Here is a 72,089-nt window from a genome sequence, read left to right on the forward strand (position 1 = left end):
TCTCTGCACTCGGCAGGCAGTCCGTCCATAATTGTAATACCACCTAACCGTGGATTTTTTTCATTCTTCTTTATACATACATAGTTACATAGACATCTTCTCTTTATCAACCAGTCTATATTAGCTGCAGACACAGTACAGTACGGTAGTTCACGGCTGTGGCTACCTCTGTGTCTGCACTCGGCAGGCAGTCCGTCCATAATTGTATACCACCTAACCGTGGTTTTTTTTCATTCTTCTTTATACATACATAGTTACATAGACATCTTCTCTTTATCAACCAGTCTATATTAGCTGCAGACACAGTACAGTACGGTAGTTCACGGCTGTGGCTACCTCTGTGTCTGCACTCGGCAGGCAGTCCGTCCATAATTGTATACCACCTAACCGTGGATTTTTTTCAGTCTTCTTTATACATACATAGTTACATAGACATCTTCTCTTTATCAACCAGTCTATATTAGCTGCAGACACAGTACAGTACGGTAGTTCACGGCTGTGGCTACCTCTGTGTCTGCAGTCGGCAGGCAGTCCATAATTGTATACTAGTTTCCATCTCCATTGTTTACCTGAGGTGCCTTTTAGTTGTGCCTATTAAAATATGGAGAACAAAAATGTTGAGGTTCCAAAATTAGGGAAAGATCAAGATCCACTTCCACCTCGTGCTGAAGCTGCTGCCACTAGTCATGGCCGAGACGATGAAATGCCAGCAACGTCGTCTGCCAAGGCCGATGCCCAATGTCATAGTACAGAGCATGTCAAATCCAAAACACCAAATATCAGAAAAAAAAGGACTCCAAAACCTAAAATAAAATTGTCGGAGGAGAAGCGTAAACTTGCCAATATGCCATTTACCACACGGAGTGGCAAGGAACGGCTGAGGCCCTGGCCTATGTTCATGGCTAGTGGTTCAGCTTCACATGAGGATGGAAGCACTCAGCCTCTCGCTAGAAAAATGAAAAGACTCAAGCTGGCAAAAGCAGCACAGCAAAGAACTGTGCATTCTTCGAAATCCCAAATCCACAAGGAGAGTCCAATTGTGTCGGTTGCGATGCCTGACCTTCCCAACACTGGACGTGAAGAGCATGCGCCTTCCACCATTTGCACGCCCCCTGCAAGTGCTGGAAGGAGCACCCGCAGTCCAGTTCCTGATAGTCAGATTGAAGATGTCAGTGTTGAAGTACACCAGGATGAGGAGGATATGGGTGTTGCTGGCGCTGGGGAGGAAATTGACCAGGAGGATTCTGATGGTGAGGTGGTTTGTTTAAGTCAGGCACCCGGGGAGACACCTGTTGTCCGTGGGAGGAATATGGCCGTTGACATGCCAGGTGAAAATACCAAAAAAATCAGCTCTTCGGTGTGGAGGTATTTCACCAGAAATGCGGACAACAGGTGTCAAGCCGTGTGTTCCCTTTGTCAAGCTGTAATAAGTAGGGGTAAGGACGTTAACCAGCTCGGAACATCCTCCCTTATACGTCACCTGCAGCGCATTCATAATAAGTCAGTGACAAGTTCAAAAACTTTGGGTGACAGCGGAAGCAGTCCACTGACCAGTAAATCCCTTCCTCTTGTAACCAAGCTCACGCAAACCACCCCACCAACTCCCTCAGTGTCAATTTCCTCCTTCCCCAGGAATGCCAATAGTCCTGCAGGCCATGTCACTGGCAATTCTGACGAGTCCTCTCCTGCCTGGGATTCCTCCGATGCATCCTTGCGTGTAACGCCTACTGCTGCTGGCGCTGCTGTTGTTGCCGCTGGGAGTCGATGGTCATCCCAGAGGGGAAGTCGTAAGCCCACTTGTACTACTTCCAGTAAGCAATTGACTGTTCAACAGTCCTTTGCGAGGAAGATGAAATATCACAGCAGTCATCCTACTGCAAAGCGGATAACTGAGGCCTTGACAACTATGTTGGTGTTAGACGTGCGTCCGGTATCCGCCGTTAGTTCACAGGGAACTAGACAATTTATTGAGGCAGTGTGCCCCCGTTACCAAATACCATCTAGGTTCCACTTCTCTAGGCAGGCGATACCGAGAATGTACACGGACGTCAGAAAAAGACTCACCAGTGTCCTAAAAAATGCAGTTGTACCCAATGTCCACTTAACCACGGACATGTGGACAAGTGGAGCAGGGCAGGGTCAGGACTATATGACTGTGACAGCCCACTGGGTAGATGTATGGACTCCCGCCGCAAGAACAGCAGCGGCGGCACCAGTAGCAGCATCTCGCAAACGCCAACTCTTTCCTAGGCAGGCTACGCTTTGTATCACCGCTTTCCAGAATACGCACACAGCTGAAAACCTCTTACGGCAACTGAGGAAGATCATCGCGGAATGGCTTACCCCAATTGGACTCTCCTGTGGATTTGTGGCATCGGACAACGCCAGCAATATTGTGTGTGCATTAAATATGGGCAAATTCCAGCACGTCCCATGTTTTGCACATACCTTGAATTTGGTGGTGCAGAATTTTTTAAAAAACGACAGGGGCGTGCAAGAGATGCTGTCGGTGGCCAGAAAAATTGCGGGACACTTTCGGCGTACAGGCACCACGTACAGAAGACTGGAGCACCACCAAAAACTACTGAACCTGCCCTGCCATCATCTGAAGCAAGAAGTGGTAACGAGGTGGAATTCAACCCTCTATATGCTTCAGAGGTTGGAGGAGCAGCAAAAGGCCATTCAAGCCTATACAATTGAGCACGATATAGGAGGTGGAATGCACCTGTCTCAAGTGCAGTGGAGAATGATTTCAACATTGTGCAAGGTTCTGATGCCCTTTGAACTTGCCACACGTGAAGTCAGTTCAGACACTGCCAGCCTGAGTCAGGTCATTCCCCTCATCAGGCTTTTGCAGAAGAAGCTGGAGGCATTGAAGAAGGAGCTAAAAGGGAGCGATTCCGCTAGGCATGTGGGACTTGTGGATGCAGCCCTTAATTCGCTTAACAAGGATTCACGGGTGGTCAATCTGTTGAAATCAGAGCACTACATTTTGGCCACCGTGCTCGATCCTAGATTTAAAGCCTACCTTGGATCTCTCTTTCCGGCAGACACAAGTCTGCTGGGGTGCAAAGACCTGCTGGTGACAAAATTGTCAAGTCAAGCGGAACGCGACCTGTCAACATCTCCTCCTTCACATTCTCCCGCAACTGGGGGTGCGAGGAAAAGGCTCAGAATTCCGAGCCCACCCGCTGGCGGTGATGCAGGGCAGTCTGGAGCGACTGCTGATGCTGACATCTGGTCCGGACTGAAGGACCTGACAACGATTACGGACATGTCGTCTACTGTCACTGCATATGATTCTCTCAACATTGATAGAATGGTGGAGGATTATATGAGTGACCGCATCCAAGTAGGCACGTCACACAGTCCGTACTTATACTGGCAGGAAAAAGAGGCAATTTGGAGGCCCTTGCACAAACTGGCTTTATTCTACCTAAGTTGCCCTCCCACAAGTGTGTACTCCGAAAGAGTGTTTAGTGCCGCCGCTCACCTTGTCAGCAATCGGCGTACGAGGTTACATCCAGAAAATGTGGAGAAGATGATGTTCATTAAAATGAATTATAATCAATTCCTCCGCGGAGACATTGACCAGCAGCAATTGCCTCCACAAAGTACACAGGGAGCTGAGATGGTGGATTCCAGTGGGGACGAATTGATAATCTGTGAGGAGGGGGATGTACACGGTGATATATCGGAGGGTGATGATGAGGTGGACATCTTGCCTCTGTAGAGCCAGTTTGTGCAAGGAGAGATTAATTGCTTCTTTTTTGGGGGGGGTCCAAACCAACCCGTCATATCAGTCACAGTCGTGTGGCAGACCCTGTCACTGAAATGATGGGTTGGTTAAAGTGTGCATGTCCTGTTTTGTTTATACAACATAAGGGTGGGTGGGAGGGCCCAAGGACAATTCCATCTTGCACCTCTTTTTTCTTTTCTTTTTCTTTGCATCATGTGCTGATTGGGGAGGGTTTTTTGGAAGGGACATCCTGCGTGACACTGCAGTGCCACTCCTAGATGGGCCCGGTGTTTGTGTCGGCCACTAGGGTCGCTAATCTTACTCACACAGTCAGCTACCTCATTGCGCCTCTTTTTTTCTTTGCGTCATGTGCTGTTTGGGGAGGGTTTTTTGGAAGGGCCATCCTGCGTGACACTGCAGTGCCACTCCTAGATGGGCCCGGTGTTTGTGTCGGCCACTAGGGTCGCTAATCTTACTCACACAGCTACCTCATTGCGCCTCTTTTTTTCTTTGCGTCATGTGCTGTTTGGGGAGGGTTTTTTGGAAGGGCCATCCTGCGTGACACTGCAGTGCCACTCCTAGATGGGCCCGGTGTTTGTGTCGGCCACTAGGGTCGCTAATCTTACTCACACAGCTACCTCATTGCGCCTCTTTTTTTCTTTGCGTCATGTGCTGTTTGGGGAGGGTTTTTTGGAAGGGACATCCTGCGTGACACTGCAGTGCCACTCCTAGATGGGCCCGGTGTTTGTGTCGGCCACTAGGGTCGCTTATCTTACTCACACAGCGACCTCGGTGCAAATTTTAGGACTAAAAATAATATTGTGAGGTGTGAGGTATTCAGAATAGACTGAAAATGAGTGTAAATTATGGTTTTTGAGGTTAATAATACTTTGGGATCAAAATGACCCCCAAATTCTATGATTTAAGCTGTTTTTTAGTGTTTTTTGAAAAAAACACCCGAATCCAAAACACACCCGAATCCGACAAAAAAAATTCGGTGAGGTTTTGCCAAAATGCGTTCGAACCCAAAACACGGCCGCGGAACCGAACCCAAAACCAAAACACAAAACCCGAAAAATTTCAGGCGCTCATCTCTATTTCAAATCCCCAAAAGGTTTCCGATTGTTTATTCATTTCCTGCTGCGGACAGAATAAAGTGGGAGTCACCCCCTGTTCTGCACGGGGCCCTGTCACAAATCCAGCGGATCATATGCAGGAAGCTACATTATTTCTAGTTATGTAACCACGGGTACATTACTTAGACCTGCCATTACATGCGCATGGGTGAGTAGTAGTATTCAAGAATTGGTCGAATACCTTGTCTTCCGATATAGATATCTTGGAGAGATGGGATACTCCTTACGTTGGATCATATCAAGGACACTGCAGCATACTTACGACTGCAAGGGATATAGGACTCTTGAGTTCACGGGCCAATTTCATGGCAGTCTCGGATAGGAGGGCATTGTGGATTCACCAAGGGAATGCTGATGCTGACTCCAAGAAGAAAGGGAGTCTCTTCCCTATGAAGGTGAAGCCTTGTTTGGCAACGGCCTAGTTAATTTGATCTCGGCAGCTCCCGCAGGTAAGTCAACCTTCTTGCCCTATGTTCCCTCTCAACGGATGAAGACGCATCATTGTCTAACGCAGTCATTTTGTCCCAATAGATATGCAAGAAGTTAAGATTCCCCTTTCTTTGCAGGTAGAGGAAGGAGAAGAGGGAAGAGGTCTGTAGCCTCTTCAAGATCGCAGGAGCAGAGATCGTCCTCTGCTTCTGCCAAATCCACTGCATGACGCTGGGGCTCTCTTGCAGGAGCCCACACCAGTGGGGGCACGTCTAAAACACTTCAGTCAGTTCTGGATTAATTTGGACCTGGACTCGTGGGTTTTACAAATAGTGTCACAAGGGTACAAACTGGGGTTTCAAGACGTTCCCCCTCACTGATTGTTCAAATCGGCCTTAGTCAGCAGGGAGAAGGTTTTTATTCAAGCCTCTTCGTGCTCCCGAAGCCGGACGGCTCAGTCAGACCAATCTTAAATCTGAAATCCCTCAATTTCTACCTAAAGAAATTCAATTTCAAGATGGAATCTCTCAGGGTAGGGATCTCCAGTCCGGAGGAAGGAGATTTCATGGTTTTGGTAGACATAAGGATGCCTAATTACATGTTCCCGTTTAGCCACTGCATCAAGCTACCTGAGGTTTGCAATTCAGGATTGTCATTACCAATTTCAGACGTTGCCGTTTGGTCTGTCCACGGCTCCGAGGATTTTCACCAGGGTGATGGTGGAAATGATGGTTCTCCTTCGCAAGCAAGGAGTCACAATTATGCCGTACTTGGATGATCTCCTGATAAAGGCGAGATCCAGGGACCAGTTGGTGCAAAACATCTACTCTCCCTGACAGTTCTTCAACAACATGGTTGGCTCCTAAACTTGCCAAAATCGCAGTTGGTCCCAATGACGCGGTTGTTGTTTCTGGGAGTCATACTGGACACAGAAGAGGCTTTCTTCCAGTGGAAAGGCTATGGAGTTCCAGAGTCTGGTCAAACAAATTCTGAAACCAGCAAGAGTGTTAATCCATCAATGCATTCTGTTGCTGGGGAAGATGTTTGCGGCCTACGAGGCCATTCAGTTTGGCAGGTTCCATGCCAGAGTGTTCCAGTGGGACCTGTTGGACAAGTGGTCCGGATCCCACCTACACATGCACCGGAGGATAATCCTGTCTTCCAAGACCAGAATCTTACTCCATTGGTGGCTGCACAGTTCTCACCTCCTAGAGGGGCGATGGTTCGGGATCCAGGACTGGATCCTAGGGACCATGGATGCAACCCTCCGAGGCTAGGGAGCAGTCACACAGGGGGAAAACATCCAAGGAAGATGGTCAAGTCAGGAAAGTTTTCTCCACATAAATGTTCTGGAGTTAAGGGCCATTTAATAACTGCAGACACAGTACGCACTGGGACGGGTGCCCAGCATCCTCTACGGACTAAGAGAAAAGGATTTACCGGTAGGTATTAAAATCCTATTTTCTCTAACGTCCTAGAGGATGCTGGGGACTCCGTAAGGACCATGGGGATAGATAGGCTCCGCAGGAGACATGGGTACTTTAAGAAAGACTTTAGTTCTGGGTGTGCACTGGCTCCTCCCTCTATGCCCCTCCTCCAGACCTCAGTTTGATACAGTGCCCAGTGGAGACTGGGTGCTTTTCAGGAGCTCTCCTGAGCTTTCTGACAGAAAGTATTTTGTTAGGTTTTTAATTTTCAGGGAGCACTGCTGGCAACAGACTCCCTCATCGAGGGACTGAGGGGAGAGAAGCAGCCCTACTCTCTGAGTTGCAAGGTCCTGCTTCTTAGGCTACTGGACACCATTAGCTCCAGAGGGATTGGTACGCAGGATCTCACCCTCGCCGTCCGTCCCAGAGCCGCGCCTCCGTCCCCCTTGCAGAGCCGGAAGATAGAAGCCGGGTGAGTATGAGAAGAAAAGAAGACTTCAGAGGCGGCAGAAGACTTCATGATCTTCACTGAAGTAACGCACAGCACTGCAGCTGTGCGCCATTGCTCCCATACACCTCACACACTCCGGTCACTGTAAGGGTGCAGGGCGCAGGGGGGGCACCCTGGGCAGCAATATAAACCTCTTTTTGGCAAAAATATAACACATATACAGCGGGGCACTGTATATATGTATGAGCCCCCGCCAATTTTACAGTTTAAGCGGGACAGAAGCCTGCCGCCGAGGGTGCGGGGCTTCTCCCTCAGCACTCACCAGCGCCATTTTTTCTTCACAGCACCGCTGAGAGGAAGCTCCCCGGACTCTCCCCTGCTTATACCACGGTAGACAAGAGAGTTGAAAAGAGGGGGGGGGGGCACATAATTTGGCGCAAATTACATGCTGCAGTACTACTGGGCAAACATTAAGTTACTGTGTATTCCTGGGTTATATAGCGCTGGGGTGTGTGCTGGCATACTCTCTCTCTGTCTCTCCAAAGGGCCTTGTGGGGAAACTGTCTTCAGAAAAAGCATTCCCTGTGTGTGTGGTGTGTCGGTACACGTGTGTCGACATGTCTGAGGAAGAAGGCTATATTAGAGAGGAGCAGGAGCAAATGAATGTGGTGTCTCCGCCGACAGCTGATTGGATGGATATGTGGAATGTTTTAAATGCTAGTGTAAACTCATTGCACAAAAGATTAGACAAGGCTGAAGCTTTGGGACAGTCAGGGTCTCAACCCATGCCTGATCCTATGTTGCAGGGACTGTCAGGGTCTCATAAGCGCCCACTATCCCAGATTGTTGACACAGATACAGACACGGATTCTGACTCCAGTGTCGATTACGATGATGCAAAGTTACAGCCAAAATTGGCAAAATCCATTCGATATATGATTATGGCAATAAAAGATGTTTTGCACATCAGAGAGGAACCCCCTGTCCCTGACAAGAGGGTACATATGTACAAGGTGAAAAAGCCTGAGGTAACCTTTGAGGGGGTCACACGAGCTGAACGAGTTATGTGAAAAAGCTTGGGAATCTCCAGATAAAAGACTGCAGATTTCCAAAAGGATTCTTATGGCGTATCCTTTCCCATCAATGGATAGGTTACGATGGGAATCCTCCCCTAGGGTGGACAAAGCATTAACACGCTTATCCAAGAAGGTAGCCCTCCCGTCCCAGTATACGGCTACCCTCAAAGAGTCTGCTGACCGCAAACAGGAGATTACCCTGAAGTCCATTTATACACATTCAGGTACCTTACTCAGACCGGCAATTGCGTCGGCCTGGGTGTGTAGTGCTGTAGCGGCATGGACGGATACCTTATCTGAGGGGATGGATACCCTAGATAAGGATACTATTTTATTGACCCTGGGGCACATAAGAGATGCTGTCCTATATATGTGTGTATGCAAACTACAGGTGGTGCTGCAGGGCTCACACCCTTTTACTTGTCTTGTAGAGCAACTCTGGAGCTGTTTCTGGGTCCAGCTGCTGCAAGAAATCAGCTTGAATGCTTCAGGGGCTGGGGCATGGCCAACATGAGCCCACACTGATGGGGGGTGGGGGTGTATAAAGCGATTTAGGGGTCATCCAAGCGCAACCCCACAAAAGCCGCCATGCCCTGCGTGACCCTTTTCTCTTTTCATATGCAGACGAGGGTTGCAGCCAACTATGCCCACTGCTTGGATGACATCACTATATGCAAATCCATCTGCTGCAGGCCTTCCCCCAGGAATGCTTGCAGTAGTTGTTGCATTTGGTTTGTTGTTTGGGGGTGCTTCAGTATTAGGCAGCCTTCTGCCCTCCCACATTCGTCTGAAAATGTGTTCTCCCTGCAGTTGTTGTTCCCAGATGAGAGTTCCCTTGTGCTTCCTCAGTTGAATCTCCTTAACTTGACAGGGGTGTGCCCGAGCAGCCGCCCTCCACAGCCCTATCCCAACACATACTTATCTTGCATATGAGATCTCTTGATCATGAAGATAGTTCTCACAGGGTGAGGTTCATCCATTACATTTTAAAGTAGGAAGGTACAAATTACATATTCAAATTACATATATGTGCTGGATTCAAATGTTTTCCCCCCTTCCTTTCTCAATTGTGCCCATCAGCAGCTATTCTAATGTTGCTGCCAATGGGTGTGACGCATTCATTTCTTCTGTGGGGTACACTGGACTCCACAAGGATTCACATTGTATATGTACACCAGAGTGGGATCTTGATCTGAGGCACCAACAGGCTCAAAGCTTTTGACTGTTCCCAAGATGCTCAGCGCCCCCTCCTCTATAACCTCGCTTCCATGAACAGGGAGCTCAGTTTGTAGTTGGTGCCTTCAGTAGCAGGCCACTTAAGAGGGGGCTGCCTCAGGCAGCCTATTCTTAGCTATTAATTTTGGCAAGAAAAGAAGAACTTTTTTTATAAGAATCTACAAGGGCTGCAGCAGGCTAGGTCTAATAGACCTCTTTACTGCAGCTCCATCACTCCCAGTGGCGCAGTATACTCCCGTGCCACGGTTGCTGGGTCACTGCAGCGGAGGCTCCGGTTTCTTCCTAAGGTCAGTCACACACACACCGCCCTCCGGGATCACGAGGCCGCTGATGGGGGCGGGCCGTGTGCGCACTGGCGTGGACACTGATTACTGGGCAGCCGCTCCACTAGCCACCAGGGACAGTTAAGGAGCACAGCTCTGGGGTTTTTTCTCCTATATTAACCCCATTTTGTACTACCCGCAGTGCATTGTGATAGGTAATGGGGCCTGATTCAGGTTGGATCGCAATCCAACTGCAAAAACTGCTAAGAGCATACGCATCCGCCTGCATTTTCTGCGGCACCCCGCAGATAATGCGATCACCTCTGCCTGTGAATCGGTGAAGGGGGGGGGGGGGAGGGGGGTCAACAACACTCCATTTCCAAGTCGGAGATGGAGCGGTGCGGGGGCACGGTTTCAAAATGGGGTCAGCAACGGAGAAACAGGAGGCGTGGTCAGAGCAGCTGCATGACATCACATGGGCCGGACTCTGCCAGTGGAGCCCCAGCATCATGAGGTAGATTTTGTAGAGGCCGGGGAGGACTTCTGTTCCTGGGAACTAGCTGTGTTGTGCAGCTTTATTCCTCTGCACCTACCTCTGGCAAGAAAGGACGCACCTCGCACTTTCTTGTTTCTTTGTGACCGAAAGGACTGCATTTGATAATGCGGAGCTTTCTTATGCTGTGAGGGAACATAAGGTAAAAAATTTGATTTTCCAACTGTAGCTGTGCGTGTTAATGCTTTGTCCATCCTACGGGAGGATTTCCATCGTAACCTATCCGTTGATGGAAAAGGATACGCCATAAGAATCCTTTTGGAAATCTGCAGTCTTTTATCTGGAGATTCCCAAGCTTTTTCACATAACTCGTTCAGCTCGTGTGACCCCCTCAAAGGTTACCTCAGGCTTCTTTCCCTTGTACATATGTACCCTCTTGTCAGGGACAGGGGGTTCCTCTGTGATGTGCAAAACATCTTTTATTGCCATAATCATATATCGAATGGATTTTGCCAATTTTGGCTGTAACTTTGCATCATCGTAATCGACACTGGAGTCAGAATCCGTGTCGGTATCTGTGTCAACAATCTGGGATAGTGGGCGCTTATGAGACCCTGACAGTCCCTGCAACATAGGATCAGGCATGGGTTGAGTCCCTGACTGTCCCAAAGCTTCAGCCTTGTCTAATCTTTTGTACAATGAGTTTACACTAGCATTTAAAACATTCCACATATCCATCCAATCAGGTGTCAGCGGAGACACCACATTCATTTGCTCCCGCTCCTCTCTAATATAGCCTTCTTCCTCAGACATGTCGACACACGTGTACCGACACACCACACACACAGGGAATACTTTTTCTGAAGACAGTTTCCCCACAAGGCCCTTTGGAGAGACAGAGAGAGAGTATGCCAGCGCACTCCCCAGCGCTATATAACCCAGGAATAACACAGTAACTTAATGTTTGTCCAGTAGCGCTGCTGTATGTAATTTGGGCCGAATTATGTGCCCCCCCTCTCTTTTCAACCCTCTTCTCTACCGTGGTATAAGCAGGGGAGAGTCCGGGGAGCTTCCTCTCAGCGGTGCTGTGGAGAAAAAATGGCGCTGGTGAGGGCTGAGGGAGAAGCCCCGCCCCCTCGGCGGCGGGCTTCTGTCCCGCTTAAACTGTAAAATTGGTGGGGGCTCATACATATATACAGTGCCCAGCTGTATATATGTTATATTTTTGCCAAAAAGAGGTTTATATTGCTGCCCAGGGCGCCCCCCCTGCGCCCTGCACCCTTACAGTGACCGGAGTATGTGAGGTGTATGGGAGCAATGGCGCACAGCTGCAGTGCTGTGCGCTACCTCAGTGAAGATCATGAACTCTGTGGAGCCCAACTATCCCCATGGTCCTTACGGAGTCCCCAGCATCCTCTAGGACGTTAGAGAAACTAGGATTTTAATACCTACCGGTAAATCCTTTTCTCTTAGTCTGTTGAGGATGCTGGGCACCCGTCCCAGTGTGTACTGTGTCTGCAGTTATTAAATGGCCCTTAACTCCAGAACATTTATGTGGAGACAACTTTCCTGACTTGACCATCTTCCTTGGACGTTTTCCCCAGCCTCGGAGGGTTGCATCTGTGGTCCCTAGGATCCAGTCCTGGATCCCGAACCATCGCCCCTCTAGGAGGTGAGAACTGTGCAGCCACCAATGGAGTGAGATTCTGGTCTTGGAAGACAGGATTATCCTCCGGTGCATGTGTAGGTGGGATCCGGACCAATTGTCCAACAGGTCCCACTGGAACACTCTGGCATGGAACCTGCCAAACTGAATGGCCTCGTAGGCCACAACCATCTTCCCCAGCAACTGAATGCATTGATGGATTAACACTCTTGCTGGTTTCAGAATTTGTTTGACCAGACTCTGGATCTCCATAGCCTTTCCACTGGAAGAAAACCTCTTCTGTGTCCAGTATGTGTTATGATTCCATCACTCTGGTCAGAGAAGATCTTATGGCAAGGACCGGAGCACTGGAACGGAATGCTGGGGAAGGGAGCAGGACAGGAAAATAGCCCCTGGCGCCCTAACTCTGTTGTCTCACCCGTGTTGTCAGAAATCCCCTGCGAGACTATGGTTTCTTGAGCCCTTGGCAGCCGCGTTTGAAGGGCGGATTATGTCTGCCCAACTTCGATGCCCCCCGGTCTTAATGAGAGACAAAGGGAAACCCGAGACAGGGTGATAACAAGAGGCCCTCTAACTAAACAACCAGGCCAGGGGCTAAGCAAACTCAAAACTATAATATGTGCGGAGAAACCGCCAGGAAAAAGGACAACCAAAATATCCACTTGTCCAATTCTCCTACCCGGCACCGCCGAGTACCAGAGAGGACTTGTGGAAGCGGAACCCTCCGCAAATGCTCCAAACACAAAATATAAAAGGTAAAGCGGCTGAGCCGCAACACACGGCAGAGCCGCAACTCACGAACACCACTGGATATAAAACGGTGATCAGTCAGGACTCCAGGGAACCAAACGACCTCTTGGGATGAGATGACAACTCCCGAATACCGGACTTCTGCGGACTGGAATGACCGGATACAGCAGGACTGGAAACAGACTCTCAGCAAACAAAGGCAGCATGCAGGAAGCTATTACCGGCATCTGTGAGAAGCCCTGGGAGTGTATTTAACAAGGAGTCCTCCAATCAGCTGCTAAAGGCTGATTAGAATAAATGCCGTGCAGCTGCCTTGCTGCACGGCCAGAGAGCAGGTGAATATCTTAATTTCCTAAAGCCTAGCAACGGGGAACGCGGTCCACCAGTGGCGTCCCCGTTGCTAGGGTCCGTGCGGCTCAGCGCGCCCGGCGTCTAGCGTTGCTAGGGAGCCGGCGGCTGTACGTGCACGGCATCTCTAGTTGCTAGGCGCCGGGCCGCGCAGACCATCAAGCGGACCCCGGCGCCTAACAGTACCCCCCCCTTGAGGAGGGGTCAAGGAACCCCTAAAGCCAGGTTTCTGAGGAAATTCCCAAAAAAATGCCCTCTTGAGCCTCGGGGCATGAAGATCCTTATCCAGGACCCAAGACCTTTCCTCCGGACCATAGCCTTTCCAGTGAACCAGAAAATACAGCCGACCCCGGGACAATTTGGAATCGAGAACCTTCTCTACCAAGAACTCCTGTTGTCCCTGTACATCCACTGGAGATCTACCCTGAGAGATCTTCCGAGGAAATCTACTGGAAGAAACGTATTGTTTCAACAGGGAACAATGAAACGTATTTCCAATCCTGAGAGATCTTGGTAAACGTAACCGAAAGGCAACTGGGTTGACTCTTTTAATAATAAGAAATGGCCCAATAAATTTGGGTCCCAGTCTAGCTGAGGATTGTCGAAGCCTGATGTTGCGAGTCGACAACCACACCCTATCTCCCACCTTAAAAGTGCAAGGACGTCGGAGCCTGTCAGAAAATTTCTTCTCTCGAAAGGCCGCTTTTCTGAGAGCAAGGTGCACCTTTTTCCAAATGGCTCTGAGATGGGAGGTTAAGGTAAGCGAGGAGACTGAGGAATGATGAAAAAAAGAATTAGCTCTGGGGTGAAAACCAAAAACTGAAAAGAATGGAGACTCTTTAGTGGAGGAATGACAAGAATTATTGTAAGCAAATTCAGCCAACGGAAGAAACTCGGACCAATCATTCTGGAGTTTGGCTGAATACAAGCGCAAATATTGTTTCAATGATTGGTTAACTCGTTCGGTTTGCCCGTTGGATTGTGGGTGGTAACCGGATGTTAACGACAATTTCATCTTCAATGAGGCACAAAAACATTTCCAGAATTGTGCGATGAATTGTGGACCCCGATCAGAAACAGTATCAGTAGGTAACCCATGAAGCCTGAATACATGGCGGAGAAACAAAACTGCCAACCCTTGGGCAGAAGGCAATCAGGGAAGAGCAATAAAATGAGCCATTTTACTAAAACGGTCCACTACCACCCATATGACTCGGAATCCGGCTGAAAGGGGAAGGTCAACCACAAAATCCATGGAAATATGAGACCACGGCCTGAGAGGAACATTTAAGGGCATAAGTTGCCCGATGGGCAAGGAACGGGGAACCTTATGCTGTGCACAAACCTGACATGAATAAACAAATTCCTTGACGTCTTTAGAAAGACCAGGCCACCATACTGAGCGAGAGACTAACTCCAATGTCTTAGAGACTCCTGGATGCCCTGAAACTTTGTTATCATGGAATTCCGTTAAAACAGTAACTCTCAAAAACTCACGGACGTAAAGACGACCAGCAGGAGTAATTCTAGGAGCTTGGTGTTGAAGCTGTTTTAACTGGGTAAATAAATCTTGTGTGAGGCCCGCCCAGATGACCGAAGATGGAAGTATGGGGGTAACAGGATTGTTATTGTGAACCGGAAGAAAGCTATGTGACAGGGCATCAGCCTTAGTATTCTTGGAACCAGGCCTGAAAGTGATTATAAATTTGAAACGCGTAAAAAATAATGCCCAACGTGCCTGCCGGGCATTAAGCCGCTTAGCCGATTCAATCTATTGCAGGTTCTTATGGTCAGTCAATACCGAAATAGTATGTTTTGCTCCCTCCAGCCAATTCCTCCACTCCTCGAAAGCCCATTTTACCGCCAGTAACTCCCGATTACCAACGTCATAGTTGGATTCAGCGGAGGAGAATTTCCTGGACATAAAGGCACAAGGATGTAACTCCAGAGACTCCGGATCCTTTTGAGAAAGGATAGCCCCCACTCCAACCTCCGAGGCATCAACCTCCACCACAAAGGGCAATTCCGGATTAGGATGTCTGAGGACTGGAGCCGAGACAAAGGCTTGTTTCAAGGCCCGGAAGCACAACTCATCTTCACGCGACCAGTTGGTAGGATCCGCTCCTTTCTTTGTCAGAGCTACAATGGGAGCAACCAGGTCAGAAAAAGAATGAATGAACCTCCTATAATAATTCGCAAACCCTAAAAAACGCTTAATTGCTTTTAAATTGGTGGGTTGTGCCCAACTAAGGATGGCCTGGAGTTTCTTTGGTTCCATGGAAAATCCCTGAGGGGAAATTATGTACCCTAAAAAAGATACTTCCGTGACATGAAACTCACACTTCTCCAGCTTGGCATATAAATGATTCTCACATAACTTTTGAAGAACCAGACGCACCTGGGTAACATGTTGTTCCATTGATTTAGAAAAAATCAGGATGTCGTCTAAGTAAACGACCACGAATTTCCCTAGGAAGTCACGGAGCACATCGTTAATGAGGTCTTGAAAAACTGCCGGAGCATTGGACAGGCCGAACGGCATCACCAGGTATTCGTAGTGACCCGACTGAGTACTGAAGGCCGTTTTCCACTCATCTCCAGATTTAATTCGGATGAGGTTGTACGCTCCTCTAAGGTCAATTTTAGAAAAAATCACAGCAGAACGTAACTGATCAAAGAGTACAGAAATCAACAGCAAAGGATAGGTGTTTTTAACTGAGATCTTATTCAGGGCTCTAAAATCAATGCAAGGTCTAAGCGAGCCATCCTTTTTCTCCACAAAGAAGAAGCCTGCACTTAAAGGAGATTTTGATGGTCTAATAAATCCTTTCTCAAGGCTCTCCTTTACATAATCATTCATAGCCGCAGTTTCTGGCCCGGATAATGCATATAATCTTCCCTTTGGCAATGCGGCACCAGGAATTAACTCAATAGCACAATCATAAGGCCGATGGGGAGGCAGAATGTCCGCATTGCCTTTGGAGAAAACATCAGCAAACTCCTGGTATTCCACCGGAATGAGTTCTGGAATGATAGCTGCTACTCTGACTGGAAACGTGATACATTCCTTATCACAAAAAGTACCCCAATGTGAAATCTCCCCCGACCGCCAATCAATGGTGGGATTATGAAAGGCCAGCCAAGGGTGACCCAGAACAACTGGAACTGCTGGGCAATGTGTAAGAAAGAACTCGATTTTCTCGGAATGTAGAGCTCCTACTGTAAGTAGTACAGGGGGTGTACGGAGAGAAATAATCCCATTAGACAGCGGACTCCCATCTAAGCCATGCATGGTGACACACCTACCCAAAGGTAACTGAGGAATGCCTAAGGCCTTAGCCCAAGTTAAATCCATAAAGTTTCCTGCAGCTCCACTGTCAACAAAAGCCGACACCAAAGAACTGAGGCTGCCAAAGGAAACTTTAACTGGGACTAAAAGGGAGTTATTCGAGGAGATAAGCTGCAGACCTAGGTGAACCCCCTCACAATTCACCTGGTCAAAGCGTTTCCCGACTTGTTCGGACAATTACGAGCAAAATGTCCCTTACCCCCACAGTACAGACAAAGACCAGAATTTTGCCTTCTGGCTCTTTCTTCAGGAGACAGCCGGGAGAGACCCATCTGCATGGTCTCCTCTACGTCTTCAGGAATGGAATATACACACGGACTTGACCTTACAGGTGCTCCTTTTTCAGCCCTCCGCTCTCTGAGACGACGATCAATCTTAATAGAAAGCTCCATGAGTTTATCGAGAGTCTCAGGAGCGGGGTACTGAAGGAGACTGTCTTTTATAGACTCTGATAAGCCGAGGCGAAACTGACTGCGCAGGGCTGGGTCATTCCAGCCACAGTCGTTCGACCAACGGCGAAACTCCGTACAATAAACCTCTGCAGGATTTCTACCCTGTCTGAGAGCGCGCAACTGACTTTCAGCGGACGCCTCTCTATCAGGGTCATCATACAAGAGCCCTAAAGACTCAAAAAAAGCGTCAATTGACAACAATGCCGGATCCTCTGCTCTTAAACCAAATGCCCAGGTCTGAGGATCCCCCTGGAGCAAAGAAATAATAAACCCGACCCGCTGAGATTCAGTACCCGAGGAAGTCGGTCTTAAACGAAAATAAAGTTTACAGGATTCTTTAAAATTAAAAAAACTCTTTTCTATCACCAGAAAAACGGTCAGGCAAATGCATCTTTGGTTCAGGGACTACCCTTGGGGAAGCTCGCAAAAGATCTTCCTGCGACTTCACCCGAAGAGAAAGATCCTGAACCATCTGAGTAAGTTCTTGAATCTGGCTGACTAAGAGCTGACCAGGATTTGGCCCTAAACCTGTTGGATTCATGAGGCCGATAAACTCTCACAAAACTGAATGAGAAAAAATTAAACCCCGTTTAATTTTAAGTTTTGGTATGGCCGGTAATAATGTTATGATTCCAGCACTCTGGTCAGAGAAGATCTTATGGCAAGGACTGGAGCACTGGAACGGAATGCTGGGGAAGGGAGCAGGACAGGAAAATAGCCCCTGGCGCCCTAACTCTGCTGTCTCACCCGTGTTGTCAGAAATCCCCTGCGAGACTATGGTTTCTTGAGCCCTTGGCAGCCGCGTTTGAAGGGCGGATTATGTCTGCCCAACTTCGATGCCCCCCGGTCTTAATGAGAGACAAAGGGAAACCTGAGACAGGGTGATAACAAGAGGCCCTCTAACTAAACAACCAGGCCAGGGGCTAAGCAAACTCAAAACTATAATATGTGCGGAGAAACCGCCAGGAAAAAGGACAACCAAAATATCCACTTGTCCAATTCTCCTACCCGGCACCGCCAAGTACCAGAGAGGACTTGTGGAAGCGGAACCCTCCGCAAATGCTCCAAACACAAAATATAAAAGGTAAAGCGGCTGAGCCGCAACACACGGCAGAGCCGCAACTCACGAACACCACTGGATATAAAACGGTGATCAGTCAGGACTCCAGGGAACCAAACGACCTCTTGGGATGAGATGATAACTCCCGAATACCGGACTTCTGCGGACTGGAATGACCGGATACAGCAGGACTGGAAACAGACTCTCAGCAAACAAAGGCAGCATGCAGGAAGCTATTACCGGCGTCTGTGAGAAGCCCTGGGAGTGTATTTAACAAGGAGTCCTCCAATCAGCTGCTAAAGGCTGATTAGAATAAATGCCGTGCAGCTGCCTTGCTGCACGGCCAGAGAGCAGGTGAATATCTTAATTTCCTAAAGCCTAGCAACGGGGAACGCGGTCCGCCAGTGGCGTCCCCGTTGCTAGGATCCGTGCGGCTCAGCGCGCCCGGCGTCTAGCGTTGCTAGGGAGCCGGCGGCTGTACGTGCACGGCGTCTCTAGTTGCAAGGCGCCGGGCCGCGCAGACCATCAAGCGGACCCCGGCGCCTAACAGTATGACTCCCAAAAACAACAACCGCGTCATTGGGACCAACTGCGATTTTGGCAAGTTTAGGAGCCAACCATGTTGTTGAAGAACTGTCAGGGAGAGTGCAATGTTTTGCACCAACTGGTCCCTGGATCTCGCCTTTATCAGGAGATCATCCAAGTACGGGATAATTGTGACTCCTTGCTTGCGAAGGAGAACCATAATTTCCGCCATCACCCTGGTGAAAATCCTCGGAGCCGTGGACAGACCAAACGGCAATGTCTGAAATTGGTAATGACAATCCTGAATTGCAAACCTTAGGTAGCTTGAGGCAGTGGCTAAATGGGAACATGTAAGTAGGCATCCTTTATGTCTACCAAAACCATGAAATCTCCGTCCTCCGGACTGGAGATCACTGCCCTGAGAAATTCCATCTTGAAATTGAATTTCTTTAGGAAGAAATTGAGGGATTTCAGATTTAAGATTGGTCTGACTGAGCCGTCCGGCTTCGGGACCACGAAGAGGCTTGAATAAAAACCTTCTCCCTGCTGACTAAGGCCAATTTGAACAATCGGTGAGGGGGAACGTCTTGAAACCCCAGTTTGTACCCTTGGGACACTATTTGTAAAACCCACGAGTCCAGGTCCGAATGAATCCAGAACTGACTGAAGAGTTTTAGACGTGCCCCCACTGGTGTGGGCTCCTGCAAGAAAGCCCCAGTGTCATGCAGTGGATTTGGCAGAAGCAGAGGACAATCTCTGGTCCTGCGATCTTGAAGAGGCTACAGACCTCTTCCTTTTCCTTCCTCTACCTGCAAAGAAAGGGGAATCTAAACTTCTTGCATATCTATTGGGCCAAAATGACTGCGGTAGATAATGATGCGTCTTCATCCGTTGACAGGGAACATAGGGCAAGAAGGTTGACTTACCATTGAAATGAGGATGCATCTTGCTGCCTTTCCAATGAAGCAAGTTTAATTTAGTAATAGGTGAAAAACCATCCTTACAAAGGTGTTAATCAGAGACTTGGCTTTGTGGACACTTTTCAGAGAACAAATTTGTTAGCATAAAAATAAAGCCAGAAAATGAAGAGCTGTTTAATCACTCAATTGGATTTTTCTGCCAGCATATTTTTTTTCTCTGCAACCCACTGCTAAATTGTGCTTTCTAGCTGTTTTTATAAAATCACTGAATCAAATCTAACTCTGATTACATCAGAGAAGGCCAGGTACCCTACACCATAACAGGGGGTTTGCAATTTTGACTTGTCTACTTAAAGATCACCAAAATCTGATAACAAGGTCAATTAGGTCCCTGGGTGGGATTGAACCACCAACCTTATGGTTAATAGCCGTACATACTAACTGATTGCGCCACAGAGACACTTTGCAAAAGTCCATACTGACAAAGGCTAATAAGCATTCATCTAAAACGTTTCCTAGAAAAACTTTAAAAAGTCAATAATCTGGAGAGTTTTTGTAAGATGTTTCTTCCATCAACCAACGAAGAAACACATTGGTACTTTCCCATGATGAGTGAGTGCTTCAGGATCTCTTGCACTTACATGTGCAGCAGAGTACTGCAATGGAAGCATGCTGGGCCCATAACCCAGAGGTAGGCAGATTGAAACTATCCTCTGCTATATGCATTTTTTTTTGTTAATTAAAGTAATCCAAAACTGGGATTGATATTTTGTCTCTTTTATTTTTACTTAAAGTACAATAACTTTTACCATTTTAATTTGTTTTAATAGTATATTGACAGTATTGTTTTCTTTCAAAAATCCACTTCATTTTCTTTACCCTATTATTAAAATGGTAATTGACAAAAACAAACTACATTGTCACCAGAAGAGCAATACAAAATGTACAAGTGATATATTAAAATCATCTTTCCAGCTTGAATTTCAATGATGCATTGGGTCAACAATTTTGTGAGAAACATCTTCACCCTTAAATAAAGATTTTCTTAATTCCTTACCTGTGTGCTAATTAGATATCACCTTGTTTTAACATTAAACAGACTTCCACATGAGAAAGCAGCAAGGATGCAGTGGCGTTAATGTTTCCTGGTGTCAACCTGTATTATTTCAGTAGACATTGAAATGAGGATACATCTTGCTGCCTTTCCAATGAAGCAAGTTTAATTTAGTAATAGGTGAAAAACCATCCCTACAAAGGTGTTAATCAGAGACTTGGCTTTGTGGACACTTTTCAGAGAACAAATTTGTTAGCATAAAAATAAAGCCAGAAAATGAAGAGCTGTTTAATCACGCAATTTGATTTTTTTTGCCAGCATATTTCTTTTTCTCTGCAACCCACTGCTAAATTGTGCTTCCTAGATGTTTTTATAAAATCACTGAATCAAATCTAACTCTGATTACATCAGAGAAGGCCAGGTACCCTACACCATAACAGGGGGTATGAAATTTGACTTGTCTACTTAAAGATCACCAAAATCTGATAACAAGGTCAATTACGTCCCTGGGTGGGATTGAACCACCAACCTTTTGGTTAATAGCCGTACGCACTAACTGATTGCGCCACAGAAACACTTTGCAAAAGTCCATACTGACAAATGCTAATAAGCATTCATCTAAAACGTTTCCTAGAAAAACTTAAAAAAGTCAATAATCTGGAGAGTTTTGTAAGATGTTTCTTCTATCAACCAACGAAGAAACACATTGGTACTTTCCCATGATGAGTGAGTGCTTCAGGATCTCTTGCACTTACATGTGCAGCAGAGTACAGCAATGGAAGCATGCTGGGCCCATAACCCAGAGGTAGGCAGATTGAAACTATCCTCTGCTATATGCATTTTTTTGTTTGTTAATTAAAGTAATCCAAAACTGGGATTGATATTTTGGCTCTTTTATTTTTACTTAAAGTACAATAACTTTTACCATTTTAATTTGTTTTAATAGTATATTGACAGTATTGTTTTCTTTCAAAAATCCACTTAATTTTCTTTACCCTATTATTAAAATGGTAATTGACAAAAACAAACTACATTGTCACCAGAAGAGCAATACAAAATGTACAAGTGATATATTAAAATCATCTTTCCAGCTTGAATTTCAATGATGCATTGGGGCAACGATTTTGTGAGAAACATCTTCACCCTTAAATAAAGATTTTCTTAATTCCTTACCTGTGTGCTAATTAGATATCACCTTGTTTTCACATTAAACAGACTTCCACATGAGAAAGCAGCAAGGATGCAGTGGCGTTAATGTTTCCTGGTGTCAACCTGTATTATTTCAGTAGACATTGAAATGAGGATGCATCTTGCTGCCTTTCCAATGAAGCAAGTTTAATTTAGTAATAGGTGAAAAACCATCCTTACAAAGGTGTTAATCAGAGACTTGGCTTTGTGGACACTTTTCAGAGAACAAATTTGTTAGCATAAAAATAAAGCCAGAAAATGAAGAGCTGTTTAATTACTCAATTGGATTTTACTGCCAGCATATTTTTTTTTCTCTGCAACCCACTGCTAAATTGTGCTTCCTAGCTGTTTTTATAAAATCACTGAATCAAATCTAACTCTGATTACATCAGAGAAGGCCAGGTACCCTACACCGTAACAGGGGGTTTGAAATTTTGACTTGTCTACTTAAAGATCACCAAAATCTGATAACAAGGGAAATTAGGTCCCTGGGTGGGATTGAACCACCAACCTTATGGTTAATAGCCGTACATACTAACTGATTGCGCCACAGAGACACTTTGCAAAAGTCCATACTGACAAAGGCTAATAAGCATTCATCTAAAACGTTTCCTAGAAAAACTTTAAAAAGTCAATAATCTGGAGAGTTTTTGTAAGATGTTTCTTCCATCAACCAATGAAGAAACACATTGGTACTTTCCCATGATGAGTGAGTGCTTCAGGATCTCTTGCACTTACATGTGCAGCAGAGTACTGCAATGGAAGCATGCTGGGCCCATAACCCAGAGGTAGGCAGATTGAAACTGTCCTCTGCTATATGCATTTTTTTTGTTAATTAAAGTAATCCAAAACTGGGATTGATATTTTGTCTCTTTTATTTTTACTTAAAGTACAATAACTTTTACCATTTTAATTTGTTTTAATAGTATATTGACAGTATTGTTTTCTTTCAAAAATCCACTTCATTTTCTTTACCCTATTATTAAAATGGTAATTGACAAAAACAAACTACATTGTCACCAGAAGAGCAATACAAAATGTACAAGTGATATATTAAAATCATCTTTCCAGCTTGAATTTCAATGATGCATTGGGGCAACGATTTTGTGAGAAACATCTTCACCCTTAAATAAAGATTTTCTTAATTCCTTACCTGTGTGCTAATTAGATATCACCTTGTTTTCACATTAAACAGACTTCCACATGAGAAAGCAGCAAGGATGCAGTGGCGTTAATGTTTCCTGGTGTCAACCTGTATTATTTCAGTAGACATTGAAATGAGGATACATCTTGCTGCCTTTCCAATGAAGCAAGTTTAATTTAGTAATAGGTGAAAAACCATCCCTACAAAGGTGTTAATCAGAGACTTGGCTTTGTGGACACTTTTCAGAGAACAAATTTGTTAGCATAAAAATAAAGCCAGAAAATGAAGAGCTGTTTAATCACGCAATTTGATTTTTTTGCCAGCATATTTCTTTTTCTCTGCAACCCACTGCTAAATTGTGCTTCCTAGATGTTTTTATAAAATCACTGAATCAAATCTAACTCTGATTACATCAGAGAAGGCCAGGTACCCTACACCATAACAGGGGGTATGAAATTTGACTTGTCTACTTAAAGATCACCAAAATCTGATAACAAGGTCTATTACGTCCCTGGGTGGGATTGAACCACCAACCTTTTGGTTAATAGCCGTACACACTAACTGATTGCGCCACAGAGACACTTTGCAAAAGTACATACTGACAAATGCTAATAAGCATTCATCTAAAACGTTTCCTAGAAAAACTTAAAAAAGTCAATAATCTGGAGCGTTTTTGTAAGATGTTTCTTCTATCAACCAACGAAGAAACACATTGGTACTTTCCCATGATGAGTAAGTGCTTCAGGATCTCTTGCACTTACATGTGCAGCAGAGTACAGCAATGGAAGCATGCTGGGCCCATAATCCAGAAGTAGGCAGATTGAAACTATCCTCTGCTATATGCATTTTTTTTTGTTAATTAAAGTAATCCAAAACTGGGATTGATATTTTGGCTCTTTTATTTTTACTTAAAGTACAATAACTTTTACCATTTTAATTTGTTTTAATAGTATATTGACAGTATTGTTTTCTTTCAAAAATCCACTTCATTTTCTTTACCCTATTATTAAAATGGTAATTGACAAAAACAAACTACATTGTCATCAGAAGAGCAATACAAAATGTACAAGTGATATATTAAAATCATCTTTCCAGCTTGAATTTCAATGATGCATTGGGTCAACAAATTTGTGAGAAACATCTTCACCCTTAAATAAAGATTTTCTTAATTCCTTACCTGTGTGCTAATTAGATATCACCTTGTTTTCACATTAAACAGACTTCCACATGAGAAAGCAGCAAGGAAGCAGTGGCGTTAATGTTTCCTGGTGTCAACTTGTATTATTTCAGTAGACATTGAAATGAGGATGCATCTTGCTGCCTTTCCAATGAAGCAAGTTTAATTTAGTAATAGGTGAAAAACCATCCTTACAAAGGTGTTAATCAGAGACTTGGCTTTGTGGACACTTTTCAGAGAACAAATTTGTTAGCATAAAAATAAAGCCAGAAAATGAAGAGCTGTTTAATCACTCGATTGGATTTTTCTGCCAGCATATTTTTTTTCTCTGCAACCCACTGCTAAATTGTGCTTCCTAGCTGTTTTTTTTATAAAATAACTGAATCAAATCTAACTCTGATTACATCAGAGAAGGCCATGTACCCTACACCATAAGAGGGGGTTTGAAATTTTGACTTGTCTACTTAAATATCACCAAAATCTGATCACAAGTTTAATTACGTCCCTGGGTGGGATTGAACCACCAACCTTTCGGTTAATAGCCGAACACACTAACCGATTGCGCCACAGAGACACTTTGCAAAAAGTGTGTACTGACAAAGGCTAATAAGCATACATCTAGAACGTTTCCTAGAAAAACATTAAAAAATCAATAATCTGGAGAGTTTTTGTAAGATGTTTCTTCCATCAACCAACGAATAAACACATTGGTACTTTCCCATGATGAGTGAGTGCTTCAGGATCTCTTGCACTTACATGTGCAGCAGAGTACTGCAATGGAAGCATGCTGGACCCATAACCCAGAGGTAGGCAGATTGAAACTATCCTTTGCTATATGCATTTTTTTTGTTAATTTAAGTAATCAAAACTGGGATTGATATTTTTGCTCTTTTATTTTTACTTAAAGTACAATAACTTTTACCATTTTAATTTGTTTTAATAGTATATTGACAGTATAGTTTTCTTTCAAAAATCCACTTAATTTTCTTTACCCTGTTATTAAAATGGTAATTGACAAAAAAAACTACATTGTCACCAGAAGAGCAATACAAAATGTACAAGTGATATATTAAAATCATCTTTCCAGCTTGAATTTCAATGATGCATTGGGGCAACAATTTTGTGAGAAACATCTTCACCCTTAAATAAAGATTTTCGTAATTCCTTACCTGTGTGCTAATTAGATATCACCTTGTTTTCACATTAAACAGACTTCCACATGAGAAAGCAGCAAGGATGCAGTGGCGTTAATGTTTCCTGGTGTCAACCTGTATTATTTCAGTAGACATTGAAATGAGGATGCATCTTGCTGCCTTTCCAATGAAGCAAGTTTAATTTAGTAATAGGTGAAAAACGATCCCTACAAAGGTGTTAATCAGAGACTTGGCTTTGTGGACACTTTTCAGAGAACAAATTTGTTAGCATAAAAATAAAGCCAGAAAATAAAGAGCTGTTTAATCACTCAATTAGATTTTTCAGCCAGCATATTTTTTTTCTCTGCAAACCACTGCTTAATTGTGCTTCCTAGCTGTTTTTATAAAATCACTGAATCAAATCTAACTTTGATTACATCAGAGAAGGCCAGGTACCCTACACCATAACAGGGGGTTTGAAATTTTGACTTGTCTACTTAAAGATCACCAAAATCTGATAACAAGGTCAATTAGGTCCCTGGGTGGGATTGAACCACCAACCTTTTGGTTAATAGCCGTACATACTAACTGATTGCGCCACAGAGACACTTTGCAAAAGTCCATACTGACAAAGGCTAATAAGCATTCATCTAAAACGTTTCCTAGAAAAACTTTAAAAAGTCAATAATCTGGAGAGTTTTTGTAAGATGTTTCTTCCATCAACCAACGAAGAAACACATTGGTACTTTCCCATGATGAGTGAGTGCTTCAGGATCTCTTGCACTTACATGTGCAGCAGAGTACTGCAATGGAAGCATGCTGGGCCCATAACCCAGAGGTAGGCAGATTGAAACTATCCTCTGCTATATGCATTTTTTTTTGTTAATTAAAGTAATCCAAAACTGGGATTGATATTTTGTCTCTTTTATTTTTACTTAAAGTACAATAACTTTTACCATTTTAATTTGTTTTAATAGTATATTGACAGTATTGTTTTCTTTCAAAAATCCACTTCATTTTCTTTACCCTATTATTAAAATGGTAATTGACAAAAACAAACTACATTGTCACCAGAAGAGCAATACAAAATGTACAAGTGATATATTAAAATCATCTTTCCAGCTTGAATTTCAATGATGCATTGGGTCAACAATTTTGTGAGAAACATCTTCACCCTTAAATAAAGATTTTCTTAATTCCTTACCTGTGTGCTAATTAGATATCACCTTGTTTTAACATTAAACAGACTTCCACATGAGAAAGCAGCAAGGATGCAGTGGCGTTAATGTTTCCTGGTGTCAACCTGTATTATTTCAGTAGACATTGAAATGAGGATACATCTTGCTGCCTTTCCAATGAAGCAAGTTTAATTTAGTAATAGGTGAAAAACCATCCCTACAAAGGTGTTAATCAGAGACTTGGCTTTGTGGACACTTTTCAGAGAACAAATTTGTTAGCATAAAAATAAAGCCAGAAAATGAAGAGCTGTTTAATCACGCAATTTGATTTTTTTTGCCAGCATATTTCTTTTTCTCTGCAACCCACTGCTAAATTGTGCTTCCTAGATGTTTTTATAAAATCACTGAATCAAATCTAACTCTGATTACATCAGAGAAGGCCAGGTACCCTACACCATAACAGGGGGTATGAAATTTGACTTGTCTACTTAAAGATCACCAAAATCTGATAACAAGGTCAATTACGTCCCTGGGTGAGATTGAACCACCAACCTTTTGGTTAATAGCCGTACGCACTAACTGATTGCGCCTCAGAAACACTTTGCAAAAGTCCATACTGACAAATGCTAATAAGCATTCATCTAAAACGTTTCCTAGAAAAACTTAAAAAAGTCAATAATCTGGAGAGTTTTGTAAGATGTTTCTTCTATCAACCAACGAAGAAACACATTGGTACTTTCCCATGATGAGTGAGTGCTTCAGGATCTCTTGCACTTACATGTGCAGCAGAGTACAGCAATGGAAGCATGCTGGGCCCATAACCCAGAGGTAGGCAGATTGAAACTATCCTCTGCTATATGCATTTTTTTGTTTGTTAATTAAAGTAATCCAAAACTGGGATTGATATTTTGGCTCTTTTATTTTTACTTAAAGTACAATAACTTTTACCATTTTAATTTGTTTTAATAGTATATTGACAGTATTGTTTTCTTTCAAAAATCCACTTAATTTTCTTTACCCTATTATTAAAATGGTAATTGACAAAAACAAACTACATTGTCACCAGAAGAGCAATACAAAATGTACAAGTGATATATTAAAATCATCTTTCCAGCTTGAATTTCAATGATGCATTGGGGCAACGATTTTGTGAGAAACATCTTCACCCTTAAATAAAGATTTTCTTAATTCCTTACCTGTGTGCTAATTAGATATCACCTTGTTTTCACATTAAACAGACTTCCACATGAGAAAGCAGCAAGGATGCAGTGGCGTTAATGTTTCCTGGTGTCAACCTGTATTATTTCAGTAGACATTGAAATGAGGATGCATCTTGCTGCCTTTCCAATGAAGCAAGTTTAATTTAGTAATAGGTGAAAAACCATCCTTACAAAGGTGTTAATCAGAGACTTGGCTTTGTGGACACTTTTCAGAGAACAAATTTGTTAGCATAAAAATAAAGCCAGAAAATGAAGAGCTGTTTAATTACTCAATTGGATTTTACTGCCAGCATATTTTTTTTCTCTGCAACCCACTGCTAAATTGTGCTTCCTAGCTGTTTTTATAAAATCACTGAATCAAATCTAACTCTGATTACATCAGAGAAGGCCAGGTACCCTACACCGTAACAGGGGGTTTGAAATTTTGACTTGTCTACTTAAAGATCACCAAAATCTGATAACAAGGGAAATTAGGTCCCTGGGTGGGATTGAACCACCAACCTTATGGTTAATAGCCGTACATACTAACTGATTGCGCCACAGAGACACTTTGCAAAAGTCCATACTGACAATGGCTAATAAGCATTCATCTAAAACGTTTCCTAGAAAAACTTTAAAAAGTCAATAATCTGGAGAGTTTTTGTAAGATGTTTCTTCCATCAACCAATGAAGAAACACATTGGTACTTTCCCATGATGAGTGAGTGCTTCAGGATCTCTTGCACTTACATGTGCAGCAGAGTACTGCAATGGAAGCATGCTGGGCCCATAACCCAGAGGTAGGCAGATTGAAACTGTCCTCTGCTATATGCATTTTTTTTGTTAATTAAAGTAATCCAAAACTGGGATTGATATTTTGTCTCTTTTATTTTTACTTAAAGTACAATAACTTTTACCATTTTAATTTGTTTTAATAGTATATTGACAGTATTGTTTTCTTTCAAAAATCCACTTCATTTTCTTTACCCTATTATTAAAATGGTAATTGACAAAAACAAACTACATTGTCACCAGAAGAGCAATACAAAATGTACAAGTGATATATTAAAATCATCTTTCCAGCTTGAATTTCAATGATGCATTGGGGCAACGATTTTGTGAGAAACATCTTCACCCTTAAATAAAGATTTTCTTAATTCCTTACCTGTGTGCTAATTAGATATCACCTTGTTTTCACATTAAACAGACTTCCACATGAGAAAGCAGCAAGGATGCAGTGGCGTTAATGTTTCCTGGTGTCAACCTGTATTATTTCAGTAGACATTGAAATGAGGATACATCTTGCTGCCTTTCCAATGAAGCAAGTTTAATTTAGTAATAGGTGAAAAACCATCCCTACAAAGGTGTTAATCAGAGACTTGGCTTTGTGGACACTTTTCAGAGAACAAATTTGTTAGCATAAAAATAAAGCCAGAAAATGAAGAGCTGTTTAATCACGCAATTTGATTTTTTTGCCAGCATATTTCTTTTTCTCTGCAACCCACTGCTAAATTGTGCTTCCTAGATGTTTTTATAAAATCACTGAATCAAATCTAACTCTGATTACATCAGAGAAGGCCAGGTACCCTACACCATAACAGGGGGTATGAAATTTGACTTGTCTACTTAAAGATCACCAAAATCTGATAACAAGGTCTATTACGTCCCTGGGTGGGATTGAACCACCAACCTTTTGGTTAATAGCCGTACACACTAACTGATTGCGCCACAGAGACACTTTGCAAAAGTACATACTGACAAATGCTAATAAGCATTCATCTAAAACGTTTCCTAGAAAAACTTAAAAAAGTCAATAATCTGGAGCGTTTTTGTAAGATGTTTCTTCTATCAACCAACGAAGAAACACATTGGTACTTTCCCATGATGAGTAAGTGCTTCAGGATCTCTTGCACTTACATGTGCAGCAGAGTACAGCAATGGAAGCATGCTGGGCCCATAATCCAGAGGTAGGCAGATTGAAACTATCCTCTGCTATATGCATTTTTTTTTGTTAATTAAAGTAATCCAAAACTGGGATTGATATTTTGGCTCTTTTATTTTTACTTAAAGTACAATAACTTTTACCATTTTAATTTGTTTTAATAGTATATTGACAGTATTGTTTTCTTTCAAAAATCCACTTCATTTTCTTTACCCTATTATTAAAATGGTAATTGACAAAAACAAACTACATTGTCATCAGAAGAGCAATACAAAATGTACAAGTGATATATTAAAATCATCTTTCCAGCTTGAATTTCAATGATGCATTGGGTCAACAAATTTGTGAGAAACATCTTCACCCTTAAATAAAGATTTTCTTAATTCCTTACCTGTGTGCTAATTAGATATCACCTTGTTTTCACATTAAACAGACTTCCACATGAGAAAGCAGCAAGGAAGCAGTGGCGTTAATGTTTCCTGGTGTCAACTTGTATTATTTCAGTAGACATTGAAATGAGGATGCATCTTGCTGCCTTTCCAATGAAGCAAGTTTAATTTAGTAATAGGTGAAAAACCATCCTTACAAAGGTGTTAATCAGAGACTTGGCTTTGTGGACACTTTTCAGAGAACAAATTTGTTAGCATAAAAATAAAGCCAGAAAATGAAGAGCTGTTTAATCACTCGATTGGATTTTTCTGCCAGCATATTTTTTTTCTCTGCAACCCACTGCTAAATTGTGCTTCCTAGCTGTTTTTTTTATAAAATAACTGAATCAAATCTAACTCTGATTACATCAGAGAAGGCCATGTACCCTACACCATAAGAGGGGGTTTGAAATTTTGACTTGTCTACTTAAATATCACCAAAATCTGATCACAAGTTTAATTACGTCCCTGGGTGGGATTGAACCACCAACCTTTCGGTTAATAGCCGAACACACTAACCGATTGCGCCACAGAGACACTTTGCAAAAAGTGTGTACTGACAAAGGCTAATAAGCATACATCTAGAACGTTTCCTAGAAAAACATTAAAAAATCAATAATCTGGAGAGTTTTTGTAAGATGTTTCTTCCATCAACCAACGAATAAACACATTGGTACTTTCCCATGATGAGTGAGTGCTTCAGGATCTCTTGCACTTACATGTGCAGCAGAGTACTGCAATGGAAGCATGCTGGACCCATAACCCAGAGGTAGGCAGATTGAAACTATCCTTTGCTATATGCATTTTTTTTGTTAATTTAAGTAATCAAAACTGGGATTGATATTTTTGCTCTTTTATTTTTACTTAAAGTACAATAACTTTTACCATTTTAATTTGTTTTAATAGTATATTGACAGTATAGTTTTCTTTCAAAAATCCACTTAATTTTCTTTACCCTGTTATTAAAATGGTAATTGACAAAAAAAACTACATTGTCACCAGAAGAGCAATACAAAATGTACAAGTGATATATTAAAATCATCTTTCCAGCTTGAATTTCAATGATGCATTGGGGCAACAATTTTGTGAGAAACATCTTCACCCTTAAATAAAGATTTTCGTAATTCCTTACCTGTGTGCTAATTAGATATCACCTTGTTTTCACATTAAACAGACTTCCACATGAGAAAGCAGCAAGGATGCAGTGGCGTTAATGTTTCCTGGTGTCAACCTGTATTATTTCAGTAGACATTGAAATGAGGATGCATCTTGCTGCCTTTCCAATGAAGCAAGTTTAATTTAGTAATAGGTGAAAAACGATCCCTACAAAGGTGTTAATCAGAGACTTGGCTTTGTGGACACTTTTCAGAGAACAAATTTGTTAGCATAAAAATAAAGCCAGAAAATAAAGAGCTGTTTAATCACTCAATTAGATTTTTCAGCCAGCATATTTTTTTTCTCTGCAAACCACTGCTTAATTGTGCTTCCTAGCTGTTTTTATAAAATCACTGAATCAAATCTAACTTTGATTACATCAGAGAAGGCCAGGTACCCTACACCATAACAGGGGGTTTGAAATTTTGACTTGTCTACTTAAAGATCACCAAAATCTGATAACAAGGTCAATTAGGTCCCTGGGTGGGATTGAACCACCAACCTTTTGGTTAATAGCCGTACATACTAACTGATTGCGCCACAGAGACACTTTGCAAAAGTCCATACTGACAAAGGCTAATAAGCATTCATCTAAAACGTTTCCTAGAAAAACTTTAAAAAGTCAATAATCTGGAGAGTTTTTGTAAGATGTTTCTTCCATCAACCAACGAAGAAACACATTGGTACTTTCCCATGATGAGTGAGTGCTTCAGGATCTCTTGCACTTACATGTGCAGCAGAGTACTGCAATGGAAGCATGCTGGGCCCATAACCCAGAGGTAGGCAGATTGAAACTATCCTCTGCTATATGCATTTTTTTTTGTTAATTAAAGTAATCCAAAACTGGGATTGATATTTTGTCTCTTTTATTTTTACTTAAAGTACAATAACTTTTACCATTTTAATTTGTTTTAATAGTATATTGACAGTATTGTTTTCTTTCAAAAATCCACTTCATTTTCTTTACCCTATTATTAAAATGGTAATTGACAAAAACAAACTACATTGTCACCAGAAGAGCAATACAAAATGTACAAGTGATATATTAAAATCATCTTTCCAGCTTGAATTTCAATGATGCATTGGGTCAACAATTTTGTGAGAAACATCTTCACCCTTAAATAAAGATTTTCTTAATTCCTTACCTGTGTGCTAATTAGATATCACCTTGTTTTAACATTAAACAGACTTCCACATGAGAAAGCAGCAAGGATGCAGTGGCGTTAATGTTTCCTGGTGTCAACCTGTATTATTTCAGTAGACATTGAAATGAGGATACATCTTGCTGCCTTTCCAATGAAGCAAGTTTAATTTAGTAATAGGTGAAAAACCATCCCTACAAAGGTGTTAATCAGAGACTTGGCTTTGTGGACACTTTTCAGAGAACAAATTTGTTAGCATAAAAATAAAGCCAGAAAATGAAGAGCTGTTTAATCACGCAATTTGATTTTTTTTGCCAGCATATTTCTTTTTCTCTGCAACCCACTGCTAAATTGTGCTTCCTAGATGTTTTTATAAAATCACTGAATCAAATCTAACTCTGATTACATCAGAGAAGGCCAGGTACCCTACACCATAACAGGGGGTATGAAATTTGACTTGTCTACTTAAAGATCACCAAAATCTGATAACAAGGTCAATTACGTCCCTGGGTGAGATTGAACCACCAACCTTTTGGTTAATAGCCGTACGCACTAACTGATTGCGCCTCAGAAACACTTTGCAAAAGTCCATACTGACAAATGCTAATAAGCATTCATCTAAAACGTTTCCTAGAAAAACTTAAAAAAGTCAATAATCTGGAGAGTTTTGTAAGATGTTTCTTCTATCAACCAACGAAGAAACACATTGGTACTTTCCCATGATGAGTGAGTGCTTCAGGATCTCTTGCACTTACATGTGCAGCAGAGTACAGCAATGGAAGCATGCTGGGCCCATAACCCAGAGGTAGGCAGATTGAAACTATCCTCTGCTATATGCATTTTTTTGTTTGTTAATTAAAGTAATCCAAAACTGGGATTGATATTTTGGCTCTTTTATTTTTACTTAAAGTACAATAACTTTTACCATTTTAATTTGTTTTAATAGTATATTGACAGTATTGTTTTCTTTCAAAAATCCACTTAATTTTCTTTACCCTATTATTAAAATGGTAATTGACAAAAACAAACTACATTGTCACCAGAAGAGCAATACAAAATGTACAAGTGATATATTAAAATCATCTTTCCAGCTTGAATTTCAATGATGCATTGGGGCAACGATTTTGTGAGAAACATCTTCACCCTTAAATAAAGATTTTCTTAATTCCTTACCTGTGTGCTAATTAGATATCACCTTGTTTTCACATTAAACAGACTTCCACATGAGAAAGCAGCAAGGATGCAGTGGCGTTAATGTTTCCTGGTGTCAACCTGTATTATTTCAGTAGACATTGAAATGAGGATGCATCTTGCTGCCTTTCCAATGAAGCAAGTTTAATTTAGTAATAGGTGAAAAACCATCCTTACAAAGGTGTTAATCAGAGACTTGGCTTTGTGGACACTTTTCAGAGAACAAATTTGTTAGCATAAAAATAAAGCCAGAAAATGAAGAGCTGTTTAATTACTCAATTGGATTTTACTGCCAGCATATTTTTTTTCTCTGCAACCCACTGCTAAATTGTGCTTCCTAGCTGTTTTTATAAAATCACTGAATCAAATCTAACTCTGATTACATCAGAGAAGGCCAGGTACCCTACACCGTAACAGGGGGTTTGAAATTTTGACTTGTCTACTTAAAGATCACCAAAATCTGATAACAAGGGAAATTAGGTCTCTGGGTGGGATTGAACCACCAACCTTATGGTTAATAGCCGTACATACTAACTGATTGCGCCACAGAGACACTTTGCAAAAGTCCATACTGACAATGGCTAATAAGCATTCATCTAAAACGTTTCCTAGAAAAACTTTAAAAAGTCAATAATCTGGAGAGTTTTTGTAAGATGTTTCTTCCATCAACCAATGAAGAAACACATTGGTACTTTCCCATGATGAGTGAGTGCTTCAGGATCTCTTGCACTTACATGTGCAGCAGAGTACTGCAATGGAAGCATGCTGGGCCCATAACCCAGAGGTAGGCAGATTGAAACTGTCCTCTGCTATATGCATTTTTTTTGTTAATTAAAGTAATCCAAAACTGGGATTGATATTTTGTCTCTTTTATTTTTACTTAAAGTACAATAACTTTTACCATTTTAATTTGTTTTAATAGTATATTGACAGTATTGTTTTCTTTCAAAAATCCACTTCATTTTCTTTACCCTATTATTAAAATGGTAATTGACAAAAACAAACTACATTGTCACCAGAAGAGCAATACAAAATGTACAAGTGATATATTAAAATCATCTTTCCAGCTTGAATTTCAATGATGCATTGGGGCAACGATTTTGTGAGAAACATCTTCACCCTTAAATAAAGATTTTCTTAATTCCTTACCTGTGTGCTAATTAGATATCACCTTGTTTTCACATTAAACAGACTTCCACATGAGAAAGCAGCAAGGATGCAGTGGCGTTAATGTTTCCTGGTGTCAACCTGTATTATTTCAGTAGACATTGAAATGAGGATACATCTTGCTGCCTTTCCAATGAAGCAAGTTTAATTTAGTAATAGGTGAAAAACCATCCCTACAAAGGTGTTAATCAGAGACTTGGCTTTGTGGACACTTTTCAGAGAACAAATTTGTTAGCATAAAAATAAAGCCAGAAAATGAAGAGCTGTTTAATCACGCAATTTGATTTTTTTGCCAGCATATTTCTTTTTCTCTGCAACCCACTGCTAAATTGTGCTTCCTAGATGTTTTTATAAAATCACTGAATCAAATCTAACTCTGATTACATCAGAGAAGGCCAGGTACCCTACACCATAACAGGGGGTATGAAATTTGACTTGTCTACTTAAAGATCACCAAAATCTGATAACAAGGTCTATTACGTCCCTGGGTGGGATTGAACCACCAACCTTTTGGTTAATAGCCGTACACACTAACTGATTGCGCCACAGAGACACTTTGCAAAAGTACATACTGACAAATGCTAATAAGCATTCATCTAAAACGTTTCCTAGAAAAACTTAAAAAAGTCAATAATCTGGAGCGTTTTTGTAAGATGTTTCTTCTATCAACCAACGAAGAAACACATTGGTACTTTCCCATGATGAGTAAGTGCTTCAGGATCTCTTGCACTTACATGTGCAGCAGAGTACAGCAATGGAAGCATGCTGGGCCCATAATCCAGAGGTAGGCAGATTGAAACTATCCTCTGCTATATGCATTTTTTTTTGTTAATTAAAGTAATCCAAAACTGGGATTGATATTTTGGCTCTTTTATTTTTACTTAAAGTACAATAACTTTTACCATTTTAATTTGTTTTAATAGTATATTGACAGTATTGTTTTCTTTCAAAAATCCACTTCATTTTCTTTACCCTATTATTAAAATGGTAATTGACAAAAACAAACTACATTGTCATCAGAAGAGCAATACAAAATGTACAAGTGATATATTAAAATCATCTTTCCAGCTTGAATTTCAATGATGCATTGGGTCAACAAATTTGTGAGAAACATCTTCACCCTTAAATAAAGATTTTCTTAATTCCTTACCTGTGTGCTAATTAGATATCACCTTGTTTTCACATTAAACAGACTTCCACATGAGAAAGCAGCAAGGAAGCAGTGGCGTTAATGTTTCCTGGTGTCAACTTGTATTATTTCAGTAGACATTGAAATGAGGATGCATCTTGCTGCCTTTCCAATGAAGCAAGTTTAATTTAGTAATAGGTGAAAAACCATCCTTACAAAGGTGTTAATCAGAGACTTGGCTTAGTGGACACTTTTCAGAGAACAAATTTGTTAGCATAAAAATAAAGCCAGAAAATGAAGAGCTGTTTAATCACTCGATTGGATTTTTCTGCCAGCATATTTTTTTTCTCTGCAACCCACTGCTAAATTGTGCTTCCTAGCTGTTTATTTTATAAAATAACTGAATCAAATCTAACTCTGATTACATCAGAGAATGCCATGTACCCTACACCATAAGAGGGGGTTTGAAATTTTGACTTGTCTACTTAAATATCACCAAAATCTGATAACAAGTTTAATTACGTCCCTGGGTGGGATTGAACCACCAACCTTTCGGTTAATAGCCGAACACACTAACCGATTGCGCCACAGAGACACTTTGCAAAAAGTGTATACTGACAAAGGCTAACAAAGCATACATCTAGAACGTTTCCTAGAAAAACATTAAAAAATCAATAATCTGGAGAGTTTTTGTAAGATGTTTCTTCCATCAACCAACGAATAAACACATTGGTACTTTCCCATGATGAGTGAGTGCTTCAGGATCTCTTGCACTTACATGTGCAGCAGAGTACTGCAATGGAAGCATGCTGGACCCATAACCCAGAGGTAGGCAGATTGAAACTATCCTTTGCTATATGCATTTTTTTTGTTAATTTAAGTAATCAAAACTGGGATTGATATTTTTGCTCTTTTATTTTTACTTAAAGTACAATAACTTTTACCATTTTAATTTGTTTTAATAGTATATTGACAGTATAGTTTTCTTTCAAAAATCCACTTAATTTTCTTTACCCTGTTATTAAAATGGTAATTGACAAAAAAAACTACATTGTCACCAGAAGAGCAATACAAAATGTACAAGTGATATATTAAAATCATCTTTCCAGCTTGAATTTCAATGATGCATTGGGGCAACAATTTTGTGAGAAACATCTTCACCCTTAAATAAAGATTTTCGTAATTCCTTACCTGTGTGCTAATTAGATATCACCTTGTTTTCACATTAAACAGACTTCCACATGAGAAAGCAGCAAGGATGCAGTGGCGTTAATGTTTCCTGGTGTCAACCTGTATTATTTCAGTAGACATTGAAATGAGGATGCATCTTGCTGCCTTTCCAATGAAGCAAGTTTAATTTAGTAATAGGTGAAAAACCATCCCTACAAAGGTGTTAATCAGAGACTTGGCTTTGTGGACACTTTTCAGAGAACAAATTTGTTAGCATAAAAATAAAGCCAGAAAATGAAGAGCTGTTTAATCACTCAATTGGATTTTTCTGCCAGCATATTTTTTTTCTCTGCAAACCACTGCTTAATTGTGCTTCCTAGCTGTTTTTATAAAATCACTGAATCAAATCTAACTTTGATTACATCAGAGAAGGCCAGGTACCCTACACCATAACATGGGGTTTGAAATTTTGACTTGTCTACTTAAAGATCACCAAAATCTGATAACAAGGTCAATTAGGTCCCTGGGTGGGATTGAACCACCAACCTTTTGGTTAATAGCCGTACATACTAACTGATTGCGCCACAGAGACACTTTGCAAAAGTCCATACTGACAAAGGCTAATAAGCATTCATCTAAAACGTTTCCTAGAAAAACTTTAAAAAGTCAATAATCTGGAGAGTTTTTGTAAGATGTTTCTTCCATCAACCAATGAAGAAACACATTGGTACTTTCCCATGATGAGTGAGTGCTTCAGGATCTCTTGCACTTACATGTGCAGCAGAGTACTGCAATGGAAGCATGCTGGGCCCATAACCCAGAGGTAGGCAGATTGAAACTATCCTCTGCTATATGCATTTTTTTTTGTTAATTAAAGTAATCCAAAACTGGGATTGATATTTTGGCTCTTTTATTTTTACTTAAAGTACAATAACTTTTACCATTTTAATTTGTTTTAATAGTATATTGACAGTATTGTTTTCTTTCAAAAATCCACTTCATTTTCTTTACCCTATTATTAAAATGGTAATTGACAAAAACAAACTACATTGTCACCAGAAGAGCAATACAAAATGTACAAGTGATATATTAAAATCATCTTTCCAGCTTGAATTTCAATGATGCATTGGGGCAACGATTTTGTGAGAAACATCTTCACCCTTAAATAAAGATTTTCTTAATTCCTTACCTGTGTGCTAATTAGATATCACCTTGTTTTCGCATTAAACAGACTTCCACATGAGAAAGCAGCAAGGATGCAGTGGCGTTAATGTTTCCTGGTGTCAACTTGTATTATTTCAGTAGACATTGAAATGAGGATGCATCTTGCTGCCTTTCCAATGAAGCAAGTTTAATTTAGTAATAGGTGAAAAACCATCCTTACAAAGGTGTTAATCAGAGACTTGGCTTTGTGGACACTTTTCAGAGAACAAATTTGTTAGCATAAAAATAAAGCCAGAAAATGAAGAGCTGTTTAATCACTCAATTGGATTTTTCTGCCAGCATATTTTTTTTCTCTGCAAACCACTGCTAAATTGTGCTTCCTAGCTGTTTTTATAAAATCAATGAATCAAATCTAACTCTGATTACATCAGAGAAGGCCAGGTACCCTACACCATAAGAGGGGGTTTGAAATTTTGACTTGTCTACTTAAAGATCACCAAAATCTGATAACAAGGGAAATTACATCCCTGGGTGGGATTGAACCACCAACCTTTTAGTTAATAGCCGTACACACTAACTGATTGCGCCACAGAGACACTTTGCAAAAAGTACATACTGACAAAGGCTAATAAGCATTCATCAAGAACGTTTCCTAGAAAAACTTTAAAAAGTCAATAATCTGGAGAGTTTTTGTAAGATGTTTCTTCCATCAACCAATGAAGAAACACATTGGTACTTTCCCATGATGAGTGAGTGCTTCAGGATCTCTTGCACTTACATGTGCAGCAGAGTACTGCAATGGAAACATGCTGGGCCCATAACCCAGAGATAGGCAGATTGAAACTATCTATGAATTTGAACGGATTGGATCTCTCTTAGGCGCCCCCAGCTGCTGAGTAATGTGTGACAATAGAGAGAACACCCCTCTCCAAACAAACAATCAACAATACAGAATATGTCAACATAAAACATCAAGCGCTAGAAAACTTCCCTTAGATGTGGGGAACTCTGTAGAGAATAATCTTTTCTACTTCCCAGAAGATGGTTTCTCCTTCCACTCTCAATGAAGATGGTACATGAAAAGGAATGGAACAGTACAATAGTATAGTACGTCTATACCAAATGATATTGCACCCGAGTGACAAAATCTGAAGTTTAGGGGGCAAGTGCAGGTCCTTCACCACAGCTTCAATAACTTTCCTTTAATTAGGAGGTAAATTTCAGGTGTGCATACCCCAACTCACAGGTAAGATGTTAGTTTTAAACACGTAAAGGTATCTTTGACCGGATATGTCCCCAATGAAAATGTATATAGTGGGCGTACCCCAACTCACAGAAAGTAGCAATGGATAAATCACATAAAGGTTTCTTTTTTTGAGGTGGCAAGAAAAGACAGCGTACCCCAACTCACAATTCAGAAGATTTTCGTAAGCATATAACGGTTTCTTTAGATATCCAAAGACTGACCAATAGGAAAAAGTCCAATGTATTTATTCCATAAACAAAATACCCCAAGTAAATTTAACAGAAAAAAAGGGGGTGCAAAAAGGTCCATAAAAACATATAAAATATTTGTAAAAATTACATACAAAAATTTACAGAGAGCATAATGGCATGGTCTCACCCAGGGAAATAGGCTACTGGTGTTCGAACCCCTAAAACGGTCGGATTCCGGAATGTCCCACCAGTTCAAAACCTCCAGAGTCCAGATCCAGAAGGGGAGACCAGGCAATCCAAAGAAATAATTAGCTCCTGTCTGCAACCAACGCGTTTCGATCTCTCCAGGAGATCTTTTTCAAGGCATGCAGACTGGGAGCCATGTGTTGGAATTTATACCAAACTGGTGCCTCACACAGGAAGTGAGGTCACAAATTGAATTAGCCCTTTTTATATCCTTTTCAGGTACTTTATTCAGGCACAAATGGTATTATCTAGTGCAATAATAAAGTTAAAATTTAGGTAATCCCGAAAGGAACGTTTATAATTCCTAAAAACCATAATATGAAGATAATTAATATCAGGACCGGAAGTGTCGTCTCCCGGAACGCACCGTGGACCGCACGCAACTTCCGGCAATTCCTATAGTATAAAGATAGGAAGTGTCGTCTCCCGGAACGCACCGTGAACCGCACGCAACTTCCGGCAGTTACGGAAGTTGAAATGATTTTAAAGTGGTGCTCAATTATATGCTTTCATGTGAGGGCAAATGGACCGACCTTTAAAGCACGTGAGCGTTCCATTGAAGCGCTTTCGTAGTCACAGCTGTGAGTTCGGAAGCGCTCCATCCCGTAGCGCGTCATGAGTCACATGATGCCAGGGCTTGTCATGTACTCTCGCGGGAAAAGGCCGCTGGAACGCACATGCGTTCCACTGAGATTTTTAACAGCGGATTTGGCCAATTGAAAAGGAGCTCATGCGGTCCACTCCTAGGAATGAAACGAAGCACCTGACCTGTCAAAGGGTCAAATAGAAAAGGCTTCCTAACCCTTACTTAATACAGTACTTCAAAAATGAATAATAAATAATGTTAAACAATAAATAATACACAAGAACATAATATTGTGAAGTGGGAATACATCAGTCCATCAAAAGTAGGTCCAAAATGTTCCTTCCAGAATTAATTTCGCATCAAGTCCATGAAAAGTTCATATATTTTTTGTAATTTTTGTAAATATAACTAGGGAAGAAACAAACAGTGATTAGTGGATATAGCAGACTTCTTATAAGAACCACTTGGTCTCGAAATCACTATTGAGACCATTAGGCATGAGGGTTTTATAGTTGAAAATGAAGGACATTTCTTTCTTTGCCAATTGACTGGCAGTGTCTTTACTTCTAATGTCCTGTTCAACTATAAATAGACCATAGAAGCCAACAATATGGGTATGTGAACATTGATGTGTCTGTTTAAAATGAAGAGACAAGGCGTGTGTTTCTAAACCGTTTTTTAAATTCCTCAAGTGTTTCCCCATTCTCACTTTGAGCGGTCTTGATGTGCGTCCTATGTAAATTTTTTCACAGGAACATTTCACTGCATAAACCACATTTTTGCTATTACATGTGATAAATTGATTAATAACAAACAATTTTCCATTGATGTTCACCTTTTCAATTTTGTTAGCTCCCTCTCCCTTGATGTTTCTACACCCCTGACAAAGCCCGCATCTGTAGAACCCTTTCGATATAATGGTTCCCTTTTTGTGGCCTCGTAATCTGCTGCTTACTAATTGGTTCCTCAAATTGGGCGCTTTTCTGTAAATACAGTAGAGATGAGCGGGTTCGGTTCCTCGGAATCCGAACCCGCCCGAACTTCATGTTTTTTTTCACGGGTCCGAGCGACTCGGATCTTCCCGCCTTGCTCGGTTAACCCGAGCGCGCCCGAACGTCATCATGACGCTGTCGGATTCTCGCGAGGCTCGGATTCTATCGCGAGACTCGGATTCTATATAAGGAGCCGCGCGTCGCCGCCATTTTCACTCGTGCATTGAGATTGATAGGGAGAGGACGTGTCTGGCGTCCTCTCCATTAGAATAGAGATAGATTAGATAGAGAGAGAGAGATTGTGCAGAGTCGCAGACAGAGTTAGTTTACCACAGTCAGTGACCAGTGCAGTTGCTAGTTAACTTTTATTTAATATAATATATCCGTTCACTTCTCTCTGCTATATCCGTTCTCTGCCTGAAAAAAAAAACGATACACAGCACAGTCAGTCACACAGTGTGACTCAGTCTGTGTGCACTCAGCTCAGCCCAGTGTGCTGCACAGTCATCAATGTATAAATTAAAAGCTTATAATTAATTGTGGGGGAGACTGGGGAGCACTGCAGGTTGTTAGCAGGAGCCAGGAGTACAATTATATTAATTAACAGTGCACACTTTTGCTGCAGGAGTGGTGACCAGTGCCTGACCACCAGTATAGTATTGTTGTATACTACTAATATCTCTTTAAATATCAACCAGTCTATATTAGCAGCAGACACAGTACAGTGCGGTAGTTCACGGCTGTGGCTACCTCTGTGTCGGCACACGGCAGGCAGTCCGTCCGACCAGAATTGTATTATTTATTATTATATACCTACCACCTAACCGTGGTTTTTTTTTCATTCTTTATACCGTCATAGTGTCATCCTAATTGTTACGAGTATACTACTATCTCTTTATCAACCAGTGTACAGTGCGGTAGTTCACGGCTGTGGCTACCTCTGTGTCGGCACACGGCAGGCAGTCCGTCCGACCAGAATTGTATTATTTATTATTATATACCTACCACCTAACCGTGGTTTTTTTTTTCATTCTTTATACCGTCATAGTGTCATCCTAATTGTTACGAGTATACTACTATCTCTTTATCAACCAGTGTACAGTGCGGTAGTTCACGGCTGTGGCTACCTCTGTGTCGGCACACGGCAGGCAGTCCGTCCGACCAGAATTGTATTATTTATTATTATATACCTACCACCTAACCGTGGTTTTTTTTTCATTCTTTATACCGTCATAGTGTCATCCTAATTGTTACGAGTATACTACTATCTCTTTATCAACCAGTGTACAGTGCGGTAGTTCACGGCTGTGGCTACCTCTGTGTCGGCACACGGCAGGCAGTCCGTCCGACCAGAATTGTATTATTTATTATTATATACCTACCACCTAACCGTGGTTTTTTTTTTCATTCTTTATACCGTCATAGTGTCATCCTAATTGTTACGAGTATACTACTATCTCTTTATCAACCAGTGTACAGTGCGGTAGTTCACGGCTGTGGCTACCTCTGTGTCGGCACACGGCAGGCAGTCCGTCCGACCAGAATTGTATTATTTATTATTATATACCTACCACCTAACCGTGGTTTTTTTTTCATTCTTTATACCGTCATAGTGTCATCCTAATTGTTACGAGTATACTACTATCTCTTTATCAACCAGTGTACAGTGCGGTAGTTCACGGCTGTGGCTACCTCTGTGTCGGCACACGGCAGGCAGTCCGTCCGACCAGAATTGTATTATTTATTATTATATACCTACCACCTAACCGTGGTTTTTTTTTTCATTCTTTATACCGTCATAGTGTCATCCTAATTGTTACGAGTATACTACTATCTCTTTATCAACCAGTGTACAGTGCGGTAGTTCACGGCTGTGGCTACCTCTGTGTCGGCACACGGCAGGCAGTCCGTCCGACCAGAATTGTATTATTTATTATTATATACCTACCACCTAACCGTGGTTTTTTTTTCATTCTTTATACCGTCATAGTGTCATCCTAATTGTTACGAGTATACTACTATCTCTTTATCAACCAGTGTACAGTGCGGTAGTTCACGGCTGTGGCTACCTCTGTGTCGGCACACGGCAGGCAGTCCGTCCGACCAGAATTGTATTATTTATTATTATATACCTACCACCTAACCGTGGTTTTTTTTTCATTCTTTATACCGTCATAGTGTCATCCTAATTGTTACGAGTATACTACTATCTCTTTATCAACCAGTGTACAGTGCGGTAGTTCACGGCTGTGGCTACCTCTGTGTCGGCACACGGCAGGCAGTCCGTCCGACCAGAATTGTATTATTTATTATTATATACCTACCACCTAACCGTGGTTTTTTTTTCATTCTTTATACCGTCATAGTGTCATCCTAATTGTTACGAGTATACTACTATCTCTTTATCAACCAGTGTACAGTGCGGTAGTTCACGGCTGTGGCTACCTCTGTGTCGGCAGTCGGCAGGCAGTCCGTCCATCCATAATTGTATTATTATTATAATATATACCACCTAACCGTGGTTTTTTTTTCATTCTTTATACCGTCGTCATAGTGTCATACTAGTTGTTACGAGTATACTACTATCTCTTTATCAACCAGTGTACAGTGCGGTAGTTCACGGCACAAACAGAATGTGCACAAACTGGCTTTATTCTACCTAAGTTGCCCTCCCACAAGTGTGTACTCCGAAAGAGTGTTTAGTGCCGCCGCTCACCTTGTCAGCAATCGGCGTACGAGGTTTAAAATGAATTATAATCAATTCCTCCGCGGAGACATTGACCAGCAGCAATTGCCTCCACAAAGTACACAGGGAGCTGAGATGGTGGATTCCAGTGGGGACAAATTGATAATCTGTGAGGAGGGGGATGTACACGGTGATATATCGGAGGGTGAAGATGAGGTGGACATCTTGCCTCTGTAGAGCCAGTTTGTGCAAGGAGAGATTAATTGCTTCTTTTTTGGGGGGGGTCCAAACCAACCCGTCATATCAGTCACAGTCGTGTGGCAGACCATGTCACTGAAATGATGGGTTGGTTAAAGTGTGCATGTCCTGTTTTGTTTATACAACATAAGGGTGGGTGGGAGGGCCCAAGGATAATTCCATCTTGCACCTCTTTTTTCTTTTCTTTTTCTTTGCATCATGTGCTGATTGGGGAGGGTTTTTTGGAAGGGACATCCTGCGTGACACTGCAGTGCCACTCCTAGATGGGCCCGGTGTTTGTGTCGGCCACTAGGGTCGCTAATCTTACTCACACAGTCAGCTACCTCATTGCGCCTCTTTTTTTCTTTGCGTCATGTGCTGTTTGGGGAGGGTTTTTTGGAAGGGACATCCTGCGTGACACTGCAGTGCCACTCCTAGATGTGCCCGGTGTTTGTGTCGGCCACTAGGGTCGCTAATCTTACTCACACAGTCAGCTACCTCATTGCGCCTCTTTTTTTCTTTGCGTCATGTGCTGTTTGGGGAGGGTTTTTTGGAAGGGCCATCCTGCGTGACACTGCAGTGCCACTCCTAGATGGGCCCGGTGTTTGTGTCGGCCACTAGGGTCGCTTATCTTACTCACACAGCGACCTCGGTGCAAATTTTAGGACTAAAAATAATATTGTGAGGTGTGATGTGTTCAGAATAGGCTGAAAATGAGTGTAAATTATGTTTTTTGAGGTTAATAATACTTTGGGATCAAAATGACCCCCAAATTCTATGATTTAAGCTGTTTTTTAGGGTTTTTTGAAAAAAACACCCGAATCCAAAACACACCCGAATCCGACAAAAAAAATTCGGTGAGGTTTTGCCAAAACGCGGTCGAACCCAAAACACGGCCGCGGAACCGAACCCAAAACCAAAACACAAAACCCGAAAAATTTCCGGCGCTCATCTCTAATTCTTATGGCGTATCCTTTCCCATCAACGGATAGGTTACGATGGGAATCCTCCCCTAGGGTGGACAAAGCATTAACACGCTTATCCAAGAAGGTAGCCCTCCCGTCCCAGGATACGGCTACCCTCAAAGAGTGTGCTGACCGCAAACAGGAGATTACCCTGAAGTCCATTTATACACATTCAGGTACCTTACTCAGACCGGCAATTGCGTCTGCCTGGGTGTGTAGTGCTGTAGCGGCATGGACAAATACCTTATCTGAGGGGATGGATAGCCTAGACAAGGATACTATTTTATTGACCCTGGGGCATATAAGAGATGCTGTCCTATATATGTGTGTATGCAAACTACAGGTGGTGCTGCAGGGCCCACACCCTTTTACTTGTCTTGTAGAGAAGCTCTGAAGCTGTTACAGTGCCCAGCTGCTGCAAGAAATCAGCTTGAATGCTTCAGGGGCTTGGGCATGGCCAACATGAGCCCCACACCGAAGGAGGGTGGGGGTGTTTAATGCAAACTTGGGGTTATCCAAGCGCCGCAAAAGGCCGCCATGCCCTGCATGCCCCTTTTCTCTTTTCATATACAGATGAGGGTTCCAGCCAACTTTGGCCCACTGCTTGGATGACATCACCGTATGCAAATCCGTCTGCTGCAGACCTTCCCCCAGGAATGCTTGCAATAGTTGTTGCATATGGTTTAATGTCTGAGGGTGCTTCAGTATTAGGCAGCCTTCCGCCCTCCCATGTTCATCTGAAAAGATGTGGTCTCCCTGCAGTTGTTGTCCCCAGACGAGAGTTCCCTTGTGCTTCCTCAGGTAAATCTCCTTAACTTGACGGGGGGGTGCCCGAGCAGCCGCCCTCCCCAGCCCAATCCCAACACATACTTATCTTGCATATGAGATCTCTTGATCATGAAGATAGTTCTCACAGGTTGAGGTTCATCCTGGCCCCGCTCCCCGCTGGAGATCGCTGATGGGGACAGCAGCGGGGCTTCAGCAGAAGGGTGAGTATGTGTGGCCAGAGACCTCCCTTCCCATGTGCAGGCCTGCAGAGTCTGCCGCGCAGGATGGGGCATGTGGCACTCTCCCTCCCAGGGGCTCTTCCAGATGTAGCTCCTCAGCAGTATTTTTCCCGGGCTGCGCGGCGCTCTCCCCGACTGGCATCCGCCCTGGAACACTGCCTTCCTTAACGCAACATCAGCAGGGGGCCCTGGCCTCATCACCATCCCAGGTCTTTCTCATGTATGTATCATGTATGTGTGTGTGATATATGTATGAATCATATATGTTTGTGATATATATATATATTCCATAGACAAAAAACCTTACGGTTTCACATGTCCCATTAAGGCTTCTTAGACATGATCGAAATTTCAGAAACCTGTTGTAACTCTTCCACTCAAACTCCAAAAAGCAATGAAATTCCGATCATTAAGGCTGACGCCTTAATGGACGTGTTCCTTGCGCAATACAGATATGGTATGCCATCACAGCCTGTGGGTAAGTGCAGATTCAGCACTCTCACAGAGTGAGATTGCTGTCACTCACACAATGGTGGAGCTGCTAATTCACAGATTTGTGTGCTCATTGGAATACACACATGGGGGTAAATTTACTAAGATTCGTAATTTCCGAAAAAAGGTCAAAGTTCAATCACGAATGACATCGACAGTGTAAAACTGCAACTTTTTGAATTGATTACGATGGATTTACTAAGCTGTCGTATTCGGGTTTTTCTTTTCTTCCGATGTCGATGTCATTCGTGGTTTTTTACCTATTTTTACGGCAGTGATTAGCAAAACACTGCCGACTTTTTTTTACAATCAATCTCGGCCGGATCTGTGTGATCCGTGCTGGGGTTTATTTATTTTTATTTTTTTAATTAAACACTGTAAAATAATAAAAAAAAAATGCGTGGGGTCCCCCCTCCTAAGCATAACCAGCCTCGGGCTCTTTGAGCCGATCCTGGTTGCAAAAATATGGGGGGAAAAATGACAGGGGTTCCCCCATATTTAAGCAACCAGCATCGGGCTCTGCGCCTGGTCCTGGTCCCAAAAATACGGGGGACAAAAAGAGTAGGGGTCCCCCGTATTTTTAAAACCAGCACCGGGCTCCACTAGCTGGACAGATAATGCCACAGCCGGGGGTCACTTTGATATAGTGCCCTGCGGCCGTGGCATCAAAAATCCAACTAGTCACCCCTGGCCGGGGTACCCTGGGGGAGTGGGGACCCCTTCAATCAAGGGGTCCCCCCCCCCAGCCACCCAAGGGCCAGGGGTGAAGCCCGAGGCTGTCCCCCCCCATCCAATGGGCTGCGGATGGGGAGGCTGATAGCCTTTGTTGTAAAAGAAAAGATATTGTTTTTAGTAGCAGTACTACAAGGCCCAGCAAGCCTCCCCCGCATGCTGGTACTTGGAGAACCACAAGTACCAGCATGCGACGGAAAAACGGGCCCGCTGGTACCTGTAGTACTACTACTAAAAAAATACCCAAAAAAAGACAAGACACACACACCGTGAAAGTATAATTTTATTACATACATACACACATACATACATACTTACCTTAAGTTCCCACGCAGGTCGGTCCTCTTCTCCAGTAGAATCCAAGGGGTACCTGTTGAAGAAATTATACTCACGAGATCCAGGGGTCCAGGTCCAGGGGTCCAGGCACATGGGTCACCTTTCCACGAATGCCAGAAAGCCACTCTGACTTCTGTCTAAGTGGGTTTCATCAGCCAATCAGGGAGCGCCACGTTGTAGCACTCTCCTGATCAGCTGTGTGGTCCTGTCCTCACTGACAGGCAGCACACGGCAGTGTTACAATGTAGCGCCTATGCGCTACATTGTAACCAATGATGGGAACTTTCTGCTCAGCGGTGACGTCACTTTAGGTCAACCGCAGGGCAGAAAGTTCCCATCATTGGTTACAATGTAGCGCATAGGCGCTACATTGTAACACTGCCGTGTGCTGCCTGTCAGTGAGGACAGGAGCACACAGCTGATCAGGAGAGTGCTACAACGTGGCGCACCCTGATTGGCTGAAGAAACCCACTTAGCCAGAAGGCAAAGTGAGTTTCTTGCATTCGGGGAAAGGTGACCCATGTGCAAACATGGGTCCCCTTTCAGTTCGTGGTCGGGACACCGTTTTTTTATTTTTGGCAAGTACGTGGATTAACCCTGGATTTGCCGAGGAGCCTGGACCCCTGGATCTCGTGAGTATAATTTATTCAACAGGTACCCTTGGATTCTACTGGACAAGAGGACCGACCTGCGTGGGGCCATAGGTAAGTATGTATGTATGTGTGTATGTAAGTAATAAAATTATACTTTCACGGTGTGTGTGTCTTGTCTTTTTTTGGGTATTTTTTTAGTGGTAGTACTACAGGTACCAGCGGGCCCGTTTTTCCGCCGCATGCTGGTACTTGTGGTTCTCCAAGTACCAGCATGCGGGGGAGGCTTGCTGGGACTTGTAGTACTGCTACTAAAAACAATATCTATAATTTTACAACAAAGGCTATCAGCCCTCCCATCCGCAGCCCATTGGATGGGGGGGGACAGCCTCGGGCTTCACCCCTGGCCCTTGGGTGGCTGGGGGGGGGACCCCTTGATTGAAGGGGTCCCCACTCCCCCAGGGTACCCCGGCCAGGGGTGACTAGTTGGATTTTTGATGCCACGGCCGCAGGGCGCTGTATAAAAGTGACCCCCGGCTGTGGCATTATCTGTCCAGCTAGTGGAGCCCGGTGCTGGTTTTAAAAATACGGGGGACCCCTACTCTTTTTGTCCCCCGTATTTTTGGGACCAGGACCAGGCGCAGAGCCCGATGCTGGTTGCTTAAATATGGGGGAACCCCTGTCATTTTTTTCCCCATATTTCTGCAACCAGGATCGGCTCAAAGAGCCCGAGGCTGGTTATGCTTAGGAGGGGGGACCCCACGCAATTTTTTTAGCAAAAATAAGCACTTTCACACCCCTTCCCACTGATATACATGCACGGATCTCATGGATCCCTGCATGCATCTCAAATCACGGATAAAAAAAGCAGGTCTGTTTTTTTTTAGGACTTTTTTACGAGTTGTAATTTTTCACGGCAGTGTTTTGTGTTTTTTTGCTTTGCACTTCTTAGTAAATGACCGAGATTCATACTTAAACAGCCGCGTTTTGACCGATGGTGTATTCATTCGTAATTTTTTACCTGAACTAGCAAAAAATTACGAATGCCCTCATCACTGCCGTGATTAGTGTTTAGTAAATGACCGAGATTTACCGAGATGACACTTTGATGAAAAAACGGCATCTCGGTCAAAATCGGGAGCTTAGTAAATATACCCCACGCAGTCTATGCAACTGAAGGTCTGAGCAGTTTTGTGGTGCTCCCATCCCACACAGTGCCCACAACCATCCCATTCAGTCAACACAACAAAGCCACCTTGTTACAACATCCTTCTAACTCCATACATCCATCTCACTTAGTATACACATTTAGCTCCCTCAAACATCTTGGTTAATTGCTAAACTATAATACCCCATCTACGGTCTATGCATCTACACTTACTTCCCCTATACACCCCCATGCTGCCCGGTCTTCCCCAATCCCTACTGCTGTGTTCTCCCATCTGTGCTAGTCTGTACTAACTTATCTGTACCATCTGTCTTTCCCCACCTGTGCATTGTCTGTACCACCGTTTCCTTCTCTCTGTGCTGCTCAGTGTTTCCTTCTTCAACGTCACTCTGCCTCCTCCAGTACATGGCACACTGTCTTCTCTCCCATCTGCACCAGTTTTCTACCCATCCATGCCAGTGTTTTCAACCCATCTGCACCATTTCCCCCATCTGCACCGCTCTGTCTCCCTTCCCATACTTGCTGCTTAATCTACCCCCTATCCACACCACTCTTACCCTATTCATGTAGCTGACATCCTGAAGGTAAATTTAGTGGATCCTGCGCTCTTGGCAGGGGGATAACCGCCACAGCCCACCCCCCAGTGGTCCGGAAACGCCTCCGTTGTGCAGACCATGCCCTGCCAATGGCATTCTAACGCTGTTTGCACGCCCCCCTCCTTCCCCGCAACCACCTCTGCCTATCCATCAGGCAGGGTGATAGCATCTCACTGGGCTCCTGGGGTACGCACGCGCAGTGCGGCCATTGCACGTGCGCACCTCACAAACTAATTCAGACTGCAATCGCTGCTGCTGCTGCGGTCTGAATTACCCCGTGTTTCTCTGTCCCCCCCATTAGTGCTGCTTAGTGTTCCCTCTATCCACACACTTCTGTTCCCCCATCCACACCGCTCTCCTCCCTCCAATCAACAACACTCTTACCTCATCTGAGCAGCTTTGTCTTCCGCTCAGACCTTCAGTTGCATAGACTGCATGTGTGTATTCCAATGAGCACACAAATCTGTGAATTAGCAGCTCCACCATTGTGTGAGTGACAGCAATCTCACTCTGTGAGAGTGCTGAATCTGCACTTACCCACAGGCTGTGATGGCATACCATATCTGTATTGCGCAAGGAACACGTCCATTAAGGCGTCAGCCTTAATGATCGGAATTTAATTGCTTTTTGGAGTTTGAGTGGAAGAGTTACAACAGGTTTCTGAAATTTCGATCATGTCTAAGAAGCCTTAATGGGACATGTGAAACCGTAAGGTTTTTTGTCTATGGAATTTCATCGCTTTTTTTAAATTTATTTTTTTTATTCAGAAATGTAAAATTTCACTGTAAGAATAAACATTTGATTTTTTAAATGTTTAATGAAAATGTTCGTATAACATCACTGTTCTGTGCAAAATTATTTTATTAACCAAACCAAATTGTTTAAGGTCCATACACACTTAACGATTTAATGAGCGACGTCGCTCATTTTATCGTTAAGTGTGTATGCAGCCAGCGACAAACGATGCGCGGCCCCGCGGGTCGGCAACAATCTTCGCTGTCGGTAGGGCATGCAGGAAGGATGTGGACTGTCGTCCACGACCTTCATGCAGGGCTGGCGGGGGCGTGACGTCACTGAGCGATATGAGCGGTCATATCGCTCAGTGTGTACAGTCGGCCGCCGGCCGGCCCGGGAGGGGAAACATTAGACGATGTAGCTCACAGAGCGACATCGTTTAATGTGTACGGGCCTTTAGACTTTGGTCAAAATATTTTGCTGCCTTTGCAGCTGATGCAGGGAGGGGGGTAGGCGGCAGCAGCCTGTAACTGAGGCTGGAGGTAGGCGTGAAATGCATTGCTTGTACGTGTGAGTGCGTGGTGTCAGGTGCTGCGCGTGTATATGTGTGTGTGTGTCAGGTGCTGCCTGTGTATGTGTGTGTCAGCTCCTGTGTGTATGTGTGTGTCAGGTGCTGCGTGTATATATGAGTGTGTCTGATGGTGCGTGTGTATGCGTCAGCTGCCGCACGTGTGTGTGTGTGTGTGTCAGGTGTTGCGGGTGTATATGTGTGTGAGTATCAGGTGCTCCGCGTGTGTACAAGTGTATGTCTGGTGCTGTGCATGAATACGTATGTCTGTGTCAGGTGATGCGCGTGTACATGAGTGTGCGTCAGGTGCTGCGCGTGTACATGAGTGTGCATTAGGTGCTGCGCGTGTACATGAGTGTGCGTCAGGTGCTGCGTGTGTACATGAGTGTGCGTCAGGTGCTGCGCGTGTACATGTGTGTGCGTCAGGTGCTGCGCGTGTACATGTGTGTGCCTCAGGTGCTGCACGTGTCTATGTGTGTGTGAGTAAGGCACTGCGTGTGTATGTGTGTGTCTGATGGTGTGCGTGTATATGTATGTGTCAGGTGCTGCGTGTATGTGCATGTGTCAGGTGCTGCGTGTATATGCATGTGTCAGGTGCTGCGTGTATATGCATGTGTCAGGTGCTGCGTGTATATGCATGTGTCAGGTGCTGCGTGTATATGCATGTGTCAGGTGCTGCGTGTATATGCATGTGTCAGGTGCTGCGTGTATATGCATGTGTCAGGTGCTGCATGTTTATTTTATTGTGTCTGATGGTACGTGTGTGTGTCAGGTGCTGCACGTGTATATGTGTGTGTGTGTCAGGTGTTGCGCGTGTATGTGTGGGTCAGGTGCTGCATGTTTATTTTATTGTGTCTGATGCTACGTGTGTGTGTGTCAGGTGCCGCACGTGTATGTGTGTGTGTCAAGTGTTGCGCGTGTATGTGTGGGTCAGGTGCTGCATGTTTATTTTATTGTGTCTGATGCTACGTGTGTGTGTGTCAGGTGCCGCACGTGTATGTGTGTGTGTCAGGTGTTGCGCGTGTATGTGTGTGTCAGGTGCCGCGCGTGTATGTGTGTGTCAGGTGCCGTTCCCCTTCTTCCCATCCCAGCTCTCTCTGTAGAATACAGCTCTGCACCCAGAGAGAGGGAAAGACTAGGGGGCTGATCACTGCACTGCTCACTTTTTGGTCATGAGTTCGGCCTCCTGTTTCTTCCAGTGCTGTGTTCCTGCAGCCTAGCCCTCCCTGTTGTGCCAGAGAATCAGCCCTTCCTTCCCCTGACAGAGAGAGAGAGCCCGAGGCAGAGACACTCTTCCCGTAGCTGGCCTACCCCCAGTACTTCAGCACTGGCCATGCGGCAGTCAACAAAGGAGACCAGCAGGGGGTTCTGGCAGCATCAGCTGTGGCCGCAGCTGGATCGGGGAGGCCTGCAGTGTCTGAGGTGGGCAATACTTCCTCCGCCGCTGTCACCTTCCCCTGCCGGAGAGAAAGCCAGAGACATACCCTTCCCGCAGCTGGGATACCCCTAGTACCTCAGCGCTGGACAGGCAGAAGTCTATGGAGGGGACTGGCAGGGGTTTCAGGCCGCAGCAGTAGCAGCGGCCGCAGTCAGATCAGGGAGGCCTGCAGGGTCAGAACTGGGCAGCACTTCCACCAACACTGTCACCTCTGTGCTGGGCATGTACACCAGTCCGTACGGACGGAGGTGTCCACAACAGGCAGCAGTATAATGAGTCAGACAAACTCATTACACGCTGCCCACTGCTGCGCCGCATGCCCTCGATGGAGGAAGCCTAAATGCGGTCCCCAGCGGCAGCGAGGGAGAAGGGTGATCACATCACCCTTCAACCCGGCACCTCACAATCAGCTGGGGATCTGCAGTAGCTTCATCTCTCTCTTCCTCTCCCTCTCTGACAGCACAGCAGCCCCTCTGGGTCCCATGTAGCTCTGCCCCCCTGCTCACAGTTCACTCGGCCTCTCCTGATTAAAAAGAAAATAAGAGCCTGACCTGCTGCTCAGATGCGAGGAGGGGATGGGCGGTAGGTCCTCTGTGAGTACACTACACAGTCAAAATTAACTCTGACTCCTCACAACAGTGTGGACTGCAGGCGACGTCAGATGCCAATTTGGGTGTGCTTGCCGCACTACCTGCCCATCAAGCCCAACGTGGCATTTTGTATTAGGAACCCTATAACAGCATTCCGACATCCCTCCCTATGACGCTGCCATCCATACACTGCCGCTCTCATACATCCGTACACCGCCACTCTCATACATCCGCACACTGCCGCTCTCACACAACTGTACACTGTTGCTCTCATACATCCATACACTGCCGCTCTCATACATCCGTACAACCCCGCTCTCATACATCCGTACAACCCCGCACTCTTACAGCCGCACTCTTACAGCCGTACACTGCCGCACTCTTACAGCAGCACACCGCCGCACGCATACAGCCGCACACCATCGCACTCATACAGCCGCACACCGACGCAGTTATACAGCCGTACATTGCCGCTCTCATACATCCGCACACTGCCGCTCTCATACATCCGCACACTGCCGCTCACATCTATACATACATAGCCTCCATACATCTACACATCCAATCCCCGCGCAAGGGAACACTGAAATCACTATCACTTTTCCCCGGGGTGTGACCACAGCCAGCCACTACTCCGGCCACCTTCTTGTGACACCAAAATGCATCTTACCTATCATCAGGGTGGTGCTGCTGCTGGGGGCAGGTTGCTGCCTCAGTCTCCTAGTTGGTGCTGCGATTGGAGGGGGTACTGCTTCCCTGTGCTGCCACTGTCTCCCGGATCATCGTGCCGCTGGCTGAATTGCAGCTTGACGCTACTGCTGCCGGGAGTAACAGCTTCCTGACTGTTGTTGCTGGTGGCTGCCTACTGCTAATTGCCGCCGGAACACTGACCGGCTCGGCAGTGATGCTGGCGGAGGAGTAGTGGCGGTGGGGTGGTGCCTGCTCCCTTCCCTCGAGCATGCCGCAGTGTAAAAAAATAAATAATAGAGAGCATACCAGGGTGAGAGTCTGTATGGATCACAGTGATTACACGGGGCACAGCATAAGGACACCTTGCTGTGAGGGGCTCTGCCCACACAGATTGCTGCACCCTCTCTGATGTCAGGCGCTGCCCTCTCGTTCTCTGGGCGGCCAGTTCCAGTGTGAGGTAGGAGAGGAAGAGAACACACAGGTGTTAGGCGCCGTGGTCCGCGATGTCCTCGCGGCCCGGCGCCTAGCAACTAGGGACGCCGAGCGTGCTAGCCGCCGGCTCCCTAGCAACGCTAGGACGCCGGGCGCGCTGAGCCGCCTGGACCCTAGCAACGGGGATGCCACGGACGGACTGCGCTCCCCTTGCAGGGTCAATCAAGTGAACTACACACACACACTTGTCTTCTGGTCGTGCAGCAAGGCAGCTGCACGGCATTGTGCTAATCAGGCTCTGAACTTCTGATTGAAGGACTCCCTGCTAAATACCTTCTCAGTGCTTCACACAGACGCCGGTAATAGCTTCCTGCATGCTGCTTTGGTTTGCTGACGTCTGTTCCAGTTCTGCTGTGTCCGGTCATTCCTGTCCTCAGAGTTCCTGAATCTTAGTGTTGTCATCTCTTCCCAAGGAGTCTTCCAGTCCTCATTTACCCGCAACAGTCGCAAGAGGATCTCGTGTGGTTTTCGTGAGTGGCGGCTCTGCCGCGTGCTGCGGCCTAGGCCGCTTTATTTTGTATTCTGTGTTGGTGCATTTGCGGAGGTTTACGCTCCCACACTCCTCTCCGGAACTCGCCGGTGCCGGGTAGAAAAGTGGACAAGTGGGTATTTTGGTTGTCCTTTTCCCTGGCGGTTTTCCGCACATACTCTAGTTTAAAGTTAGTTTTGAGCCCCTGGCTTTGTTGTTTAGTAGAGGGCCCCTTGTTATCACCCTGTCTCGGATTTCTCTTTGTCTCCCATTAAGACCTGAGGGGGCATCGGAGTTGGGCAGACGTAATCCGCCCTTCAAACGCGGCTGCCATGGGCCCAAGCAACCATAGTCTCGCAAGAGATTTCTGACAGCACGGGCGAGACAACGGAGATAGGGCGCCAGGGGCTATTCCCGTTCCCACTCCCTTTCCAAGCATTACGTTCCAGTACTCAGGTCCTTGCTATAAGATATCCCCAGACCAGAGTATTGGAATCATAACAACAGGAGAGCAGCCCTGATATATAACAGAGGTGGAAGTTCTATAGGCAGCAGAGACGGAGACCAGCCAGCCAGTCTCCCAGTGCCCTGATCACTACACGCCGCCAGCACAGCATTACAGGAGGGTCCTATAGTGCTGCCCTGAGCTAACAGGTGTGTGTACCAGTGTGCTGCGCCCTGGTGTCTCTGAGAGGTGTGAGGTCACCGTGCCGCTTTAGTATATGGCTTTTCCTTAGTACTGTAAGTTACAGCCCTGCACTAGTAGTGGCAACTCTGCCCTATGTGAACCTGTGAGGTTATTTTCCTATTTACAGAATAACCGGGGAGAAGGCGGCCATATTGCGGCTCTCAAGAGAAGGCACTCTAGTACACCCCCTGCTGGCGGCCACTGCGCAGGCGCAACAAATTGAAATGCCCGATCTCTATAATGGGGCATATTTCTCTTAATTAAAAAAAACCTGTAACTTTCTGAAAAACCACAACCCCAAAAGGCACTTCACAGGGACATGCTCTATCTAATAAAACAAACCCCAAGTCATATATATATATATATATATATATATATATATAATAAGATTTTACTCACCGGTAAATCTATTTCTCGTAGTCCGTAGTGGATGCTGGGACTCCGTAAGGACCATGGGGAATAGCGGCTCCGCAGGAGACTTGGCACAACTAAAGAGAGCTTTAGGACTACCTGGTGTGCACTGGCTCCTCCCCCTATGACCCTCCTCCAGACCTCAGTTAGGATACTGTGCCCGGAAGAGCTGACACTAAGGAAGGATTTTGAATCCCGGGTAAGACTCATACCAGCCACACCAATCACACCGTACAACTCGTGATATTATACCCAGTTAACAGTATGACAACAACGGAGCCTCTGCACAGATGGCTCTCAACAATAACCCTTTTGTTAACAATAACTATGTACAAGTACTTGGGATGGGCGCCCAGCATCCACTACGGACTACGAGAAATAGATTTACCGGTGAGTAAAATCTTATTTTCTCTGACGTCCTAAGTGGATGCTGGGACTCCGTAAGGACCATGGGGATTATATCAAAGCTCCCAAACGGGAGGGAGAGTGCGGATGACTCTGCAGCACCGAATGAGCGAACTCCAGGTCCTCCTCAGCCAGGGTGTCAAACTTGTAAAATCTTGCAAATGTGTTTGACCCCGACCAAGTAGCAGCTCGGCAAAGTTGTAAAGCAGAGACCCCTCGGGCAGCCGCCCAAGAAGAGCCCACCTTCCTCGTGGAATGGGCTTTTACTGATCTAGAATGCGGCAGTCCCGCCGCAGAATGTGCAAGCTGAATTGTGCTACATATCCAGCGAGCAATAGTCTGCTTTGAAGCAGGAGCACCCATCTTGTTTGGTGCGTAGAGGATAAACAGCGAGTCAGTTTTCCTGACTCCAGCCATTCTGGAAACATACATTTTCAGGGCCCTGACTACATCCAGCAACTTGGAATCCTCCAAGTTCCGAGTAGCCGCAGGCACCACAATAGGTTGGTTCAAATGAAACGCTGAAACCACCTTAGGCAGAAATTTGGGATGAGTCCTCAATTCCGCCCTATCCATATGGAAAATCACATAAGGGCTTTTACATGACAAAGCCGCCAACTCTGACACACGCCTGGCCGAAGCCAGGGCCAATAGCATGACCACTTTCGACGTGAGATATTTTAACTCCACGGTTTTAAGTGGCTCAAACCAATGTGATTTAAGGAAATCCAACACCACGTTGAGATCCCAAGGTGCCACTGGAGGCACAAAAGGAGGCTGAATATGCAGCACTCCTTTAACAAAAGTCTGAACTTCCGGCAGGGAAGCCAGTTCTTTTTGGAAGAAAATCGACAGAGCCGAAATCTGGACCTTAATGGACCCCAATTTGAGGCCCATATTCACCCCTGACTGTAGGAAGTGCAGGAATCGACCCAGTTGAAATTCCTCCGTTGGGGCCTTCCTGTCCTCACACCAAGCAACATATTTTCGCCATATGTGGTGATAATGTTTTGCGGTCACGTCCTTCCTGGCTTTGATCAGCGTAGGAATGACTTCCTCCGGAATGCCCTTTTCCTTCAGGATCCGGTGTTCAACAGCCATGCCGTCAAACGCAGCCGCGGTAAGTCTTGGAACAGACAAGGCCCCTGCTGCAGCAGGTCTTGTCTGAGCGGTAGAGGCCATGGGTCCTCCGAGATCATTTCTTGAAGTTCTGGGTACCAAGCTCTTCTTGGCCAATCCGGAATAATTAGTATAGTTCTTACTCTTCTCCTTCTTATTATCCTCAGCACCCTTGGTATGAGAGGAAGAGGAGGAAACACATAAACCGACCGGTACACCCACGGTGTCACTAGAGCGTCCAACGCTATCGCCTGAGGGTCCCTTGACCTGGCGCAATAGTTTTCTAGCTTTTTGTTGAGGCGGGACGCCATCATGTCCACCTGTGGCCATTCCCATCGGTTTGTAATCAACCGGAAGACTTCTGGATGAAGTCCCCACTCTCCCGGGTGGAGGTCGTATCTGCTGAGGAAGTCTGCTTCCCAGTTGTCCACTCCCGGAATAAACACTGCCGACAGTGCTAACACGTGATTTTCCGCCCATCGGAGAATCTTCGTGGCTTCTGCCATCGCCATCCTGCTTCTCGTGCCGCCTTGTCGGTTTACATGGGCGACCGCCGTGATGTTGTCTGACTGAATCAGTACTGGCTGACTTTGAAGCAGGGGTCTTGCCTGACTTAGGGCATTGTAAATAGCTCTTAGTTCCAGAATATTTATGTGTAGGGACATTTCCTGGCTTGACCATAGTCCCTGGAAATTTCTTCCCTGTGTGACTGCTCCCCAGCCTCGAAGGCTGGCGTCCGTGGTTACCAGGACCCAGTCCTGTATGCCGAATCTGCGGCCCTCCAGAAGATGAGCACTCTGCAGCCACCACAGTAGAGACACCCTGGTCCTTGCAGACAGGGTTATCCTCTGATGCATCTGAAGATGCGATCCGGACCACTTGTCCAACAGATCCCACTGAAAGATCCGTGCATGGAACCTTCCGAACGGAATTGCTTCGTAAGAAGCTACCATCTTTCCCAGGACTCGCGTGCAGTGGTGCACCGACACCTGTTTTGGTCTTAGGAGGTCTCTGACTAGCGATGACAACTCCTTGTCCTTCTCCTCCGGGAGAAACACCCTTTTCTGTTCTGTGTCCAGAACCATCCCCAGGAACAATAGACGTGTTGCAGGAACCAGCTGCGACTTTGGAATATTCAGGATCCAGCCGTGCTGTTGTAGCACCTGCCGAGCAAGTGCTACTCCGATCAACAACTGTTCCTTGGACCTCGCCTTTATCAGGAGATCGTCCAAGTACGGGATAATTATAACTCCCTTTTTTCGCAGGAGTATCATCATCTCGGCCATTACCTTGGTAAACACCCTCGGTGCCGTGGACAGACCAAACGGCAGCGTCTGGAATTGGTAATGACAGTCCTGTACCACAAATCTGAGGTACTCCTGGTGAGGAGAGTAAATGGGGACATGCAGGTAAGCATCCTTGATGTCCAGTGATACCATGTAATCCCCTTCCTCCAGGCTTGAGATAACCGCCCTGAGCGATTCCATCTTGAACTTGAACCGTTTTATATACGTGTTCAAAGATTTAAAATTTAAAATGGGTCTCACCGAACCGTCCGGTTTCGGTACCACAAACATTGTGGAATAGTAACCCCTTCCTTGTTGAAGGAGGGGTACCTTGACTATCACCTGCTGCAAATACAGCTTGTGAATTTGCTTCTATCACAGCCTCCCTGTCCAAGGGAGATGTTGGCAATGCAGATTTTAGGAAACGGCGAGGGGACGACGTCTCGAATTCCAGTTTGAATCCCTGAGACACTACTTGTAGAATCCAGGGATCCACCTGTGAGCAAGCTCACTGATTGCTGAAGCACTTGAGACGGGCCCCCACCGCACCTGGCTCCACCAGTGGAGCCCCAGCGTCATGCTGTGGACTTAGCGGAAGCGGGGGAGGACTTTTGTTCCTGGGAACTGGCTGTATATATATATATATATATGCACACACACTCATGTATATACATGTATACACAAATACACGTATGTACATGTTTATGTATGTATAATACACTGAGTACATTATATTTATGAATTAATTGCTTCCCGATTCTGCAGCAGCATCATCAGCACCATCAGTGTTACTCACAGTCACTTCACACTGACTGCTGCACAACACATCACTTAATTTCCGGGCCGCCCGCCACCTGGTGAAGAGACATGGGAGATGAAGGACCAGCAGTGCCACGTTGAGCGGAAGTATTGTGAATTAGTTACCCACACACCCCTTGTGACACCTGCTCCCCGTCTGCCCTCCCACCCGCCGCCTGCCATCCGGAACCCGCACTGACAAGTAAGTCTCAGCAGAATGTGTCTGCCGGCGGCTCCCAGTCCCCCCTAGAGGAACACTGCCAGTGGTGTGGCAGCCGCGGCACACTAGGACTGAGAGACCGCAGCGGGAGGAAAGCACGGGTGGGCGGGAGGAGAGCATAGGCGGACATCACCACGTCACATTGCAAGGTGACACCAGTCCCCCCAGTGAGGCCGCCGACGAATGCACTCAGCATAGTATTAGCAGCAGGCAGAGGGGGGGCGGGCGCAGCGGTGGTGGGAGGTACGGAAATGAGCTACAGGCTAGGCTCCACCGATCACACACTCAGCGATCACTGTGCCACAGCAAGCGTGGCGTGCAGCGGTGCTGGACATTAGGGAGTGCCTGTGCGCACCAGGCACCCCCTGTACGCACGCCTATGCGCTACCAACCCCCATATGCCACACTACATCACTATGCTATAGCCCTCCCATATGCTGCACTTCATAGTTACACTATACCCCCCATACAACATACTACATCACCACACTACACTACTCACAATAAAATTAAAACATCCCAGTTCCTCATTCTTAATGAGCTCACGTGAGTTCTCTCCCCAACGGAGCTCCAGACCAAGTAACAATGAAGACACCAGCAGCGTGTAGGGGGCAGGCCTGGTCCACTTGTCAGGAGAGAGCAGTCACTGGAGGGTAAGAAGGGGGCGGGGCCTAGTCCTACAGACGGGAGAGAGCACAGACAGGAGAGAGCAAGGTACAGGGGTAGAAGGGGACGGCTGATGTGAAGAAGGGGGCGGGGCCTGTTCTTGCATCCTTTCAAAATTCGACTTTTTAAAATTCGACATTTGACAAATTCGACTTTTCTGCAATGGTACAAATGCGGCAATTCAACAAAAGTATATTCAATTGAAGTTTGTAAATTCGACAACAGTGCTTTTAAACAGTAAATTCGTCATTTTCAATCCGCCACACTTTGCAGGCGGAATCTAATAAAAAATAATATTTTTTTGGGGTAATAGCATATCTATTTATATTAGAAGGGATTAGGTACTTGGTTTGTCTTTTTTGGAGGCACAAGTATTATTTATATATTTTTTAAAAGATTATTATTATTTTATTTATTTTTTTAAATGGAATGTGAAAAACCCGGAAAAGAAAAATTGCGTGGGGTCCCCCCTCCAAAGCATAACCAGCCTCGGGCTCTTCGAGCCGGTCCTGGTTCTAAAAATCCGGGGGGAAAACGGACAGGGGATCCCCCGTATTTTTAAAACCAGCTCCGGGCTCTGCGCCTGGTGCTGGTGCAAAAAATACGGGGGACAAAAAGAGTAGGGTCCCCCATTATTTTTACACCAGCATCGGACTCCACTAGCTGGACAGATAATGCCACAGCCGGGGGTCACTTTTATACAGTGCCCTGCGGCCGTGGCATTAAATATCCAACTAGTCACCCCTGGCCGGGGTACCCTGGGGGAGTGGGGACCCCTTCAATCAAGGGGTCCCCCCCCAGCCACCCAAGGGCCAGGGGTGAAGCCCGAGGCTGTCCCCCCCATCCAAGGGCTGCGGATGGGAGGCTGATAGCCTTGAGAAAATTGAAAGAATATTGTTTTTTCCAGTAGTACTACAAGTCCCAGCAAGCCTCCCCCGCAATCTGGTACTTTGAGAACCACAAGTACCAGCATGCGGGAGAAAAACGGGCCCGCTGGTACCTGTAGTTCTACTGGGGAAAAAATACCCAAATAAAAACAGGACACAGACACCGTGAAAGTATAACTTTATTTCACACCTGCCGACACACACATACTTACCTATGTTGACACGAAGCAGTCGGTCCTCTTCTCCAAGTAGAATCCACGGGTACCTGAAAATAAAAGATAATTATACTCACCTGATCCAGGTTCCAGATTAACTCCACGTACTTGGCAAAACAACAAACCGAACACCCGGACCAGACGGACTGAAAGGGGTCCCATGTTTACACATGGGACCCCTTTCCACGAATGCAGACATCCGATTCTCGCGGGAATCCGACAGCGGGATGATGACGTTCGGGCGCGCTCGGGTTAGCCGAGCAAGGCGGGAAGGTTCGAACCTGCCTCGGACCCATGTAAAATGGGTGAAGTTCGGGGGGTCCGGATTCCGACGAACCGAACCCACTCATCACTAGTATGTACGTGTGTGTCAGGTGCCGTGCGCGTACGTACGTGTGTGTCAGGTGTCGTGCGTGTACGTGTGTGTGTGTGTGTGTGTCAGGTGGCGCGTACCTACATGTGTGTATGTCAGGTGCTGTGCATGTGTGTACGTACACGCGTGTATGTGTCAGGTGCCGCGCGTGTACGTGTGTGTGTGTGTGCCAGTGTGCCAGGAGCCACGCGTGTACATGCGTGAGGGTGTCAGGAGCCGCGCGTATACGTACATACGTGTAGGTTTCAGGTGCCGCGCGTATACATACGTGTGTGTGTCAGGAGCCGAGCGCGTACGTACATGTGTGTGTGTCAGGAGCAATGCGCGTGTGTGTCAGGAGCCACACGTGTGCATACGTGTGTGTGTCAGGTGCCACACATGTACGTACGTGTGTGTGTGTGTGTGTGTGTCAGGTGCCGCGCATGTACGTGTGTGTGTCAAGTGCCGCGTGTGTACGTACGTATGTGTGTGCCTGGAGCCGCGCGTGTACATACATGTGTGTGTGTGTGTCTCAGGTGCTGTACGTGTATGTGTGTGTCTCAGGTGCTGCACGTGTATATGTGTGTATTTCAGGTGCTGCATTTGTATGCGTCAGCTGCCACGTGGGTGTCAGGTGTTGAGCGTGTATGTGTTTGTGTCAGCTGTCGCATCTGTATGTGTGTGACTGTCAGGTGCTGCGCGTGTATGTGTGTGTCAGGTGCTGTTCATGTATGTGGGAGTGGCAGGTGCTGCATGTGTATATATGTGTGAGTGGCAGGTGCTGCGTGTGTATACGAGTGTGTGTGAGGTGCTGCGAGTGTATGTGTGTGTTAGGTGCTTTGAGTGTATATGATTGTGTGTCAGGTGCTGTGCGTGTGTGCGTTAAATGCCACATGTATATATGTGTGTCAGGTGCTGCGTGTGTGTGTGTGTGTGTGTGTGTGTGTGTGTCAGGTGCTGCATGTTTGTATGTGTGTGTGTGTGTGTGTGTGTCAGGTGCTGCATGTCTGTATGTGTGTGTGTGTGTCAGGCGCTGCATGTCTGTGTGTGTGTGTGTGTGTGTATGTGTGTGTGTGTGTGTGTGTGTGTGTGTCAGGTGCTGCATGTCTGTATATGTGTGTGGGTGTGTCAGGTGATGCATGTCTGTGTGTGTGGGTGTGTCAGGTGATGCATGTGTGTGTGTGTGGGTGTGTCAGGTGCTGCATGTCTGTGTGTGGGTGTGTGTGTCTGTCAGGTGCTGCATGTGTGTGTCAGGTGCTGCATGTCTGCGTGTGTGTGTGTCAGGCGCTGTATGTCTGCGTGTGTGTGTCAGGCGCTGCATATCTGTGTCAGGTGCTGTGTGTGTGTGTGTGTGTGTCTGTCAGGTGCTGCGTGTCTGCGTGTGTGTCAGGCGCTGCGTGTCTGCGTGTGTGTCAGGCGCTGCGTGTCTGCGTGTGTGTCAGGCGCTGCGTGTCTGCGTGTGTGTCAGGCGCTGCGTGTCTGCGTGTGTGTCAGGCGCTGCGTGTCTGCGTGTGTGTCAGGCGCTGCGTGTCTGCGTGTGTGTCAGGCGCTGCGTGTGTGTCAGGCGCTGCGTGTGTGTCAGGCGCTGCGTGTGTGTCAGGCGCTGCGTGTGTCAGGCGCTGCGTGTCTGTCAGGCGCTGCGTGTCTGTCAGGCGCTGCGTGTCTGTCAGGCGCTGCGTGTCTGTCAGGCGCTGCGTGTCTGCGTGTGTGTCAGGCGCTGCGTGTGTGTCAGGCTCTGCGTGTGTGTCAGGCGCTGCGTGTGTGTCAGGCGCTGCGTGTGTGTCAGGCGCTGCGTGTCTGCGTGTGTGTCAGGCGCTGCGTGTCTGCGTGTGTGTCAGGCGCTGCGTGTCTGCGTGTGTGTCAGGCGCTGCGTGTCTGCGTGTGTGTCAGGCGCTGCGTGTCTGCGTGTGTGTCAGGCGCTGCGTGTCTGCGTGTTTGTGTGTCAGGCGCTGCGTGTGTGTGTCAGGTGCTGCGTGTGTGTGTGTGTCAGATGCTGCGTGTCTGTCAGGTGCTGCTTGTGAGTATGTCAGGTGCTGCGTGTGTCAGGAGAATGTGAGTGTCAGGTGCGTGTGTGTGTCAGGCGCTGCGTGTGTCAGGCGCTGCGTGTGTCAGGCGCTGCGTGTGTCAGGCGCGTGTGTGTCAGGCGCTGCCTGTGCGTCAGGCGCTGCGTGTCTGTGTGTGTCAGGTGCTGCGTGTCTGTGTGTGTCAGGCGCTGCGTGTCTGTGTGTGTCAGGCGCTGCGTGTGTGTGTGTCAGGCGCCGCGTGTCTGTCAGGTGCCGCGTGTCTGTCAGGCGCCGCGTGTGCGTCAGGCGCCGCGTGTGCGCCAGGCGCCGCGTGTCTATGTGCGTCAGGCGCCGCGTGTGAGTGTGTGCGTGTGTGTCAGGTCCGTGTGAGTGTCAGGTGCTGCGTCTGTGTGTGCGTGTGTCAGGTGCTGCGTGTGTGTCAGGTGCTGCGTGTGAGTGTGTGCGCGTGTGTCAGGTCCGTGTGAGTGTCAGGTGCTGTGTGTGTGTGTGTGTCAGGTGCTGTGTGTGTGCGTGTGTGTCAGGTGCTGTGTGTGTGTGTGTGTGTGTGTGTGTGTGTGTGTGTCAGGTGCTGTGTGTGTGCGTGTGCGTCAGGCGCTGCATATGCGTATGCGTGTCAGGCGTTGCATGTCTGTGTGTGTCAGGCGCTGCGTGTCTGGGGGGGGGGTGGCCGGACACACAGCAGAGAGGGGGGGGGGGTGGCTGGACACACAGCAGAGAGGTGAGGGTGACCGGACACACGGCAGGGAGGGGAGGGGGTAGGGGGTGGCCGAACACAGCAGGAAGAGGGGGGAGTTGCCGAACACACAGCAGGGGAGGGGAGGGGATGGTGGCCAGACAAACAGCAGGGGAGGGGATTCCTAAAAACCATAATATGAAGATAATTAATATCAGGACCGGAAGTGTCGTCTCCCGGAACGCACCGTGGACCGCACGCAACTTCCGGCAATTCCTATAGTATAAAGATAGGAAGTGTCGTCTCCCGGAACGGTGCGTTCGTGCGTCCTGATATTAATTATCTTCATATTATGGTTTTTAGGAATTATAAACGTTCCTTTCGGGATTACCTAAATTTTAACTTTATTATTGCACTAGATAATACCATTTGTGCCTGAATAAAGTACCTGAAAAGGATATAAAAAGGGCTAATTCAATTTGTGACCTCACTTCCTGTGTGAGGCACCAGTTTGGTATAAATTCCAACACATGGCTCCCAGTCTGCATGCCTTGAAAAAGATCTCCTGGAGAGATCGAAACGCGTTGGTTGCAGACAGGAGCTAATTATTTCTTTGGATTGCCTGGTCTCCCCTTCTGGATCTGGACTCTGGAGGTTTTGAACTGGTGGGACATTCCGGAATCCGACCGTTTTAGGGGTTCGAACACCAGTAGCCTATTTCCCTGGGTGAGACCATGCCATTATGCTCTCTGTAAATTTTTGTATGTAATTTTTACAAATATTTTATATGTTTTTATGGACCTTTTTGCACCCCCTTTTTTTCTGTTAAATTTACTTGGGGTATTTTGTTTATGGAATAAATACATTGGACTTTTTCCTATTGGTCAGTCTTTGGATATCTAAAGAAACCGTTATATGCTTACGAAAATCTTCTGAATTGTGAGTTGGGGTACGCTGTCTTTTCTTGCCACCTCAAAAAAAGAAACCTTTATGTGATTTATCCATTGCTACTTTCTGTGAGTTGGGGTACGCCCACTATATACATTTTCATTGGGGACATATCCGGTCAAAGATACCTTTACGTGTTTAAAACTAACATCTTACCTGTGAGTTGGGGTATGCACACCTGAAATTTACCTCCTAATTAAAGGAAAGTTATTGAAGCTGTGGTGAAGGACCTGCACTTGCCCCCTAAACTTCAGATTTTGTCACTCGGGTGCAATATCATTTGGTATAGACGTACTATACTATTGTACTGTTCCATTCCTTTTCATGTACCATCTTCATTGAGAGTGGAAGGAGAAACCATCTTCTGGGAAGTAGAAAAGATTATTCTCTACAGAGTTCCCCACATCTAAGGGAAGTTTTCTAGCGCTTGATGTTTTATGTTGACATATTCTGTATTGTTGATTGTTTGTTTGGAGAGGGGTGTTCTCTCTATTGTCACACATTACTCAGCAGCTGGGGGCGCCTAAGAGAGATCCAATCCGTTCAAATTCATAGATTCAGTATTAACACCATAAGGTTTGGATCTTACTAAGGCCGCCATTAGACATGTATTCTTTGAGGGAAAACCGATCTAATGTATTAGAAACAGCATTTATTGAAAATCAGGATGATGTTGAATTATATGATGGTGATCTTGGGAATTTGATGAGAAAATTAGAACAAACCCTCATCAAAGAGAGTAAAATCTGGTGGGAGATAGCCACCTTAGAAAAATATCTCAAACATAAACTTATACCAAAGGGTCTAAAGATTGACAAAATAGCCTCTTTTACGATATGCAGTGAGGACTTTAATACCAATTGGAAAAAAACTCTAGATGAATGTTCCCTGTCCCTGATACATTTAATTATCAAGGAAAGGCAGCATGATCTAAAACAAATAGAGAGAGAAATTGAAAAAATGAGGGATTTGACTTTGCCGTTTGTGAACTTATCCGATTATAAAGATTTTGAAAACCGAATCAGTAACAATCTAAAAAAATTAGAAAGAGCCCTCATAAACAAAAAAGTTAAAAAATTCAATCGGGATTTGGGCCTGTCTACTGGGAATACAGAAAAGAATGGAATAGATTCATCTAAAAAGAATCAGATAGACACACAAACAAACGGTCCCAAGAAAGAACTTGGGAATTGGAAAAATAAGATTCAAACTAGATCATATAATCAATATAATCAATTTAAACAGTGGAATCAAAAAACACGGTTCCATCGTCCAGAAAATAACCATGAAAAATATTGGAGAACCCCTAGGCATAACCATAAGAATTATTCCACACGTTCTCCTATGAAAGAATCCATTTCCCAATCAAGAAATTGGGATAACAGGAGAAATCATAGAAAAGAGGGCCATTCAAATATAGAAAGGACCCCTATTGAGAGAGGGGATACCAGAACATTATGGCAAGATAAGAGACACAATCGATATGAAGTTTTAGAACAGGAACAACCATACTCTCCTTTTTTAGAGAGGTTCAGCCGGAGAAACAATTATGGATAGAAACATACAGATGTAGAAGGGGTAAACGTGGAGGAAAAAAGAGAATTCTTAAAAACATTAAGAGGAACAAAAAGATTAAACGAAAAGTAAGGGAACAAAAATCTGATCTACCCATAGTGGACGATGAAAGAGTGAAACCCACTACCAAAATTTTTAATCTAAGTTCCCATTTACTCATGAAAGATGAGATCTCTTTGTTAGAAAAGGGCTTAAAGTTCGCCCCCAGTAAGGATTTAGAACCGTTTGATGTCTTTATTGACATCCAACGGTTCATAAGAAAACTTACTGTAAAAAAATTCTTTTTGAATAAAGAAGGTGTTGAAACCCATAAAGAGGAAATAACCCCCAACACACCCTTTCGCCCAAAGTCAATTTTTTACCCCGCACATCTCAAAGGCTCTATGATTGATACATTCAGCCTTCTAGTACAGGAGGATGTAGATGCTCTCATAAAAAAAGAAAAACAAAAAAAGAGAAGACCTAATAATCTCACTTTCAAAGAAAGAGCAGCCCTAAAAAATCTTAAAAAACAAAAAGACCTAATCATAAAACCCGCCGATAAAGGCGGGGGAGTAGTTCTGATGGATATAGGAGATTATGAGAAAGAAATATATAAACAATTGGGTGAAATCAGTGTATACAAACGCTTACGCAATGACCCAACAGAAGCAGTTCTAGAAAAATTGAGAAATCTTGTGGGTAAATTCAATAAAAACCATGTATTGACTGATATTGAAGCAAAATTTTTAATTAACGAACAGCCTTCCACTCCTGTAATATACATATTACCTAAGATGCATAAAAGCCTAACTAATCCACCAGGGAGGCCCATCATCTCTGGGGTGGGCTCTTTATTGGCAAATTTATCCCAATTTATTGACTATTACCTGCAACCTCTTGTGAGTAAAAACCGGTCCCATCTCCGGGACACTAAAGATTTTTTAGAACATTTGTCTTGTATTGAGTGGAAAGAGGGAGACGTTCTTATAACAGCAGACGTCTCCTCGCTATACACTATTATTAAGCATGAATTGGGCATAGCTGCCACACAAAAAGCTTTACGAAATTCAGATCTTTCAGGGCCTATACAGGCATTCCTACTAGAGGGCATCAGACTTATTCTGGAAAATAATTTCTTTTTGTTTAAAGATGAATTCTATCTACAGAAGACGGGCACGGCGATGGGCACCAGGTTCGCCCCCAGTTATGCCAACTTATTTATGGGAAGTTGGGAAGATGACATCATTTGGGCCAACAACCCATGGGGGGCGAACCTGGTGTCTTTCGTCAGATATATAGATTATATTTTCTTTATTTGGAGGGGAGAGGAACAGATCCTCAAGGATTTTTGTACCTCCCTTAATAATAATCAATACAACATTAGTTTATCGTTTGAGATAAGTCCTAGTATTATCAATTTTCTTGACATTACGGTCTATATCAAAGAGAATGCCATTTGCACAAAAAATTACTGCAAACCTACCGATTCGGGCTCTTATATTGATGCTAGCAGTTGTCATCATCAAAATTGGCTCGAATCTATTCCCTGTGGTCAATTAAAAAGACTAAAGAGGAACTGTACAGATCAGGATACGTTCCAAACACAAGCAGCCGAGATGTGTAAAAAATTTGAAGCGAGCGGATATAACATGATTTAGGTGAATAAAACTCTGAATGAGGTAGAGAAAATTGATAGGACCACATTATTTCAACAAAACAACAAAGAGAAACAAAAGAACAATAAATTTGAATGGGCGTTTATTACTAACTTTAACTGTCAACATCAAGGAATAGAAAGAATTCTAAAAAAGCATTGGGACCTACTAACAAAAGACCCCATTATTGGCAGTTCCATTCCAAAAAAACCTGTCTGTATTTACAGAAAAGCGCCCAATTTGAGGAACCAATTAGTAAGCAGCAGATTACGAGGCCACAAAAAGGGAACCATTATATCGAAAGGGTTCTACAGATGCGGGCTTTGTCAGGGGTGTAGAAACATCAAGGGAGAGGGAGCTAACAAAATTGAAAAGGTGAACATCAATGGAAAATTGTTTGTTATTAATCAATTTATCACATGTAATAGCAAAAATGTGGTTTATGCAGTGAAATGTTCCTGTGAAAAAATTTACATAGGACGCACATCAAGACCGCTCAAAGTGAGAATGGGGGAACACTTGAGGAATTTAAAAAACGGTTTAGAAACACACGCCTTGTCTCTTCATTTTAAACAGACACATCAATGTTCACATACCCATATTGTTGGCTTCTATGGTCTATTTATAGTTGAACAGGACATTAGAAGTAAAGACACTGCCAGTCAATTGGCAAAGAAAGAAATGTCCTTCATTTTCAACTATAAAACCCTCATGCCTAATGGTCTCAATAGTGATTTCGAGACCAAGTGGTTCTTATAAGAAGTCTGCTATATCCACTAATCACTGTTTGTTTCTTCCCTAGTTATATTTACAAAAATTACAAAAAATATATGAACTTTTCATGGACTTGATGCGAAATTAATTCTGGAAGGAACATTTTGGACCTACTTTTGATGGACTGATGTATTCCCACTTCACAATATTATGTTCTTGTGTATTATTTATTGTTTAACATTATTTATTATTCATTTTTGAAGTACTGTATTAAGTAAGGGTTAGGAAGCCTTTTCTATTTGACCCTTTGACAGGTCAGGTGCTTCGTTTCATTCCTAGGAGTGGACCGCATGAGCTCCTTTTCAATTGGCCAAATCCGCTGTTAAAAATCTCAGTGGAACGCATGTGCGTTCCAGCGGCCTTTTCCCGCGAGAGTACATGACAAGCCCTGGCATCATGTGACTCATGACGCGCTACGGGATGGAGCGCTTCCGAACTCACAGCTGTGACTACGAAAGCGCTTCAATGGAACGCTCACGTGCTTTAAAGGTCGGTCCATTTGCCCTCACATGAAAGCATATAATTGAGCACCACTTTAAAATCATTTCAACTTCCGTAACTGCCGGAAGTTGCGTGCGGTTCACGGTGCGTTCCGGGAGACGACACTTCCTATCTTTATACTATAGGAATTGCCGGAAGTTGCGTGCGGTCCACGGTGCGTTCCGGGAGACGACACTTCCGGTCCTGATATTAATTATCTTCATATTATGGTTTTTAGGAATTATAAACGTTCCTTTCGGGATTACCTAAATTTTAACTTTATTATTGCACTAGATAATACCATTTGTGCCTGAATAAAGTACCTGAAAAGGATATAAAAAGGGCTAATTCAATTTGTGACCTCACTTCCTGTGTGAGGCACCAGTTTGGTATAAATTCCAACACATGGCTCCCAGTCTGCATGCCTTGAAAAAGATTTCCTGGAGAGATCGAAACGCGTTGGTTGCAGACAGGAGCTAATTATTTCTTTGGATTGCCTGGTCTCCCCTTCTGGATCTGGACTCTGGAGGTTTTGAACTGGTGGGACATTCCGGAATCCGACCGTTTTAGGGGTTCGAACACCAGTAGCCTATTTCCCTGGGTGAGACCATGCCATTATGCTCTCTGTAAATTTTTGTATGTAATTTTTACAAATATTTTATATGTTTTTATGGACCTTTTTGCACCCCCTTTTTTTCTGTTAAATTTACTTGGGGTATTTTGTTTATGGAATAAATACATTGGACTTTTTCCTATTGGTCAGTCTTTGGATATCTAAAGAAACCGTTATATGCTTACGAAAATCTTCTGAATTGTGAGTTGGGGTACGCTGTCTTTTCTTGCCACCTCAAAAAAAGAAGCCTTTATGTGATTTATCCATTGCTACTTTCTGTGAGTTGGGGTACGCCCACTATATACATTTTCATTGGGGACATATCCGGTCAAAGATACCTTTACGTGTTTAAAACTAACATCTTACCTGTGAGTTGGGGTATGCACACCTGAAATTTACCTCCTAATTAAAGGAAAGTTATTGAAGCTGTGGTGAATGACCTGCACTTGCCCCCTAAACTTCAGATTTTGTCACTCGGGTGCAATATCATTTGGTATAGACGTACTATACTATTGTACTGTTCCATTCCTTTTCATGTACCATCTTCATTGAGAGTGGAAGGAGAAACCATCTTCTGGGAAGTAGAAAAGATTATTCTCTACAGAGTTCCCCACATCTAAGGGAAGTTTTCTAGCGCTTGATGTTTTATGTTGACATATTCTGTATTGTAGATTGAAACTATCCTTTGCTAATTCTGCACCACCAAATTCAAGGTATGTGCAAAACATGGGACGTGCTTGAATTTGTCCATATTTAATGCACACACAATATTGCTGGCGTTGTCCGATGCCACAAACCCACAGGAGAGTCCAATTGGGGTAAGCCCTTCCGCGATGATCTTCCTCAGTTGCCGTAAGTGGTTTTCAGCTGTGTGCGTATTCTGGAAACCGGTGATACAAAGCGTAGCCTGCCTAGGAAAGAGTTGGCGTTTGCGAGATGCTGCTACTGGTGCCGCCGCTGCTGTTCTTGCGGCGGGAGTCCATACATCTACCCAGTGGGCTGTCACAGTCATATAGTCCTGACCCTGCCCTGCTCCACTTGTCCACATGTCCGTGGTTAAGTGGACATTGGGTACAACTGCATTTTTTAGGACACTGGTGAGTCTTTTTCTGACGTCCGTGTACATTCTCGGTATCGCCTGCCTAGAGAAGTGGAACCTAGATGGTATTTGGTAAACGGGGGCACACTACCTCAAGAAATTGTCTAGTTCCCTGTGAACTAACGGCGGATACCGGACGCACGTATAACACCAACATAGTTGTCAAGGCCTCAGTTATCCGCTTTGCAACAGGATGACTGCTGTGATATTTCATCTTCCTCGCAAAGGACTGTTGGACAGTCAATTGCTTGGTGGAAGTAGTAAAAGTGGGCTTACGACTTCCCCTC

General features: G+C 44.4%; 3 non-coding genes across 3 annotated transcripts; all 3 read right to left on the reverse strand.

Moving 5' to 3' along the window:
- Nucleotides 1–24,383: 24,383 nt before the first annotated feature.
- On the reverse strand, nucleotides 24,384–24,457 carry TRNAN-AUU (transfer RNA asparagine (anticodon AUU)). The gene has a single exon. It is a non-coding gene; the product is annotated as a tRNA-Asn (tRNA).
- A 5,768-nt stretch (nucleotides 24,458–30,225) lies between these two features.
- On the reverse strand, nucleotides 30,226–30,299 carry TRNAN-AUU (transfer RNA asparagine (anticodon AUU)). The gene has a single exon. It is a non-coding gene; the product is annotated as a tRNA-Asn (tRNA).
- Nucleotides 30,300–36,067: 5,768 nt separating this feature from the next.
- Nucleotides 36,068–36,141, reverse strand: TRNAN-AUU (transfer RNA asparagine (anticodon AUU)). The gene has a single exon. It is a non-coding gene; the product is annotated as a tRNA-Asn (tRNA).
- Between the last annotated feature and the right edge of the window lie 35,948 nt (nucleotides 36,142–72,089).

This window comes from Pseudophryne corroboree, unplaced genomic scaffold, assembly GCF_028390025.1.
Source record: "Pseudophryne corroboree isolate aPseCor3 unplaced genomic scaffold, aPseCor3.hap2 scaffold_527, whole genome shotgun sequence".
NCBI classification, from domain to species: domain Eukaryota; kingdom Metazoa; phylum Chordata; class Amphibia; order Anura; family Myobatrachidae; genus Pseudophryne; species Pseudophryne corroboree.